The 71,733-nt window shown below is 34.8% G+C and overlaps 3 protein-coding genes across 4 annotated transcripts; 2 read left to right on the top strand and 1 right to left on the bottom strand.

The window, feature by feature from the left end:
* Positions 1-10,049: 10,049 nt before the first annotated feature.
* Positions 10,050-13,178, top strand: LOC133287100 (uncharacterized). The gene is made up of 5 exons (XM_061484658.1): positions 10,050-10,245; positions 11,602-11,716; positions 12,413-12,502; positions 12,591-12,689; positions 12,830-13,178. The coding sequence occupies exons 1-5, from the start codon at positions 10,178-10,180 to the stop codon at positions 12,929-12,931; spliced, it is 474 nt and encodes a 157-aa protein (XP_061340642.1). The 5' UTR covers positions 10,050-10,177; the 3' UTR covers positions 12,932-13,178.
* Positions 13,179-16,781: 3,603 nt separating this feature from the next.
* On the bottom strand, positions 16,782-23,416 carry LOC133287098 (transcription factor EMB1444-like). 2 transcript variants are annotated; one of them, XM_061484655.1, is made up of 11 exons: positions 22,749-23,416; positions 21,565-21,735; positions 21,394-21,478; positions 21,199-21,240; positions 20,639-20,698; positions 19,775-19,897; positions 18,370-19,566; positions 18,160-18,267; positions 17,635-17,775; positions 17,337-17,462; positions 16,782-17,015 (listed from the first exon to the last, which is right to left on the bottom strand). In XM_061484655.1, exons 1-11 carry the CDS (start codon positions 22,841-22,843, stop codon positions 16,926-16,928), a joined length of 2,238 nt encoding a protein of 745 aa, XP_061340639.1. In that variant the 5' UTR covers positions 22,844-23,416; the 3' UTR covers positions 16,782-16,925. The 2 variants fall into 2 exon arrangements, with proteins under 2 accessions (XP_061340639.1, XP_061340640.1); XM_061484656.1 differs by having other exon boundaries at positions 19,775-19,894.
* Positions 23,417-52,042: 28,626 nt separating this feature from the next.
* LOC133287099 (cell division control protein 6 homolog B-like) lies at positions 52,043-64,013 on the top strand. The gene is made up of 18 exons (XM_061484657.1): positions 52,043-52,267; positions 54,917-55,021; positions 55,113-55,191; positions 55,617-55,837; positions 56,600-56,674; positions 56,747-56,847; positions 57,008-57,114; positions 57,266-57,325; positions 57,506-57,579; positions 57,792-57,842; positions 61,024-61,073; positions 61,563-61,698; positions 62,223-62,312; positions 62,943-63,005; positions 63,096-63,191; positions 63,324-63,413; positions 63,538-63,637; positions 63,817-64,013. The coding sequence occupies exons 2-17, from the start codon at positions 54,932-54,934 to the stop codon at positions 63,577-63,579; spliced, it is 1,425 nt and encodes a 474-aa protein (XP_061340641.1). The 5' UTR covers positions 52,043-52,267; positions 54,917-54,931; the 3' UTR covers positions 63,580-63,637; positions 63,817-64,013.
* The last annotated feature ends 7,720 nt before the right edge of the window (positions 64,014-71,733 follow it).

Raw genomic sequence — 71,733 nt, 5'->3', positions numbered from 1 at the left:
GGTACTATGGTAGTGCAGCTATAACAAGGAGACAACAAGCAAAAAGCTAACAGAGAAGACGAACATGGAGAAGGAGAACATAGGGGTCCTCGTACAAGTTTGCAGTCTATGGCAATGTACATTTACCTTCCCAACATCAACATCCTTCCTGCTCGTGTTCCATAGGGAAAATCATGCACCGGTTTCCTTCCTGCTAGTGTTTCACAGTAAAAATTAAAAAATCTCATACTAACAAATCGATAGGGAATTAATTATTAAAAAAAGAATCATTTACAATAGCTACCTCTAATTCCAAAAGAACGAGAAAGTGATTCAGAATGAACACCCAAACATAAAATACCGAATGAGGGCCAAAAGTGAGGATGACGTGCGCAACAAAGTTGGCGCGCAAAGAAAAATTATGGCATGACTTGATGGAGGGAAAGATTTTGATGGAGGGAATAATTTGGGAAAGATAAAACGTGGGAGGGTGAAATAATTTGATGATTAGTTTTTTTTTCAACTTACTTAACACAGTACGCTTTTCTTTAAAAAGAATTAGGATAAATTATATGCTCTTTAATTCAAAGAGATAATAGTTTTATCTTGCTATATTGCTTCAACAAATGCTCAATGGATACTCTACTTTCAGTATCGAAAAGATAGGGAGGTGGAAGAGAAATTCTGGGGATGATGTGAGTGGGAAGTTGTCAAATCTTATCTTTTTGTTTTCAATTATTTTTTAATTTTTAATACAAGTTAGATTTTTTTTAACCATAAAATTGGTTAATAATTTTTAAGATGGGTTAATTTTTAATATTTTTAAATAGTTTTTAAACAATAGAATAAAGGTTAATACTTTTTAAACGATAACATGGGTTATTTTTTAATACTTTTTAATAGATTTACACATGTTTTTCGGTTAATACAATTTTATTATATATTTAATTATTATATTAACGTAAAATATAAAATAGATATTATATTAAAACATCTGGATGTATAAAATCATAAAGAATTTAAATTATAATATTATTAATTAAAATAAATTTAAAAATAAATAATAATTGAAAATTCTAAGTAATTATTCATATTAATTAATATATTTTTTATTTTAACAAAGTAATATTTGATCTCGATATACGGTGGTTGCGTGCATGAATGTGTGGATTGTTTTTAATATGCAATCAACATATATATAACTTTCACCTTAATATTTAAATTACAAAATAATATGATTATATATAATGAGTGATTTATCTTGAATTCGTGATAATCAATTATATGTAATATATTATATAAAAATTTAAATTATGATTAAAAATTATTAGACATAAAACTCAGAAATAATTGGTTAATATAAACCACATAATGAATAGACGTATTATTCACGACAGATTTTTCCATATTAAACGCCAATAAATAAACTATTAGGCCAACATTACACACTATATTCGAACATATGTTGGTTTGTGTGTGTATTTTTTTAGGGAAATAGTTTTCTTATTTCACATGAGAAAATTTTCTCATGTTACACTCACAATTAAAAGTTGTGACTCATTTTGATTTTTTTGTTTTCTCACTTTTTTATGGACCTCATTCATGTATTGTGTGTGTAACATGAGAAAATATTTTCATGTAAAATGAAAAAATTAATCTCTATTTTGGGAAAATATTTTCTCCTTTTAAAAGAGAAAAATTTTCTCCTACTAAAGACTCATAGTATAAGTGGGGCTCACAAAATAGCAGAGAGAAAAAAAATTCAAGGTGGGACCCACTTACGCTATGAGTCACTAGTAGGAGAAAAATTTTCTCCAGAAGAAAATATTTTTTCATATATATAAAGGCCACATCTTTATATGGTTTTTATGCTTTATACATTATATCACGACGTACACGAATTGCGTCTTTGTATAATTTGAATTTGAATTCAAGTTATATTACTATTTCTAGTCAAATCCTATAGATAAAGCCTCATTTTAATCTTATTAAGATATGAATAAAATTTAAACTATTTCAATTTCATTCATGGGATAAGATCTCTATCTTATCTTTATCCTATCCGAATTCAAATTCAAAATTTAAATTAAGATAAGGATCTAGTTCTTATTTAATTTAAATATTATATTTAAACTTTACAGATACTTGATCTAATTCTTTATAAATATTATATTTAAATTTTATAAATATTATATCCACTTAGCACCTGCATGATCCTATCTCACAGGTTTTACATTATATTCTTATAGGCCCAAAACCATATGCTAGTCCAAGCCAACAAAGTGATATAGGTATATAACCTATTAGACCCAAATAGCCACTGATATAAATAAGCATGGGCTTACTAAACCCTTTTAGTAGGATTAACATGATCACACAGAGTATTAGCAATATTGTGTGACCTCAAAGCTAGATGAACGATCAAGTGATCAACCTTTCTCGTAGGGTTACCTGCCATTGCCAATCCATCATTTCATCTCGTTATCCATCTTCCAGTCAAGAGCAAAGATATCGTATCAACTCTAGAATGATGGGAAGTTAGCTTTTACATGACTATGAGTCCTTTTCCATAAACTCTAAAGATGGATCCATGAACTCCTTTATAATCCCTTGTGCACGGATTCTCAAGTCTTACAAAAGTCATTCGAGTCCCCCCGTCTCTTGTGGATAACTTATCTCTTACAGAGATGATGAATCCTATCGGCTTGTCATAAGGGTGGCAATTCAGGTCAATGCGACACGACACGACACAAATTTGAAACAAACAGGAAAATGCTCAACACGAACACAACCCAAATTTGAAATCGGGATAAAACCTTCGACACAAACACGACCAAGAGCCATATATTAAGAACAACCACCCCATTAATGAAGAAGATTCTGAAAGAAGATCAAGAGGCATTCCCTTTCTATAAAAAGGATAAAAAAACTTTGGACACTCAATTCTTTTATATTATACTATTTTTTTGGATTCTTTTCTATATTATAATGTAAAAGACTTCTATATTAAATCAAAACTTGGATTCTTGCTTTGGGCCAGCATAAGTCGTCGCTCCAAATCTTGAATTTTCTTACTTTGTACTTGCACAAATTATCGCTCCAAAACTAGGTTTTTCTTACCTTGCGGTTGCACAAGTTGTTGCTTCGAATGCAATTATCCGCCTTCTGAGCTCTTCTTTTTTTATATCTCGTGGGTCTATCGGACGTGATTGTCTCTCTTCATAAGTTTGTGGTTGGATTTCCAAAAAAAAAGTCTTTTAATGAGTCAAAGCTTGTACTATTTTGAAAATGGATCAATGACGGATTTAGAGATGGAATGTGCATTTTCGTCTCTACTTCTGTCACTAATAAAGACAGAAAAAATTTCATCTCTATTAGTGAGAGATCTTGTTCCATTCCTAATAGAAACGAATTATTTTCTGTCCGTATTTGAGACAAAAAATGATCTATTTCTATTAGAGATGAATTTTGATATGGATCATTTACTTTCGTCTCAAAATATATATCAAATAGAGATACAATATTTTTCGTCTCAAATTGGGATAAAATATAATCCCTCACTGATAGAGATAAAAAAAAATTCCATCTCTATCAGTGACGAAATTGGAGACGTAATATGTATTTACATCTCTAATTCCGTCACTGCTAGTTACAGAAAAATTCAATCGCTATTAATGAGGGACCTTGTTTCATCCATAAGAGAGACAGATTATTTTTTGTCCCTATTTGAGACAGAAAATTATCCATCTCTATTAGAGACGAATTTTGAGATGGGTCATTTACTTTTGTCTCAAAATTCGTCCCAAATAGAGACACATTATTTTTCGCCTTAAACAAGGACGAAAAATAATATGTCTCTCTTAGAGACGGAACACGATCCCTCGTTAATAGAGACGAAAAAAGTTTCATTTCTATCAGTGACAGAATTAGAGACGTAACTACATGTTGCGTCTCTAAATCCAACGCCGATAGAGATGGAAAAAAATCTATCACTAAATTCCCTCACTAAGCCCAAATGTATATCCTTAATATTATCACTATTTTTATATATTATGTTTTGTCTCTAAATCTATCCCTATTAGAGACGGAAAATAATCATCTCTATTAGAGACAGATTTAGAGACAGAGAAATAGTCCTCCCTATTAGAGACAGATTTAAAGATGAATTTGTGTCTATTAGAGAAGGATTGAATTTCTGTCTCTAAATCCGTCAATAATGGACACAGAAATATTTTCGTCCTTAATTCCCTCCTTATTTGCAAAGTATTGTCACAAAATTCGTTTCTATTAGAAATGGGTTTTTTTCCGTCTCTAAATTCCGTCTCTAATCCATGTTTTTTTAGTAGTGAGCTAACTCATAAGCTCGAAAAATATTAAAATCTATTATTAGAACTATTTTTTTTTAGTTTACTTTGATTTGATGTTTTTTTAAAACAAATGTTTATGTAGTTAAAATAATAATCGATTTTATATTTTTTAATATAAATTAATTTAACTTTTAGTGTCAAATAACTAATTTTTAAACTAATCAGTTCTTTGTTACTATCCTTATAATTAGTGTAAATGCGACAATCGAATCATAATATTAATATAAAGCGACAGGTCGAGATAAGCCCGAAAACATATTATTTTATGAGTGTTATTTTTCTTCAGCGGCAGAAAAGAAGATTTGTCTGAGACAAATTTAAGTGGGATCAATCCTTAAAATCAAAATAAAAAATAAAAAAATTTGCACATTTGTCGATGTGAGGGAAGCAGGAGAAAACACTCTTATATTACATAAGACTACGATTACCCTTATTTTATATGAAAAAAATACATATCAAAACTATACGCCAAATAACACATATAATAATATGGAATTTATTAATCTCATGTTGTAGAATAGTAATTCTTTCTTATCATAGACACAATCATAGGTGAGGCATACTTACTTATAAAAAACAAAAAAACAAAAATTGAGCTACATAAAAATCAATAAATGTGTAAAAAAGAAAATTACTCTAAGACAATGTGAGAGTAGCTTTCTCTAATAATATTCTAAGAACTCTTTTTTGGTACAATATTCTACTAACTTTAATGTCCGGAGTTATCAGTGTATTTTAAATTAATGGCGGTTATATTCTTACTTATTTGTTTATGAGATAAACTTGTTTTAGAAGAAATTTTATTCTGTACAAAAAAGTAAAAAAAAGTGCATGTTGTGAAGAGAATTTGTAAAGTTTTTTAATAACTTTACCTCCATGAACTACCAAATTAATTTTGGGGTTTATAAATTTTATGTAGCTGTATCAAATTTTTTTTTTGCAGCTGAAATAATAAAGAAGAGAGAATGAGTGAGATGAAGAAAGAGAAAAAAAATATTATGGTCGGACATTTTTATTGTCTCAACTACAAAAAAAAAAAAAAATAGTACAATAACATAAGATTTCTAAATCCCATTAATTTATTATACGAGTTATTATAAATGAACAATCAAATTTATTAATTAATGTGAGGTGAAGTTTTCAAAGAGTTTGATCTTTTGGGTGTAAAGTTTTAATCAATGAGTACATAGTCAACTTGACGAATTTCGAAGACAATTAAACCTGCCTAATAAAGTATTTTACCTAACAAATAATACATTGATGTAAACCGTTGCATCAATGGGCTGAACGCAACATAAATTGATATATTAATTTTAATGATTTTTTTATAACGATGACACTAAAGTTTAAACCAAACAATTCATGCGATGTGCCTAAAAAACACTGAATAATTCGTATATGAATAATTCATACAAATAATCTTAATAGTTTACCGTTTGACTTGTGGCTTAATCATTGTCGAATTTTGATCCAAATTCAACAATGATAATGTCACATCCGTTATGTCACATACGTTTGCAAAACTAGAGATAAATAATGTCACATACGTTATTTAGAAATATACTTTTAATGCAATATTACACAATTTAAAAGTACGATGGTGACCGATTGTTTTTTTAACAAAACATGAATTGTACAAAAATATTTTTAAACATAGGCGACAAAAAAAGGTATTTTCAATTATGTTGACCCACACATTTTTATATGTCAACAAAAATATTTTTCCATAAAATACAATGATATTTAATTTATAATAAATTTATTTTTGTACAGGATATGATTAAAAAATAAATAAATTATGAAACTACATGATGCCGAACTCACGTAAAAAAAAAGTGGATGAACAAAAAGTTAAGATTTCATAAAAGAGTAACTGTTTCTCAATTTTAATTAACCAAATAACAAAATTTAACTCTTACAATAAGGATCATAAATACCCTTTTATAGACTAATTATAAATTAATTCAAAGTTCAAAATCTTAAATCTTAAAAATAAGGGAAAATCTCATTACCTATACTTGTGGTAATATTCAATTGGCTAATGAAACCCTTATTAAAATTGGTCATCAGGAGCTTAGAAGAGAGGAACGTCTTATTCACTGGAATTTTCCCTCTGAGGGTTATGTTAAACTTAATGTGGATGGTTCCAGTATAGACAGTGGGCAAAGGACTGCTTGTGGTGGAGTCATAAGGGATGCTGCTGGGAACTGGTTAACTGGTTTTACAAAATTCCTTGGGAGTGGTACTTCTACTTCAGCGAAAATTTGGGGGTTCTTGACAGGTATGGATCTGGCTTGGCATAAGGGATTTAAGAGAGTCTTTGTGGAGGGTGACTCCAATGTGGCTTTGGAATTTATAAGAAAAGGGTGTGACGTAAGTCATCCTCTTTCTGCTTTAATCATCCGAGCTCGTAGCATGCTTCAAAGAGACTGGATTATTCAGCTTAGTCATACTTATAGAGAAGGCAATTTTGTTGCTGATTGGCTTGCTACTCATGCACCTCATCAGGATGGACAGCTGATTGTGCTGGATGTCCCTCCAACGGCTTGTTTGGAATTGCTTCGTAATGACTTGAGGGGAGTTAGTCTCCCAAGATTGTGCCCAGTATAGGGCTTTTTTTTATGTTGCTTTAGTTTTCATTGTATTTCCAAAAAAAAAAAAATAAGGGAAAATCCTAAAATAAATATAACGGTAATTAACTTCTAACAATAAATAAATAATTATAATCAAATCATTTAAAACACATCCCAAATCTTATATCTCAAATCATGCCAACTTTCTTGTTTTTTTTTCCAAACAAATCATATATGTTGCTTTATTTTAACTTAGACTTGATCACAATTTGTTATATTTTAAATCACTCCTTCTTCTTGTTTTTTTTTTGGTAAGTTGCTTCGCTTAACAATTGAGTCAAACTTATTAGGTCATAATTCTGTTTGACTACAAGTTTCTTGAATAAATGGTTGAGCCATATACAATGAGTCAACTGTAAATACATCACTAGAACTATATTTTTGTTGGTTTTATTGAACAGAACAATATTTCTACAGTTACTGCAGATAAATTATCTGCATTTACTCTTAAAATGATGTCGTTTTGGGATTAAAATATTAAAAAATTATAATTATAAAGAATATAATAACCCTAAAATAAATTAATATTACAAAAATACCATGATTTTCGTCCCAAAACGACGTCGTATTGGGCTTACTGCAGATAAGTTATCTGTAATAACTGCAGAAAAAGTGAACCCTTTATTGAATTCAAATGTTTTAAAAGATGAATAAGAAAATAAATAAATAATAATTGATAATGATTTGTACTGTATAAGTGTAAATGAGTAATTTTATTTTTTTGTGATATTTTTTTTATATTATCCATCAGTTTGTCGATTACTCAACTAGTTTGATTCGAGATGTGTAGGATTACATGAGTGACAAAACTCTTCTTACCAAATTCTAACACAACTACATTCTTAGGAATTTGAACTCGAAACCAATGGATAAATTGGAACAAATTCCTTAATAGTTGAATCACATGCTTGGTGTAGTATGTAATATGGCAATCAATATCGAATAGTAAATATCAACTCAATACCAATTGATATTTATTAGTAAAAAAATATAATTATGCTAATATATAAAATAGAAATATGAATCTCATATTGCTTGAGACAAAATCATCTCATGCACATACAAAAAGTGAATGAAACTCGGTTATATATTTTTTTGTAGTGGGTTTCAGCAAAAAAATTTATGTTGCATGAGAAAAATTGTACATGCAACATAACAAACATATTACACTATTTAAAAAACCTTAAGGTGGTGTTTGATTCACGAGTATATTTTAGTTCACCAGGGAAATGTAATTACAGGAAAACTTAAATAGATGGGGAAGTTAAAAAAAAAGTAGTTTGGTTGGATGAAATTTTACCAGGAAAATTTATGAAAATTTTGAAAACCTATGTTTGGTTTAGGAAAAAATATTGATGGGTAAATGATATAAAATTACAAATTTAACCCCAATACACTTCTCTTCGATTTCTCTCTATAATTCAATTGCTTATTTTTCAGATCCAAATTAGGTAGCCATAGCCAGTCTCGTGCAAAGAGCAGTAGCTTCATCAGAATGGAAGGGAGTCCCAAGCATCGTTGTCTATGTCATTGTTCCCAACAAAGAAGCAGGTTCTTGGGAACATATTCTCCAAGTAGCTCAAGACACTGAATGCAATATTTTTCCCTCAACTGCAGAAGTGATTGAATATCTGGGATGAAATAATCTTCAACTTCCTCACCAGATTCTATTTCTTTGACACCTGCATTCTCAGCCTCATTATTGATGCTGATGGATCTCCTGCAACCAAACCAAGAAGAACATTATTACAGGGGCTAACAGAAAACATGTCTGGTTCTATATTTTTAATGTTGTTTCTTTGTTATTTGATGTATGTTATTGTTTCTGCAAGTAAGAAGCTGCTTGAAAGCATTGTTATAGAAAAGCTTGCAGCTTGTGTAAATAGGGTACCAAGTAAGAAGTGGGGGGTTGCTGACCACAAAACCAAGATAATATTAGAAGGGTATTTTCGGTTGCTTTAAATTTGCAATTTTCAAGTTAGACAGATATCCACAAAAACCCATCTCCAAGTTCTCTTTCTCAACAGTGCCAATGTCTAGCTTTATCGATCAAATGAGCAAATACCATGCAAATGGCATAGATGGGCAACTTTCCAAATCTGTCGTACCAAACAAAGACAAACTGAATTCCCAAGTTGATTTGCCTAGGAAAATTACAGAATCTCCTCAACCAAACAACACCTAATACTAGTACTACTAGGTTTATAAAGTTAAAATAAGTAAATAAAGGGCTTGATGAGCCCTCCAGTGGGACATAAGGAATTTGTCTGCAAAACCCATCAAAAGATAAAAAAACAAAGGGTTTAGAAGAGTTATGTTATAGAAAAAGTGATTGTGTAATGTTATAGAGATTCGTTTTACATGCCTTAATTTTTTTTCTTCAAAAAGTGTGGGCCCCGCAAAAATATTGTGTGTGTAAGAAATTTTGTTGTGTCATGTTAAATGACAAATGCAAACTCCAAAAACAAAAACCATATAAGCACAAATTTCGATCTATGGCCAGGAATTTTTTTTTCGTCCTGCCGCATGATACTTGGTACATTTTTTTATTGTTGTTGCAAATAATTTTTTTTGTAGCAACCAATTCTAGCTATATATGTTGCAATGATAAAGTTTTTTTTTCTTTTTTGTAGACATTATAAATTGGCATGGCGAAAAGAAAAAATAAATTATTTTACCATTATAATTATATACTGCTAAGAGTACATAATTAAATCGATTGCTACAGATTTTTTTTACAAAAAAATGTATATCATTTTAAAAAATGTAAAATTGTATCATTTGAAGTGAAAGAAAGAGATAGATAAAGGAGAAAAGAGAATAGACAAAAAAATATAAAAGTATGGATCCTAATTCTTTGTGAGAGTGAAATGATAAAAATTATGTTATTTAAAAAGAAAAAATAATTTTTCCAAAACTTTATGTAGTGAAAGGAGAACTAGAATAGAATTCGCTACTTATATTACCCATAAATAAATGCGGCCAATTGGGCCCCTTCTACCATTACAATTAGCCCATTGCCGCCGAAAGGTAGGTGACCGATTTACCCTTCTTCACCCTTTTCGTTTTTCAATTTTCGCTTCGCTCGCTCCTTCTCTCTCTCTCTTCTCTGACCGGGAAAAGAAAAACCATAGCATTTATCAGGGCACCCTAGATTTCCTCTCTTTCTCTCTCTTGCTTTCTCTCTCTACTATTGTTATGGCCTTCGCTTCATTTCTTGGAAGAGTCCTTTTCGCCTCCGTTTTCATTCTCTCTGCTTACCAAGAGTTAGTTCATATTCTGCGCTGATTCTTTTCTTTTCGTTTTTTTTTTTTCATTTTTAATCTATGCATGTTGATTGATTTTTTTGATTGCAGAAAATTTATGGTTTTTTAGTGAGCATTATTCTACTGACTCGGTTGTTGTGGTAGTTACCCTGCTTGGATCAGTTATGTTCAATGCTTGAACTCCTTGTCTGAGCAAAATGACTGAGCAGATCTGTGTTTCTGTCGTTTGAGGCTGAATAAGTTGTGCTTTTAACGTTGTTCAACTAAAGGGAACCACAATTCATTTATTTGTTTGTTTTGATGATATTTTATGCGATTCTCTTACATGTCATGGTATCAGATTTATTATATGCATGCATTTATTTCCTTAGTATAATGGTTAGATCATCCTCTTGCATGATTGGTTTATAATTGCTGTTATTGTAGTGTTGTTGCAATCTTTGATGATTACTGCTGAGGTTATAGAATTGTTTTAATGCTTTAAAAATGAACATCAACGGCCTTGTGTGCTGTTATATGTTGTTACGAATTACTAAGTAAGCTGGGAACCATGCAATTGTTGTTGGTTGTCAAGTAACTTGTAAGTTGTGATATTATAGAGGGTATTTATCTGTTTATTTTTGTTTATAATGTGTTATTTGTGAAACTGGGAAATCAATGTCAATTTTAGTTGATTAATAGTAGCTGAATTTCAATCAAAATTCAAATTTTCAAATAAAACTCATCCCTGAAGTTTTCAATCTCTTTTTTTAGTAAGTGTTTTAGTGTAACAAACTGACCATTATGCAGATCTTGAGTATAATAAGTCCTTGAGCTAAAAATAACTATATCTTGGGTGGGGGGATACATCCGTGTATAAACATTTGGTCTTCATTTGTTAAACCTTGACGCTATCCTGTTTGGGGCACCCTCATGAGATTTATCTCATATCAAGTAACAGAGAGCGTTTGTACTTTGTTTGTCTTTGTTTTGGGATTGAGGGAGACAAAATGTAGGATCTATATTTCACACTGAATTTCTGATTTCCGTTGCTAGTGGACTGTATGCCTTCTGAATGAAGTGGCCTTCTTTGTTTTGGACTGTGGCCCTTTCTTTTCTATACTTTGCCATTTTTAATTTCTAATAAAATTGGATATCTCATATTCAATAAGTGCCTGATTTCAAGGCTTATTCATTATACTTTTTGGAAAGTTGATGGTGTTACTGTTGCTTGCTACTGTTCTCTGTTTACATTTCATCAGAAATTAGAAGTTGAAAATTCTTTCCATTTGACATTTTAATTCTGGAAGCACTCGATTGTTACTTTATGTTCTGGCTTTTGTTTATTTTTCCTCCCTCCTTTTTATACTGATACAGATTTAATGAATATGGAGTTGATGGGGGACCTGCAGCAAAAGCAATCAGACCAAAGTTTGATACCTTTATATATCAAGTCCATTCTCGAGTTGGCTTTCAAATTCCTGAAATTGATGTTAGTCTCTCGTTCTCTTGCTCAATATTCGTTTCTGGAAAGCATGATTAAAACACAACAAAACAGATAAAAAGAAAGTTCTTAGATAGAAACAGAAGAATGAGGACAAGGTGGTTAAATTAAATAAGAGTGTGGCTTGGAGTTGGAGACTGCTTGTGAATTTAATAATGTTATTGCATTTTTCTGTTATTATGTTGGGTGTTGTTAATGGTTGATGAAACATCCACCGGGGTATTTAATAATGCTTTTGCCTTCGTAATTGCACAGATTTAAATAAGACTATCGTGTAGTATGAACAAAGTATTAACCAATATATGGCATGTCATTTTGGCCTTGGCCTTGAGACTTACTGATTAGTGTTGCTTGACTGCTTTCCCATACTCAATTTTGGGTTCTCAGCAGGCGATATGATTGTGTTTGTGTTGGACATGAATCATTAAAGTAAAAAGAAAAATAGTTTAAAAAAAAATCTTATAACTGTTTTGAAAAGTGAAATGGGTGGAGGCAGGGGCAGGCGGTGGGAAAGTTATGAAACATCAGAGTGGAAAATAATTGAATTTTCATGCATCATTACTTGCATATAGTGCGTACTTTTATCAACATGTCCCTGCATCTGATCAAGTACTCATTTTTGCATGCCTACTACTTTGTTTTGTACGCTAGAACACTTACTTATATAATTGATGTGATGAACAGATGAAATTATTAGTTGCTGGGGCTATTGCTCTCAAGGGCATTGGAGGGATTCTCTTCATATTTGGCAGCTCTTTTGGAGCTTTCCTTTTGGTTTGTATTTTTACTTTTCTCTATGAAATTGAAATTGGCTTTCATCTCAAATGTTCAGTTTTTTAAGCTATGGCTTTTCTCCCTGTAGCTTTTGCATCAGATGATTGCTACTCCGATACTGTATGATTTCTACAATTATGACAGTGAGGACAAAGAATTTACTCCATTTTTCCTCAAATTTACACAGGTCAGAGCAGTGGGTTCTTAATATATATATATATATATATATATATATATATATATCAGCATGCCCAAATTCAAGCTGTTGTCACAATGTTACTTCATCTATTGCTGCAATTGTTTATCAAATATTATTACTCTTTGCAGAATATGGCTCTCTTTGGTGCTTTGTTGGTTTTTATTGGGATGAAAAATTCCATTCCTAGAAGACAACCAAAGAAGAAGGCTCCCAAAACAAAAACCTATTAGTAGCCGCAATTTGAAGATTCATTTTGCAAGGGGTTCTCGGGTTGTTTCCTGGTTGCTCAATGCCATTCTTCAATTCCCCAGGCCTTGGCTTGGGTGTTGGTCTGGTTCGGAACAAATCTCCTACCAGTATTGTAGATGTAGCATCTGTCTCGCGTGGATTATATATATTTATGGACAGATGTTATTGTAAGCAAAATTATATGATTACGTGGTTTCGGTTTACTTATTTAAAGATATGACGACAGATATCAATGCCACTTTGATTTTGAAATCGTGCAAGGCTTGGAATATTATCCAAAATGCTGAGGAATATGTAGCGAGTAATATGCAACAAAATGCACATATATCCAATATAGGGTTTATTAGTATCAAGTAACAAGAAAACAAAATCTTATTTCTAGACACTCGTTCAGAAGCGGGACCCACCAGGTGAGAGGAAAATAAAATAAAATAAAGGGTAGCCCATTTATCAATGTGAGGGTAGGAGACAATGTAATTTTACTGTTACATGACATAAATAAAACCCATCCAATATACTTAAAAAAGTAGGGAAATAGTTGTATTATGTCACATAAGATAATTGTCTTATGTTGCACACTCATAGAATCTTGTGCCCATATTTTCTTTTTCTTTTTTTTTTTTAAAAATTTTGGGCCCCACAACTTTGTTTCACTCACATAAAATACCTATCTTATGTGACATAAGATTAATAACTCCCAAAAAAGTAATTGGTTAAAGAAACTCAGATTTACTATTTATTTTATAAATGTGCAAAATGCTATGAATACATTTCACATCCCATTCATAAGATTACAAAGTTGTTTTTATTTATTTATTTTTAAGTAGAAGAATAAGAGGCTTTTTCACCCTTTTGCCCCTTATTAATTAATTAATAATCATTTTGCCCCTAATTCGAAACTATTTATCAATCTGCCCCTCTTTAATCGATTACCTTGCATTTTTAATCGACTAAATGGCCAAAACAGACAAAAAATGGTTGTTGGGAGATTTAGTCGACTAAATCTCCCAATTTAGTCGACTAAATCTCCCAATTTAGTCGACTAAATCTCCATATTTGACAACAACAAAAAAAGTCAGTATGATTTTAATCGATTAAGTAGGGAGATTTAGTCGATTAAATCTTCCAACAACCATTTAGTCGATTAAACATGCAAAGTAGTCGATTAAAGAGGGGCAGATTGGTAGATAGTTTCCAATCAGGGGCAAAATGATTATTAAATAATTAATGAGGGGCAAAAAGGTGAAAATGCCAGAATAAGATCACCAAAATTCTAAACTTAGTTTTCACCAAAAAAAATTCTAAACTTAGTCATGAAAAATGATGGATTGATTCAAGATGCATATAGAGTTGGTCTATTATACATGGTACAAGGCTGCAAGCAATTAATGAGCTAATTCAAGAAAGGTGGGGTTAAATAGTAGTATTTTGAAATCTTATATATTACAACCAAATCTTGATACAAATGAAGCAACAGATTTTATTGTAATTTATTAGAAAAAAAATTGGAAAGTAATAAATTTGGTTTGATTTGGAATCTAAGATTGCAAATGTGTTTTGGATTTGGAATTATAGGACAATAAGTTAATTAATTATTTTTAAGTTTTTATTTTATTTTTAGAAGGTAACTACTGTTATATTTATTTTGAAGAATTTTTCTTATTTTTAGGATTTAAAATTTTGAATTGATTTGTGATTGGTCTATAAAAAGGTGCTTAAAATCCTTATTATAGAAATTATGTATTTTGTTATTTTTATAGGAACATGATCCTTTGGCATCGGTATCAAATTAAAAAGTTTGACATCAAATTTTAACCGTTAATTTTTGTCAGATTGACGGTTATTATTTATTGGGTCACATTTATTAATTAATTATAAATTTCTAATAAATTATAATCGTTAGATTTACAAAAATCAACGTTTAAGATTTAGTGTCAAAGTGTGTGAGGATCCATGTGAACACATGTGAAGAAAAGAGAGAGAAAAAGGAAACATGGACACACTTTTATATATGTATTTTGGTAAACATTAAATAAAATTATCTAAAATAACTTTAAAAACTTTAAACCCTTTTGTTTATTTATTTTTCTATGCACTTTCAGCATTATTCCACAAAAATATAAATCATATTTTAATTAGGGAATAGATTCTAGGATGTGAAAGATTTCATTCAGTTATTTATAGATTAATGTCATAGTTTCAATGATGACGTTTGTAAAATAAAAAAAATTAAAATTATCATTTTGATTGCTGACTATTAATCTATGAATGAATGCTTGAAATCTTTCATATGATATAATCATCTTAAAATAAGACATGAGAGGATTTATTCTCAAAATTATGTAAAAAAAATAATAGATCTTTATTCTTTTAAAAATATATCATTACACATAGATCTTTTATGATGGCTAATTGTTTAGAAATTTTGTGATCTTATTCTTCTAATAAAAAAAAATCTCGTTATGGATTACCAAAAAAAAAATCTCGTTATCTTATAAATATGATATGAATAATGCATTCATAATATTTGGTGCATTGATAAAATAAATAGTAAATCTAAATTAACATTATTTTTATTATAATGCTTATGTCAAATAATGACTGATGTTAAATGCTATGACTTTGTTTACCAAAAAAAAAAAATGCTACGACTTCAACATTTATTAAGAATTAGAAAAAATAAATAAAATAAATTATTTTATTAACTAAAACTATTTAAGTAATTATTTTATTTATTTTAATTAAAATAAATAGTATAATATAAGCCTATTGTAGATCAAGCCTTATAAAAATAGGCAGATTAATGTCATATTTTCAACAATGAAGTTTGTAAAATGAAAAAGTGAAAATTATTGCCGACCATTAATCTATGAATAAATGCTTGAAATCTTTCGCATGATATAATCATCTTAAAATAAGACATGAGAGGATTTATTATCAAAATTATGTAAAGTTTTGAAGGTAGACATAGATCTTTTATGATGGCTAATAGTTAAGAAATTTTGTGATCTAATTCTTCTAATAAAAAAAATCTCGCGATCTTATAAATATGATATGAATAATGCATTCATAATATTTGGTGCATTGATAAAATAAATAGTAAATCTAAATTTTTTTAACAAATTATTTTTATTATAATGCTTATGTCAAATAATGACTGCTATGACTTCAATATTCATTAAAAATTAAATTAAATAATATTATTTTATTAATCAAAAGTATTTATATAATTAATTAATTAATTTTAAATAACATAAATAGTATAATATAAGCCTATAGATCAAGCCTTATAAAAATAGACCTACAGCACATTTTATAAAAAAAGTTTTTTAGGCCAGAAGTTATTCTATTTTACCATATATATTAAGGGAAAAACACTTCTCATATTGGATGAAAAATATTTTCTCATGTTGTGATCGATCGATTTTCATGCAAAGCTTTTTTTTTTCTTTCTTTTTTTAATAAATGTGAAATTCACTATTAGTTAAGTCACAACATAAGCAAAGAATTCTCATAAGAAAATCAAAGCTCATATATTAGACTTGACCTGACTTAGGTTCCTCATAGACAATGTGATGCATTTTACACCCCTAGGTGAAGTTAGATTTAATCTATATATATTGGATAGTAACCATTGGATAGTAATAAGCCAAACATGATGGAAAGAGGAAAGAGAGAGAATGGGGGAAGTGGTTGAAGAGAGAGAATTTTTTTTGCATCAAATGACATCCTTTGGTTTAAGTCTGAAACATAAAAAAGTGACACCAAGATGTGCGCATTGTGTTGTTTTCAATGTCAGACCTAACAAATGACAATCACATATTCCAACAAAAACATAAGAAAACCAGCAAGCGGAGTCTTAACACACTAATTAGAAATGTTGTAGAGAATAGAAGATTCTGAGCATCATTTCAGAGATCAAGAATGAGTTACAGTAGCCAACGAAGGGCCACCAAGTTCCCAGGAATCAACCACTTATTGTGAACACATAGTGGTCTTGGATTGCAGTATTTGAACAAGTGGCAACAAGATATCCAATCTGTGTACATTTCTGTTGTTTTGACCCTGTCACAGACAATTTGCTCATCAACAACAATTGCTAAATACTAAGAGGACTTGCAGCCATGACTTAAGCATAATTATTTAGAACTTCACTACATAAAGCTCTTATGGAATGTACAAGGTTTATATAAAGTTGCCGTTGTATATAAGAAAGACTTCACAACAATTTGTATGCAATAATTTTGCAACATATTTTTAATGAAGTTATAGACCAAGTATCCAGTAATTTTATGTAAGTTCTTCAGTCCTATGAATAAGTAAATAGTGTAGTAAGTAGGTTTAACTGCATAGAAAATAAATCTTACAATCTAGTTCTGATCCTACCTCAACAACAAAGCATATCCAGATCTTTTCACCATGAGCTTTTGTAGCGCCCTTCAAAATTTTAAGGCCCAAGCTTGTTATAGCTTCTGCTATTTCAAGAATATGGCTGCACTCCTCACAGAGCATCTGCAACAAAAGCCATAATTAGAATAGAGAGCATACTCAGTAGCTGATTATTGGTATTTGACTATGAGCACTATTTCTCGTCAGGAGGAGTTTTTCTATTGTACTTGTCTATTATAATTTTATAATCAATCATTATAACTCAAGTTGTAATTTTTAAGTCATACATACATACCTCAACAAGCATTTGTCCATTCTTGCTAAGATTCTCCACTAATATTGAATGAACTTTGAGATGACCCCCTACCTCCATTGCCCAACTTGAACCCTGCTCATAACTAGAGGATCCAAGAATGTCTGTTTCAATGTGATGCAACTGCAAAATTGCACTAGTGTTAAACAATGGAGATAAGTCCACATGCAGAAAATGTTGGATGGAAGTAAAGCAACAGTTTCTGAATGGGTCCTTTGCACACAAAAACTTGCTATCCTATGTAGCAATTAAATAAATAAAATCTTATGGTCTAATTGAAGTATGACCAATGGGAACATGTTAAGGAAAAGAAGAAAATGTCATTGTTTTCCTTTGGTATTAAACCAGAGAGAGAAATCAGTTAATTTGTCATTAACCATAATCAGGTAGGTATGCATATCTTTAAAGTTCAAATATTGATCCCTACTTGATCAGAAATATACTCGGTTAATTTATTTATAGACCATGGACCAGAGAATGCATTTCCCAAAACCCCTTAAACCTTACCTTTGACTTTGTATCAGCAAATTTAGTTAGCTTGTCAGCATGCTTAGTTATGCTTTGGAGAAAGAGCATGTGCTTTATTGCGCGCTCCAGTAGTGAATCAATACTGCACTGTTGAAGATATATTAAAAAATTTAGCTGCATGAACCAGAACTGCAACCATCATAAAATCAAAACCAAAAGACGGATAGCAAACAGATTATAGCAAGATACCTTTGCTCCATTTGGCACCAGCTCTCTCAATTCCTTAACACGATCTTGGATCAGTTGCCGGTCCCTTGGACGAGGCCTACAACTTTCCCCAGGCCTAGCCCTCTTCTTTCTGTTCTTAGCTGGTTCAGAAGACCTTTCAAACTGCTCACTATATGAACTAGGACATGTAGATGAAACACCTTTTGGGGACATAACACCACATATCCCTGATGATGAACTCAGACAATAGTGTTTGTCCTCTCTGACAAGAGAGGGCTGGTCCACTGAACAGCCTTCTGAATCCACAATATGCACATTGTGAATAGAAGCTTCAGCATTTTTTCCAGAGGCCAATGCAGATTGCATTGATGCACAAAATGATAACTCACTATTAATATCATTAATACTATGGCAAGTGTTGGCCATCATTGCTTCCAAAAGATGCTCTGGACGAGATTCAGAAGTCAATTGGCTGGTACTAATCTCATCTTGTATATCCACAGTTTTCGCATCTTGATTAACCTGTGCCACCCAATCAAAATATTTACTTCCTTTCAAAAAAGCTGGTCCAAGTGCATCGTGTAGCTCACAGCCAGCAGGGAACTTCAACTTGTATGAGGCATCCTTGTCACTAGGCTCAGTCTTAAACTTTGACTTTTTTATATGCTTTTGGGAGTTTGCATCTGAAGGTCTGGCGAAATTCAACACCCCTTTATGGTTAATATCCACATAATGCAACTCATCACTTTCACAAACAAGCGCATCAAAAAAAACTGAAGGAAAGCAAACGGAATCAAGTCTGACTTTTTCTGACAGACATGTTAAATCATTGAAGCTAGCATTATCCCTAACAGAGTTGTGTAAAAATGATGAGATACTTTTTTTCAATTCCAACCTCATATCTTTGGAGCCACTACTGCCCCCTTCACACTTCCTCCTATTTAGAGGTCTCATCTCTTCAAATTCCTTATGCTCCATATTCATCATATTGGATATCGACTGAAGCAAAATGGAACTTTCATCATCGCAAAATTCAGGTCCGTCATGCTTGGCCATATTACCAGCCATTTTCTCATACGCAGAATGAGGTGAATAGTTCTTCCCAGAACATTGAAGGGGCATTGAAACGTCCATTGTTTCACTCTTCATGATTTTCTCTGTATCATGTAAGCAAGCAGGCATAATATCTGAACAAAATTTTCCTTTCAATACATCCGGCTGAAAAAAGTAAGAAATGCAAACCTCATGATAATGATCAATGCATCTGGGTTAAAAGTAATTATGACATAGCTCCACTTGCTTGCTATATAAGTATGTGCAAAAATGCCCATGCCAATGGTCACACAGACCCCTTGCCTACTCATATTTGGACTTTCATGCAGCATGCAGATACAGGCATATGGAGAGAAAGAAATCAGAAGCTTACCAGAGATGAAGAATTTTTCAAACTAGTCTGTCTTTGACTAGAAACATGGCCTATTGAGTAATCTTGCGTAGACAAAAAAAGATTTCTGATATGAGTTACAACCCCCATATCTTCAACCACCTGCTACCAGAGATGGCAGAAGAGGCGCGAATTATTAAATATTTCAATAATAAAGGGACTTCCATATAAACTCATACAGGAAATTTTCTAAAATCCATCAAAATCATAGAATAGCTCATGGCAAGAGAAAATAAAAATTCAACTACATTATAAACAGAAAATTAAGCACAAGACCTATAAGATTTTAGAACTAAAAACTTGCATGTTAAGCTCATAAAAGTATTCCAGTGAGAAAGAGAAGCAATTAGGCACGAGTCCCTAATAAAAACTGATCAGCTAATTCCAGATTAAGTAATCAACTTTCTGCCAATTTAGGCAACAAAATCATAGAAAAAAGAAGACAAAAAGACACCAAAAGCAAGGGTGTATGATTAGGATTATAGAAGTATTTAACCAAAGGCACCAACTTTCTCACCTATTTCTCTTAAGGTTTTGAACTAAATTACATACGCATATTTACCTAGCACGTGTGTATAATTAGGATTATAAAAGTATTTAACCAATATCTCAATCAACAGTCGGCAATTAAAGAAAGATGGAGAACAAATACAAGCAAGTCATGCTATCTAAATAGTTATGATACACCGAAGCAAAAGAGTGCGAATAAATTTTAAAATCCTGAATACTAAGTCTTTTATGCATAGCATCGTAAAGAGATAATAGATGCTTTCTTGAACCACATTAACCAACAACATGGTGCTCAAGCAGAACAAATAAAACTAAAGAAGACAATACTCATCTTACTTTATTTAGAGAGCCCAGCTGAACAACACCAAGTGGGACTACAGCTACAACAACAATCGTCTACAAGGAAAAGAGCTTTATTAATGAAAAATCTTAATAGAAACAAAGTACAGTGACTCAGACTTGGAAATTATCTTCTAAAAGAGAACCGCTAGTTTTCCAAAACAAAGTGCACTAGAATGGATCCAACATAGTACGGTTGCAATGCAGTTTGGTTGAATCTAGTGAAATGAGAATATAAGCCAGAGTCCTGCAGTGGCTTGATAATTTGTCATATTGAGTCTATTATCATATTAATCACAGTTTTCCAAATATACTCATCCATTATCCTTAGTTTTAGTAATCTGAGTTCTGTGGCAATTTTTTTTTTTTTTTTTTGGATACAATGGTGGTACTGAGATTCAAACCTGTAACTTCATACAAACTACCCACATCCCTGGACACTAGATCAATCCTAGTGGCTTAGTGATGAGGTAATTCTAATTTCTGGGTAGAAATAGAAAGCTCATTCTTCAAGTTTTTGATGCCCACGAATGTTAATAGTAAATCAGTTAACTTACCCTGATTCCAGCAGAAAACTGAGACTGCCACCCATCAGCAAACTGAAAATTAAACCAAAAAAGGGGCAAAGGAATGAGAATGATTGGAAGATTGGTCAGATAATGACATGATACTATCTGGTACCAATTAGAGAACTTTAAACTTTCGAAGGCTGAAAGATCATCAGTGAAACATTGAATAACAAGAATCCTCACCTCAAAAGACAAGCCAGAACCTGTAACTTGATCATCTGCACAGATCCACCGATGCTTTCCAGTAACAGCTACCTGTCCAACAATACTATAAAGATAGGATATTAGGATAAATGTCACATAAAAGAATATCTAATCTTAAATAGTGCCAATGTTACATATGATTAGTCATACCCTTCCCCTATCGAATATACATGATATGACATCTTTGCCACAGCTAACCCTATAGCGTCATACGAAAATTGACTACTACCAATCTGTTCCAAGGTCTTCTGGCAGTACTTGTTCCCTGAAGAGTCATAATCATGAAGATTGTCATAGTAAGCATCCTCCCATGTCAAGATCCTGCAAGCCAGAAAGTTTAAGGGATGTATTATGTAATATAACTCTTTATGCTAAGTACATCTTTAACCAACAAACGAATTGCCAAAATACGTGCAAACTTATATCACTAAACAGTAATGTGTTTACCACCAACTACACTTAATACAAAATGAATGATGACAAGGCCAACAAATGCAACCCTTATCCCATTTCAAATAAGCTACAATGAAAGTAACATAAAGCATTTTCAATAGACAATAAGAATTACAATTCATCAAACAAGACGCTTTTAGAACACAATATTTTCCTTAATCCAAAATAGTCAACATCCAAGAGCAAAAACTCATTAAAATATTGTGATTATATCGATTCTAGAGCCTAGACACACGATACATGCTCTTCTTAGTTAAAAACGCTCAAATTCTAAACAAACATGGAAATCACCAAACTTAGAAGGACAAAATACACGGATGAAAATCAATGAAAATTTTCACACTAAAAGTTGATAAAAAAATCATAATAGAATCTGAATAATATTAGGTGAAAACTGGAAAATATATATATATAAATAACCAATTCAACCAAAAAGCTTAAGCTGGTGGGTGAGACTATATTAATGGTTTTATATATCTCTAACAAGCCCCTTCACAAAAGAGCCCATTGGACTTTGAAAGGTGGATGATGCATTAGGCACGAGGATTGAACCCGAGACACTGAAGAAGCTCTGATACCATATAAAGAATTAATTTAACCAAAAAACTTAAGCTGTTGGTTAGACTATATTAATAATTTTATATATATCTCACGATATACAACCAATTAAATTAACCCGGTACGTGAAGTGGCCAAGTCAAATTTCAGATCAAAGGATGCAATAACACAAAACTACAACTTCACCTCATTTAACATAATCTGAGTTGTCAACATCGAAAACGAGGGTAGATACAAAGACACACCAAAGGAAAGATACAATGCATATAGGTCTCAAAGAGAAGGAGAAATAAATAATATTAGTAACAATAACAGTAACATACATTCGAGCACGACGTTTGAGCTTCCAAAAGATGGCGTAGTTCCAATGAGTATTGAAACAGAGGCTTCTGAGTACTTGGTGCAAGTTGGTACCCATCTTCTTCCCCTTTAGAAGTTAGAAACTTTGACACCTCGAAAGCACCCCAAAGAAAAAGGGTCGTCAATTAATCCTCCAAAAACAACAAAAAACTTTCCAATCCCACACAAATCACAACGTTGACCTAGCTCCCCCTGTAAGACCCTCTTCCAGCCTGCTTCCTCCGCAAACCAGCTCGCCGTTTTAATGGCGGTCCAACTGTTGGCAGTAGCAGACGATCCGCACCCATCACTCACAACGCAAATTTCCACCACCCCACCAACCAAAGCTTCGAACTTTGCTTCACAATCGTTAAAACAGAACCAAACCTACTATTACACTGAAAACAAAAACTGCAGCACTGGACTTAACGTAGTAAATCTTGCAACTAGTCATCGAATAACGTGCATGTAAACAAACACCTTGGTTCTTGAAGGTAGATAGATTCCAATAGGGAAGCGTGAGAAAAAGGTGGCAATTAATCTAGCTTATATCCGACGACATGTGAAAGTGTTGAGGGTGAATTTCTCTGGAAATGCGAAGGAATTTGCAAACAAAGAAGCGATACTCAAAAGGGGTTGGCGAATATGGTTACAGAGATTTCGAAGTTCAGAGAGTTTTAGACTTTAAAAACAATGAGAATTGAACCGAAAAAGAGTTCTGATATTTAAGCTACGATTAAGCTCTTTCTTTCCATGCTTACCCTTCAGAGTGAGAGAGAGAGATAGAGAGAAGAGTGTGTGTTTCATCTAGCTTTTTTATTGGGGCAATGTGCACCGTTGATTCATGCAATCATGCGCACCATGGTGTATTAGTGCGTATTATAGCAAACTGTTACTATCTTAATATATTTGTTTTTTCTAAAGTTACTTTAGATAACTTTATCTAATGTTCATCGAAACGACATCGTTTTGGGACGGAAATCAAGGTGTTTTTGTAATTTTAATTTATTTCAGGGTTATAATAGTCTTTATCATTCTAATTTTTTTATTTTTCAACTCCAAAACGACGTCGTTTCAATGAACATTAGACAAAGTTATCTAAAGTAACATTAGATACTTTTTTCCCTATCTTAAACTAGACAAAGGGCAAAAGCCCCAAAGGGAACTAATTTTCTATGAAGGGGTTAGAGGCTAATTTGAGCTTTATATTTAGAATTTTATTAATTTCATCTTAAAAGAGATATATTATCTCATGTCACATAGATAAATTTATGAACTCCACCATTTAAAAAAATAAAAAAGAAAAAGAAAAATGTGATACAATTATCAAAAAATGTGTAAGAAAAAAACTTATCTTTATGTAATATGAAAATAATGTTTTCCTTATATTTAACTTTTAAGAACCTCCCCATAAGGGAAAATTCAAAAGAAGAGTAAAAGGAGGAAGGGGGAACAATCCAATTGGGGTTATGAGTACATTTTACGGTGGTGTCAATTGATGGCCAACAACATCATACCAAATGGAGGACGTGCTTAGTTCTTCCTCTAGTGAATGTACTCTTTCCCTTTTATGGTCCTTTTCAACAATGATCATATTGCCCTAAAGTTGTGACACCTTCAACCTCCCTATTTTTTCATCACTTCAAACCATTCCTGCTTTGCCACATTATAATTAAGTCCTGTGGGAAACCAACCCTTGTAATTGCTGCCATGCTGTCCTTTATGATCATATCGTGCACCGATTTTTATTTTTGTGGCCTCTACTTGATCTTGATTTAGACCGGACAAGTTAAGCATGTCCATGATTACATGGAACATGATTTAGATTAATCTTATTTTAATTTAATTTTCAACATGTAAATTTTATTAGTTTTTGAAACTTTACAATTTTATTTATTTTTTATCACTACATTTATTTAAGTTTAATGATATTAATTTTAAAATATTTGTATAATAGTAGACTATAACATCACGTACAATTCAATCACGTAGACTAAACTGATTTCTCCTTTTGAAACTTGTAATTATTGTGAATTTATGTATATGTATAATATTTTATGAGGAGAGTTATCTTTATAATTTTTTTCTTACAAACTACACTATGTACTTTCGAAAATACACCCAGTTAATAATGTACTTTCGGGAGTACATAGTGTAATTTGTAAAAAAAAAAAAATTTGTAAATAAATCATTCCCCATATTTTATTTTAAAATATTTGTACTCTTTTTTAGATAAAATTTTGATCAAATGAGATCATTTTAGATTCATAATTTGACTTAGACAAGTTATATTTTTGTTTTAATATTAAAATTAACTTTTTAAAATTAACGCTGTTATTATAAGATTGTGAATTACTTGATAGGGTTTATTTCAACATACTAGTGATCGAGTTCAATTCAATCTCAAATTCTCAAGTACATAACTGTGTTAAAAATTTGATCAAGAGCATCTTTGTGATCCTATCTATTTTTTATTTTTTTTGATACATTTGTGATTGTTGTGACCCAGCCCACCAGGACACAACCCAAACGCACGCGGATCAGCCCAAAACACTTGGATGACTACCTCACATGATCCAAGCCCAGCATTGCAAATTGTTCTGATTTAAATTCCAATAAACATGCAGCTTAACTATAATTAGGAGATTAGTTATTTATATCCCTATTTTTAGGATTTGTTATTTTCCTTTGTAATTTTAAGATTGGTTGTTTCAACAACTTTCGTTATTTGAATTCTAGATTAGGATGTGCACCTTCTTTAAATATTGCAAAGCAAACCTCAATAAGATATAGAGTTGTTTGACAATTTTCTTATCTCCCTCTCTTCTCAATCTTCTCGATTCGTTCCTTCTCCTACTACCCTTCATCTTCCTACATTTTGGTGCTTTCATTCCTGAACTTACCTCCATGGCTGAAAAGACTACCCGCATGGCTCAGCTGCAAGATCATATCACCGCTGTTGAGGAACGGCTAACTACGTTCATAACATCCGCAAATGAGGACCGGCAAACCTTCATGATGCAGATGCAACGCTCCAACCAGGAGCAACTAGACCACCGGTTCGATCAGTTCCAGCGCGAAATATCCGCTATCTTCGAAGCCCAGCGCAACAACCAACCTTCAGGTAGCGTTCTTGGGCCAGGTACACCACGTACAGATCTGAACCGGCCAAAATCGGTCCTCCTTGTATTCCCTCGGTTTTCCCAAGGAGACCCTACAGACTGGTTATTCGCAGTAGACCAGTATTTTGAATATTATTCAATCACAGAACCGGAGAAGCTCCGTCTGGCCGCCTTCCACCTAGATCCACCAGCCTTAAGCTGGTACCACAATCTGTCTCGCGAAGGACTAATTGCAACCTGGAGAGACTTTCGGATAGCCATAATCAACAGATATGGCCCAACAGTTTATGAGGATCCAGCAGGAGCATTATGCCGGCTGACCCAAACAGGATCGGTCCGTGACTACCAAGCGACATTCGAAACTATGTCAAGTAAAGTACACGGCATAACAGACGGCCTTCGAAAAAACATGTTTATCTCGGGGCTAAAACCAAAGGTGCGTAGTGATGTGCAAGCACATTTACCCGAGACTTTCCATGCTGCCTGGGGCCTTGCACGCAATTTCGCAGAAGCAGAGGATCGCACACTACGGTAGGGACAACGTAACCAATCTAACACCATCACTCAACCCGGCAAACCACCAACACCCCAGTCAACTTCCGTACCAATACGGCAGCTCACCCAAACTGAAATGATGGCACGAAGAGAAAAGGGTCTATGTTACAACTGTGACGAACGGTATGTTTTTGGCCATAAATGCAAACAAGGTTCTACCTTTATGTGCATATTAGTAGATACCGATGAAGAGATTGCGCATGCAGAGGAAACAGAGGAAGAACCTATTCCTGACATCCCTGCGTATCCAGAAATCAGTTTCAATGCCCTCTTTGGTCACCACTCCACCAAGGCATTTCGACTAACGGGCACAGTTAAAGGCACAGCTGTCCAGATACTGATAGACAATGGCAGCACCCATAACTTCATTACAGAACGCGCTGCAAATCACTTGCACTTACCCATCCAGTCCATCAACCCATTCAAGGTCCAAGTGGGAAACGGGGACAACCTATACTGCAAAGGGATGTGTACTAAGGTTCGTATTACTCTCCCGAATCAACACGTTTTTGACATCGTCCTTTTTGTGCTAGAACTTCAGGGCGCCGATATTGTCCTAGGCATACAGTGGCTATCAACCTTAGGACCAGTCCTAACAGACTACCAAACACTGACCATGACCTTTACCCACCACTCCAAACCCATCACTCTTCAAGGGAATACCAGTCTAACACCTTCCGCAATTACCAACTCCCAATTACACAAACTCATAGCCCAGGAACCAATACAAGCCTATCTCATGTGCATGACGGCATCAACACCCCACCCACATACAGACCCAACCCCTACAATCCCACACACCATCTCACCCATCCTAACCAATTTCCAGGACGTATTCCTCAAGCCCACTAAACTCCCACCACATAGACCAACAAACCACCATATCCACCTTTTCCCCAACACAAAACCAATATAAGTACGGCCTTACCGGTATCCACATTACCAAAAAAAATGAGATTGAGAAGCTGGTCACAGAGATGATGAAAGAAGGAATAATCCGCCCAAGTAATTCCGCCTATAGCTCACCGGTCATACTAGTAAAAAAGAAAGATGGAACGTGGCGCTTTTGCATTGATTATAGAGCCTTAAATGCAATCACGGTGCAGGACAAGTTCCCAATTCCTACCATAGACGAATTATTGGACGAACTACATGGAGCATCAATTTTCTCCAAACTCGATCTACGATCAGGCTACCACCAAATACTCATGGATGCATCTGACGTTCACAAGACAGCCTTCCGCACACACCATGGCCACTACGAATTCCTCGTGATGCCATTTGGGCTATCCAATGCACCATCTACCTTCCAAGCTACTATGAATGAGGTTTTCTCAGCATTTTTAAGGAAATTTGTGGTAATTTTCTTTGATGATATCTTAATATACAGCGCAACACTGAATGCACATAAGGAACACCTACTGACGGTCTTATCCACTCTACAGAAACACTCATTTTTTGCTAAACAGTCTAAATGTTTGTTTGCCAAAGAGAAAATCCAGTTTTTAGGCCACATTATATCTGGGAAAGGTTTATCACCAGACCCGGAAAAAATTAGTTCAATCACAAATTGGACACCACCTAAGAACGTGACTCAGGTACGGGCTTTCCTAGGCTTGGCTGGATATTACAGGCGATTTATAAAACATTTTGCCACCATAGCTGCTTCTCTATCAGACTTAACCTCTAAAACAGAATTCAAATGGGGAGACAAGGAGTCTGCGACTTTTGACAAGTTGAAGCTATTACTCACCACAGCACTTATTCTGATTCTACCCGATTTCTCAATTCCATTTATCTTAGAAACAGATGCATCAGGTGTTGGAATCAGAGCAGTATTAATGCAAAATGACAGACCTATTGCGTTCTACAGCAGGAAACTATCCCCGGCAATGCAGAAGAAATCAACCTACATACGCGAAATGTTTGCTATTACTAGTGGCGTTGCCAAATGGAGACAATATTTATTAGGAGCTACCTTCATCATTCGAACTGACCATAAGAGCTTGTTCCACCTGATGAACCAAGTCGTTCAAACCCCAGAACAACAACAGTTCCTGTCACAACTTCTGGGTTTCTCATACACCATTGTCTACAAACCGGGAAAAGCCAATGCAGCTGCAGATGCTTTGTCTCGATTTCCAGAAGGAGGCACTGAGTTACCTCACCCCCAGTTTGCCACAATCACAGGGCCAACATGCAACATCACACACATTCTGCAGCAGGAATTAAAGCAAGACACCTACGCTATTACAGTCATCCAGGGCCTTATTACAGAACCAACTAAATGGGAAGCATGGAAAATAAAAAACGATCTACTTTTTCACAAGTCCAGAATTTATATTCCAGAACACTCCACTCTGAAGGAGAAGCTGCTCCACGAGTTCCATAGCTCCTTGCAAGGGGGACATTCAGGGGTCCATAACACGTTCCTACGCATCAACACAGTTTTCACCTAGAAGGGATTGAAGAGAGATGTTAAGAATTTTGTCACACATTGTGAGATTTGCCAGAATGTGAGATTTTCCAGAAAGTGAAACCACAAAACCATTCCCCTTACGGGCTACTGCAACCCATAACACCACCCAACACTATCTGGACCGACCTCAGCATGGACTTTATCACCCATTTGCCTAACTCTAATGGTTTTAGTGTCATTTTTGTTACTGTGGACAGGTTATCGAAATGAGGACACTTTGTACCCTTACCAGCCAACTTCACAGCAGTACGGGTTGCAAAACAATTCTGGGAATCTACCGGGAAGCTCCATAGGTTTCCAAAAACCATCATCTCTGATCGGGACCCAGTCTTTCTCAGCAACTTTTGGCGAGCACTGTTTAAACTTCAAGGCACAAACCTGCGTTACAGTTCAGCATATCATCCGCAAATCGACGATCAAACTGAACGCGTTAACAGGTGTCTAGAGCAGTACCTTAGAGCCTTCGTACACGAAAACCCGAACCACTGGTCACGCATCTTGAGCTTTGCCGAGTTTCATTTCAACACCTCCTTCAACAGATCGACAGGTTATACACCATTCGAAGTCACATTTGGTGTTCCCCCCTCCGAACTTGTTAACGTATTGTCTCGGATCTAGCACCTTAGAAGCCATAGACACAGATCTGTCACACAGAAACAAAATAATGGAAAACTTGAAGCAAAATCTAACTCAGGCTCAGATAGCAATGAAGGCTTACAGCGACAAAAAACGAAAACAATGGGAGTTCAAGGAAGGAGATCTGGTTCTACTTAAACTACAACCTTACCGACAGCTCACCGTCCAGAAACGAACCTCTCAGAAGCTCGCACTCCGGTACTACGGTCCGTTTGAGGTGCTGCAGCGAATCGGGTCCGTAGCCTACAAACTGCAATTACCAGAGTCTTCAAGGATACACCCAGTGTTTCACGTTTCCCTACTCCGACTGTTTGCTTCGCCAACCTCGTTCAAAGTCCACCCACTTCCACCACACACGAAGGATGACAAACCACTTCACCGTCCAGTAGCTATACTCGGCGAAAGAAAGGTTTGGAAAAAGGGGAAGCTAGTTAAGGAGGTCCTAGTCCAGTGGAACGACGGTGCACCAGAAGATTCATCGTGGGAAGAAGAAATGGCACAAGATAGTGACGAAGACGAAAAGACGAGACAGAGAACGGCTGAGGAAACAAGGCAAAATGACGATGAGTCTTCTTCGTCCACACCTTTACTGCACGCCTCGGACACACCAACCAAGGCCATTATGACAAAGCAAGGTCATCATCCCACTACACCTGGCGACGCAGCCCAACGGGCAGAAGATAAGCTTGGCTTCTCCACGCGGCACGCTCCCAGTGGACGGCAATCCAACGCCATCCCCATCCATGCGGACATGGATAATTCAAAAGGGGAAGGTGATGTTGTGACCCAACCCACCAGGACACAACCCAAACGCACGCGGATCAGCCCAAAACACTTGGATGACTACCTCACATGATCCAAGCCCAGCATTGCAAATTGTTCTGATTTAAATTCCAATAAACATGCAGCTTAACTATAATTAGGAGATTAGTTATTTATATCCCTATTTTTAGGATTTGTTATTTCCCTTTGTAATTTTAAGATTGGTTGTTTCAACAACTTTCGTTATTTGAATTCTAGATTAGGATGTGCACCTTCTTTAAATATTGCAAAACAAACCTCAATAAGATATAAAGTTGTTTGACAATTTTCTTATCTCCCTCTCTTCTCAATCTTCTCGATTCGTTCCTTCTCCTACTACCCTTCAGTGATCGTATCTAAATTAGTCAGCTGTCATTGATAATTGGATGCCGTTTAATTTGTAAATAAAAATCAATATTATTAAACTCAGATAAATAAATTGAAGGATTAAATAGAATTTACTGCATGTTTAGTCTCCAAATGTTTCTTGTCCTACTACCTTAAAAAGTGTACATTTTTTTATCCGCCCACAACAACTCAACATCAATTTTGGAACGAAAAAATATTTGTCTTTTTAAAAAATAGTCATTTTAATTAAGATCATTATTTTTTAATATTTAAATTAAAAAAAGAACTATCACTTTCTTCCACAATAATTTCTGTTTCTCTCTTTATAAAATACAATAATTTTGACTAAAATAATATATAATTTTATATCTTTTAAAAAATAAACACTAATCTCATTATCTGGGTTAATGCTTATTTGATGGTGATTATATGGCCATTGATCTCTGTCATCTATCTTCTTCTTCTTTTTTTCTTTTCAAATGTACATATCTTCTATTAATCCATTTTCGTGGGATAGTTGATGGGCAAAAATTAAAGACAAAAAACACAAACCAATTACGGTTAAAAGTAATACTCACTAAAAGAAAACGATATATTGTTCCATATATACTAGCAAATATTGCTTTGATCATGTAAGGATTCAATTTGTCGGAAGTAGTTAATAGCAGTTTACCTGGTTTCCTAGCAGTATCAAGAGGCATAATCATTCAGATTTGTTTTGTGTTTACATCTAGGGATTCAAATATCTCTCTTGGTTTCCTCAATTATCAATCATCGTTCATAATAATGACTCATCATCTATCATACGCCGCAAGAGGACGTAACTAGTAGTCAAATGGACCTCTACTGCTTTTAGGCCTGTTGAGTGGAGAGGCAAAGATAAAAGTGGATACGATACGAAGGCTGGATAAAAGAAGAATTGGATATCAGCTTAATAAACTTATATTTTATTTTGTGTTTAATGTACATTAGATTAGATAAGCAACTTGATACGATAATGTTAACCTATTTAATATTTGAGGTGAATTGTATAATGTCATAATATAATATAATAGACAGAAATACTCCTTTAATAGAATTTCATATGATTTTTTAAAATTGATTTTAAACTTTTTTTTCACTTATTCACACATTATTTTTTATTTTAAATTATTAAAAAATTTAAAAGTCATAATTATAATAAAATATATTAAAATAGATAAATAAATTACAAATTTTTTAAAATTATTCAAAATTATACCATTACCAAATAAATTTTTAAAAATTAAGTTTTAAATTAATTGTTAATATTAGTGGCTGGTGGCTAGTGACAGTGGTCGGCAGTTAGTGCGGTGGGCGACTGATTGAGTGGATGAAGGTATTAGTGGTGGGGGCAGGTGATAATGAGTGGTGGCGATGCTGCCGATAATAACCAATGATAATTATGTTGACTAATTAATGGTGATGATAGTTGGTGCCTGGTGGTTGAGGGTGTTGGTGGCCAGTGGCAACGACGACGATAGTGATAGTTGTTGGTGTGATGATGGTTGGTGGAAGTGAAGGTGGTGACTGTGACAATTGTGGTGGCTGATTGATGATGGTATTGGTGGCGATGATGGTTGGTGCTTGGTGGTTAGGGGTGGTGGTTGGTGTAGTGGTGAGTTATGGTAATTGTAGGGTCTGATCGGTGGTGGTGGTGGTTAGCGGTGGCAGGTGGTTGGTGCCTGATGGATGGGGGTAGTTGTAGTTGGTGATAATGGTGGTGACTGGTAACTCATGGCGATGGTGGTGGGAGTAGTGGGTGGTAGAGGGGGCAGATGGCGACATCAGTGGTGGCTGATTGGTGGTAAGGGCTGATATTCACATGTCCAACAATGTTTGTTGGGGAAAAACATAGGGCTATATTTAGGATGAAAGGATGTGACATTTGCTATCTTACCCCGTCCATTTCTAACCTGAGTCTCCCTTTAGGATAACTTATCTTATTACAAATATGATAAAATGAGCCAATAGACTAAGTTTATCATATTTTATTGATTCATCAAACAATAGATAAGGGTATTATATGATAATAAATCCTATCCAATTCTCCTTATCTGTCTATCAAACATGCCCTTAAAATATTACCTCGCCCAAAATCCACTATCAAAATAATTATATGGGTCTATAAACTATAGAAAACAGAAAAAATAAATAAATTACCATTATATATTCTTCAATGGTGGAAAAAACTCTTCCAACGGTTATTATTATATTCGGTAATAAATTTAATTGTTCAGGTGATGCTCATTGGACATTAATGTCAACTAGGTTATACATGAATATTCTAAGTTAGTGATTCTCATGATATAGTGCAAGGAGTGAGTATAATCATGAATGCAGAGACAAACAACAATGATTTCTCTCTCCATTTTTACTTTAAATTTGAGTTTCAATTTTTTAGTGTAGTGATTGTTGGTAAATTTGATAAGTGCACCAAATTACTAAAATAATAAAGTTTAGAGTAGAGTATTGTTGTTATGAGGATTAATTCAGTAATAGAATTACTAGCTAAGTAATAAATTTAATGAAAGAAATTTTTTGAAGAAAAAAATAGCAACAACCACAGATTTAAGTGGTAAAAAATGTATTATTCTTAACTAGATATTTCGAATTTGAGCTCTAGAAAATGTTATATAAAAAATCACCTTTTGAATATGTTCAAGAGAGCTCCAACCGATTTAATCAATTTCTGATAAATTAGTGGAGAAATTAAAAAAAAAATACTAAAAAAAAAATACCATAACAAGTTATATATATCTCTTATATTTCTTACATCACTAAAATCAGGTCAATCATGGTGAAAAAATCGAAAAGAAAAGTCAAAATAACAAGTTATATCTATCTCTTATCTTTCCTAACACTAACATTTATACTTGAGTTGCTGAAGTAAGTTTGATAACAGAAGTTTCCTTAAACAACTTTTGACCAAATCTTTTATTTCTTTTCTTTTGTTGTTTTTCCATCAAGAAGGGAAAAAAATCTTATATATAAGGCTGTAACAATTCTTGTCCTTACACTTGTTATAAATAATAACAAACAAGAAGACTTCTTGGGCATCAATTGACTAACTGGATTGACTCATACAATTTAAGGATACTAGTTATCTTGATCACATTTTGTTAACCACACGATATGTGGTTTTTCACCCAGCATGAACTAGACTTTGATTTATTCAACTAAATGGTAGTGGTTTAGTTGATTGAGTAAGGGAAAAAAGGGATTTCGGTTCAATCTACACATGTCATCTTTGGAAAGGATTTAAATATCTTAATTCTTGACCTGTCCCGCACTCCGAATTAATTTTATAGATGGCTCAAAGAGTCGAAGTTTGTGGGAATACCGAGAGAGCCAACTCACCTTAAAGAGGTAATTAAGGTTGAGTTAACTCAAAAAAAAAACTTTGATTTATTCCTAAGAGTTGTAGGAATCTTTCTTAGCTTTTCATAACCACTAAGATCAACTCAATACAAAATATGTAGAAGAGTTATACTTAAAATAATATAACGAGGTCAGCAAGTCTTTGTTGTTGAAGATAGTGGGTGAATATTCACCAAAAGACTTGAATCTGAATCTAACAGAGAAAATTAAAATGAAATTATCAAACATAGTGCAATAAAGAAAATAAGAATAGACTCACAGTACAAGAAAAGGAATGAACACAGTATGCAGAATAGTGGAAGAAATCTGAGCCCACAGAAAATGTCTTCTTAAGACAATTTGTTCCCTCATTGATGCCGAAGGTTAATGAACATTTGTCTCCCAGGATATAACGGATTACGCATGAAGAATGATGACACTATCAGTTAACAACCCGAACGAACACAATAGGATGCCCGAGGAATTACACCGGAAAAATGGAAGGAAGCACACAAAACCAGATGAAGGGAAAAATCTGGCAGAGTAACAGTGCAGAAAATCGGATAGAATTTTTGAAGGGTTCAGGTCTATATATAGTCACAGAAAACTGTGATGGACGACGTCCAAGCAGTACGGCCAGTGACTGGTTTGGTTCGGATTTAACCGAACGCATTGGTTCGGTTCAGAATGAAACCGAAAGGTAAGAACCGGTTCAGTTCAAAAATCGGTGGGAAGAAATGTTTGGTTTGGAAAATCCAGAGGGAAGCAAACGGATAAAGACAGAGATATTTTTGGACAAAAAATTAACACACAAATCCAAGCAGGCTGGACGGCGGCAATGGAGCGCGTGGTGGAACAAAGGCCACCTAGCTCCTCTCCCTTCCACAAATGTGTAGTGCCCCAAGGGACAATTTAGGAGTGTGAGGTATGAGCTTATATACCTTCTCACCTCTTATTAGTTTTACAATATGGAACTTCTTAAAACCCACACACCCTTCAACTTCCCTCTTTTTTTTTCTTCCTAAACTCACTTCTTATTCATAACCCATAGGATGTATATACAGATTCTAACAGTCTCTTCACTATAATTTTAATAGCTTGGCCCAAACTTCTACTAAATCCTATAAATTTATAAAGATATCGTAAAAAATGGGAGGAATTAATATAGATACAAGGAGAATATATTTCTCATGTTACATGAGATAAAATAATCTCATGCATATATAAAAAAATGGGTGGAATCCACTAAGAAAAAAAAGGAAAATAAAAGTGGGTACCCACTTTTTTCATGTGTGTATGAGATAAAATTATTTCATGCAACATGAAAAATATATTCCTTTAAATTTAACATATGTAAAATTTAACCCAACAATAAAAAAAAAATTCAGTTTTCTTTATTAAAAACACTCAAATCTATGTTAATATAAATATACGATATCTGAATTTTGAGGATGGATTTTTTGACTTCGATATAATAATAAGAAATTTTATTTTTCATCTCAGCAATTGATTTTGTTCATTTAACAATTTTGAATTAATAATTAATTAATTGATATAACTCAATAAGCTACACCCATTAAATTAACGAAAATCAATTACTAAAATGAAAAATAAGACTTTTTAATTCTGCGCTACAGTGAAAAAAGATCGTCCTCTGAATTCTATTATACATTAGTAATTTCATTCCTTATTCGTAGACGAGATGAGTATTATGCAAGGCCAACAAAGGAAGAAAATGCTAAGAAAATATTTTTCCTTTTAGGTTTTCAATTTGCATTTAGATTCCAAAAAGGCCACTTTTCATCATGTTATGTTCTTCCTTTTTATTGCTTTACCTTTTTCTCTTAAGATGGTCGGGAGCCAAAATCATCCCAATAGATCTTCTAGCTGAGCTTTTTACTAACACGTAATCTAATAAAGAAAGGATGACTCCTTAGCCTCCCAAGTCATGAATATAATGTTTGATCTCAAAGTCTTTCACTCACTCTCTCACTTAGTCAATATCAATAGGCATGAAAATGGAATACCCATAGAATATCCAATTTTAAATATGATGAATAAGTGACAGAAGTGGCCACTACCTGAATAAACAATATCTTTAAGCCAGAAGTTAAGCAACTATATGTGATTTTTTTTATTTTTTTTTATTTTTTTTATTAATGCACTTTTATTATAAAATCTCCCAAGATACATATCTCAGGCAGTATTTGGTTAGAGATTTTGTTTCCACTTCCTGGATGCTCATTAAGTCACCCCAAGCCAGTGATAAAACAGGGATAAGGAATCCGATGATAATCACTAGCCCAAAACTCTTTTTATGTCCCCTGTTCTTTTAAAATTTTGTTTAGTGAAGCAATAATAATGTTTCGGTCCTTGAGTGCAAAAAAGGATAGAAAAAAAGAAAAAGGAATTCTTGTCATCTTATGAATTATTGGTATGTAGAATATTGAATTTCTTACTTTATTAAGGAATATCATAATTATTATTGTAAAAATGTTGTCCATTATTCAACCACTAATAATGCTATATGATAGCTACAACGTTTAATATGGTCCAAAATCATGTTGTCATTTTCCAATTTCAATAAAGATCCATTCGACCATCGGGTGGGAAAATGGAGTTACTATGATTTGGTACGAGAAATATATTTTTTTATCAGAAAAAAAAAATTGTTAGAGATTTGGTAAAAAAAAAATTATATCAGGCGAAAAAATATTTGATTGACCAAAATTTTATATAAAAAATTGAGTTAATTTTACTGATGCAATGTTTGGTTGATGATAAAATATTGATGGAAATGTGAATTGAAATTACCAAAATATCCTTACTTTTTTAATATGAAAAATGAGTCATCATCAAACATTTCTTTTTTTAGAGAATACAAAACCATAGGAAGAAAAAAATATCAAAGGCTGAGTGGGATAATTTTTGTCTTTGTGTAGTTCAAAAAGAAAATATTGGAAAAAAAAAATTGCTAACATTTTATTCATAATACCTGTATCAAATATTATAAATAAATATTCTTTACTCCACTTTTTCATGATTCCATAAATATTCTCTTGGGATTTATTTTTTTTGGGTAAGCATATTCTCTTGGGATTTGCACAAAGTAGACGTTGGTCATATCCGACAGTATGTAATCTCAAATGATACTGTTGCAACTGCAAGTAAAGTCAAGCATTAAGTATTTTTTTTAACGATTATCTGATTAATTTGAATATATTTAAATTTATATAAAGGGTAATTTTTCCAATATTTTTGTTTATTTTTCAATTATTCAAACACTAAACCTTTGATTTAATACAGTATTATCAATCAAACTTGAACCGATTATCGATTTGGTTAGGATATTTAGTTAATGAATCACTGATTCAACTGTATAAATTAAATATATATAATAAAATATAAAAATAAAAATATTTTAGCTAATAATTATTAAGTAGAGTTGGTTTAGAAATAAGTGCTATAAGTTATAATTGATTAGGTTCGAATCTTATTAGTAATATTTTTCAAGTAATTTGTCCAAAATTTCACAACACTTGGTTTTTTAAAAATAGGTGCAAGTTTAATACCGGTTCAGGATAGGTTCATCGGTTTCATATTGGACCAAATGCAATGTTATTAAAGTCGACCCGATCATTGATTCGGTTGAAGCACTAGGTTACTGGTTCAATCGCATGATCCGGTAATTATATGCAATTTTATAATTTATATTAAAAAATTATAAATATACTCAAATATCTAAAAAAATGATAAAAATTTCAAATATTTTAATAAAAATAATAAATCACATATTATTATCCAATAAAGGATCAAACAAAATATAATGATCGTGATACGGGACTTTAGGTTCAGAAAATGACATCTCTAACTATAAATTAAATCAAAATTTTCTGCATAATGCATAATTGAGATAATATTAGTGTTATAGGTACATAACTTATGTAAGTCAATAAGCAAAAAAATATTCAAATATGTCCATTATGGTTTTTTTTTTTGAAAAAAATTGAATTTTTTTTTGGGATCGGATCTTCGGTTTTCATGAAAATCGGCCGGGTCACACCGGTTCTGATGCATGGCCGGTCCGTTGCTTTAACCGGACTGGTTATATGATCGGTTTACCGGTTCTCAGCCGAGTCGGTACGATTTTTTTTTTGGTAAGCCGGTCGATCCGATTTTATTAACAGTAATCAAATGGATAACCGATTCTATACCTTAGGGATCAAATTTACATGTCAACAAGTTGAACCGGCAGAGACTGATCGGTTTTTATGACACTGATTTAAAAGAATTAATTTTTTATTATTTGAATCAATGATTATTAATATTATAATATATTTTAAAAGGAAAAAATATTTTTTATTTTAAATAATATAACTTTGTATCATTTCATATGAAACGACGTCATTAACTTTTTACCTTTTCTCTCCTTAATTTTTTTTTTTTTTTTTTTTGCAAGATTAAGACTTTGCCCTAAAGGCTACGCATATTATAAAGCTACCAATTTTCATCCAATTTTTTCTCCTTCCATTAGTCAAACACACTCTCATCAGGTAGCTCCCATTCTGCTATATATGAAGTTTCTTTATGCTGTTTGAGCCAAAGGTTAACTATGCCGGGAATGGTCACTTCACAACTAGAGACATGTTTGAATATTTGCTGAATGCAAAAGTGAGATGTCTACTGTCCTCCAGGACTGATTACTTTCTAATATTTGCTCTTCAATTTGCTTTTATCCAAATCTAAGCATAGAATAGTTGGATGAGTGAAAATTTAGTTAGATATAAAAATGCATAAGTACTCCTAAACTTTTGAGCAGTTACATTTCGTCACCATAAATATATAAATATGTTGACCTTTTAACTATGAGAAACCTTGTTTACAAATTTCCCTTGTAGATGATTAACAATAGAATCTTACAGTACTATAATAATGTGATCACTAAAATCCATGCTTTCTTGCAATTGGTCTAGAAGAACACAAGCACATATGCTTGCATGGAGAACAACTTTAGTGTAGATTCTCCATCTTCTTTGAGAAGAGAAACCCAACAAAGGCTCTGGATGCAAATGACTCAAAATTCAAGAAATATGTAGTACAAAATATAGTTGCACAGAGAAAGGAATGTCGCAGACCTCACTGTGCTTAACTAAAGTAATAAATAATGCTTAAAAATATTTTATATGACGGTGAAACTTTAATTTATGATTTTCTTCGTTCTCATCCCAGAGCACGTAGCTTAAGAATTTATAAAGCAATGAACAAATTTTACGAAGATAAGGGTCAATATGGGGAACAGTGACCAAATTGGTCACTGTTCATCATAAAATTTACCATAATGTCACGTGTACAGTAAAAATTCACAAACTGCTACGTAGGCTAATTCGCTACACAGTGTAGCGAATTAGGCTTGATGATGTGTCACCTCCTCACTGGTCCACGTATTTCGCTACACAGTGTAGCGAAATACGTGTTCACAAGGTCAGCCCGGTCAGTACCTTTTGGACACGTGTCACATCCCTGTTGGACACATAATTCGCTACCCTGTGTAGCGAATTATGCATCAGAAGGGTCAGTTCATGTCAACTCAAAGTCAGGCCACGTGTCACTTCCCCACATAATTCGCTGTACTACATAGCGAATTATGGGGCTATTTTTGGTATGACACATAGCGAAATATGTGATATCTGCCAAGTGTCATCTCCCCACTAATTCGCTAGGGGGCATAGCGAATTATGATGATTAATTTGCTACCCCCTAGCGAATTATGAGCTATAAATTAGTCCATTTCGGGTGTGAACCACCACTACGAAATTTTTCCTTTTATGTTAAGGTTTACTACTTTTGTGTTGTTGTTGAATCTTAGTTTTTTTTCTATTTTTGTAGGATGAGTGAGGGTAGGAATGATTTAATAGCAACTGTTTATCATAATGGAAGAAAATACTTTGGTCCAAACGGGCAAGTGTTTGAAGGTGATGCAAAAATGTTTCGCATGAGCCCAAGATGCAATCTTCACGAGCTGAAGAAGTTAATATACAAGAAGTTAAGATTACAACGTGGTCAAACTCTTGCTCAGTTGATCGCTAGATGTGCCTCGGGTAACCCCGTGCAATGGGTTGGTGTGGAAATTGTCGACGATGAAGATGTAACGTTAGTAGTATATGCAAGCACTTCTGAACACGGCGAGTCAAGATTTATTGAATTGTATGTGGACAATCCAGCAGTCAACCGAGCAATCCATGCACTGTCATCATCGACATAAACATGGTGCCCGTGGTTAATCTGGAAGTTGAGGTCGCGTCCCCAACGCTTGCACCACCAACTCAAGAAATTTTTTATGAAGCGGTTCCATCCAACGACATGTACGATCCATCTTGGCGTACGGATAGTTCCGAGGAAGAGCGTGATGAAGGTGTTGTTCCAGATAGCGAGTCATCGGATACGAATGTCGATGGTGACTTTGATTGTTGTCTGTCTACTGCAGTTGAACAACCAATTCCATCGCCAGGCATTGTCGGAATGCAAGATCCTCCGGTTGCAGGTACGTAAGGATTAATGCTTTATAATAAAATATCTAATATCAAATATAACGATATTAATATATTGGGGTTTTGGATATGTTATTATGCAGGAAATGATAATGTACCATTTTGGTCTGGAGTTAGCCATTTCACGAATGTTAATTGGGAATATTCAGATCAAGAATTGGATGATATGAATGGAGCACAAATACCTAACTGGCAGATCGGCTATATATTAATTAATACCTAACGACGAGCTATATAAGGCTCAAATACCAACATTAAATAATATTAACACATTTTACTAGCCTAAGGTTTTAAAACCCTAAACCCAAAATCTAAATTTATAAATTATTAACGTTTATATATTAATTAAAATTTTTAATTATGCAGACCTTTTTTTTTTTAGGTTACAAGGAATTGAACACAACACCCTACACTACACACAGTCCTAACACACACACCCCACACCACTAGGCTAACCCTAGTGGTGCAAATTATGTAGACCTAATCATTCATTCATGCGTAAAATAAATTCACACATTTATTAACCTAACGTTTCAAATACCAACATTAAATAATATTCACAAAATATTACAGCATAAATAAAAAATTATTTATATTAGGCTAAGCAATATAGCATGGAATTCATTAACACATTTTACTAGCCTAAGGTATCAAAAACCAAAATTAAATAACATTACACATGTATTAAAGCTTAAATAATAAATTAAATAAATTATACCTAATCATTTATGCATGATTTAAAATTATCACATTTACTAGCCTAAGGTTGGAAATATCAACATTAAATAATATACCACATTCACTAACCTAAAGTTTCAAGCTAAGAAACACGGACACACTTTTTTTGAGAAAAAATGCGTGTCCGACACGTGTCCGATACGGACACGTTTGGACACGCGTCCGACACGTAGTTGACTTTTTAGGACACGTTGACTAGTGGGACACGCGAATTTGACCGTATCCGACACGCGATCAACGTATGTGGACACGTTTTGGGACACGTTTTGCATTTTTTTTGTAAAAATAAAATAAAATTACAATTAAAAAAATACAAAAATTTTAAAAAAAAATCAGAAAGTCTGGGACACGTTATGGTGTGTCTTCTTTTCGTTACTTCAAACCCCCCATCGTATAATCCGAAACAACCTTCTCTCTCTGTTTCTCGCTCTTAGGTTATCGCTATCTTCTTCTCTGCAATTTCGATCCTTCTCCGAATTTTTGTTGCTTCAATTTGCTCTGCAGATTACAATCTTCTCTCTAGCGCCCAGCCACCCACCATTTCACTGGTAATTTTTTAATTTTAATTTATTTTTTATTGCGATAGTTTCTCTCCTCTATGTTTTTAAACCTTTGGTCTTTAGGGTTTCGTTATTCAAATTCCAAACAAGGTATCTGTTGAAATGTGGTTTTTCGGTAATTTTTGAATTTTGATATGTAAATTTTTTTAATGGGTTACCTGCGTAGGAAATCGAACAAAGTGTGAGGTTTTGTTATCTTTGTTATGTTTTTCTTCTTATGGTAATTGTTTGTTTGTTTTTTTAAGCAGGATGAGGGACTGAAGTTTAAGGGCAATAAAATTGTGCAATGGGTTTGCTTCTTGGGATTTAAATATTGAATATGATGCCAAAACAAATACACAGAAATTATGCTAAATTGAAAATTGGGAATGAAATTATTCTAACTTCGCAACCCGGCTTGTTGGGTTTAATTTCAATCTCAACTTGGAAACTTCAATTATTTATATTTGATTCTCATTTGAAAAAATTATGTGCAAGATTCTTTGTTCAGTTTAAATGGACTAGTCAACTTCAATAGGGGATTATTTAATTGGTTATATGACTTATTATGGATTCTTATATGTATTAAATATAAATTATATTATATATTAAAAATTTTATTTAATATCAAAACGTGTCCCAACGTGTCCAAATATGACATTTTTTAGAATTAACGTGTCGGCGTGTCGTATCGTGTCGTGTCCCGTGTCCCGTGTCCGTGTCTGTGCACCATTGGTTTCAAGTATCAACACTAAATACTATAACATATTTACTAACCTAAAGTTTAAAGCCTAAACACTAAATAATATAACATATTTACTAATCTATTGTTTAAAGTATAAATATAAGATAATATAACCCATTTATAAAAAAAAACATAATTAATGAAACAAACATATTATAGAAGCAATAAAAAAAAATCACTAACCTTGTAGAGAGAGAAAGCACTTAGAGAGAGAGGGAGTGAGGGAGAAGATGAGACGAAATGGTGGGGGAGGGGTGGGGACCGTAGGGTTTATATAGGAAAAAATTTGCACATAATTCGCTACCCAAGGTAGCGAATTTGTGCCAAGCTGCCACGTGTCTGACATACGCAGTGCAGCAGGTGACTGTTGCCACGTATTTCGCTACATAGTGTAGCGAAATATGGGTGGCTTGACACGTGTCCAAAAGGTGACTAACCAAGCTGACCTTTTGACCACGTATTTCGCTACACTATGTAACGAAATACGTGGACCAGTGAGGAGGTGACACATCATCAGGCCTAATTCACTACACTGTGTAGCGAATTAGCCTGCGTGTCAGTTTGAGAATTTTTACTATACGCGTCACATTCTGATAAATTTTATGATAAACAATGACAAATTGATCAATGTTCCTCAATATGGATCTGTGACACTGTTCCAGTTTTGCTAAAAAAATCAGGTTCTATAAAGTAAATGGAGGACGTGCCTGACAATTGAAGTATCATCTTCCCCCCGTAAACCGGAAGACTGTCCCTTGTACTTGCCATTCCTCGTGCAATTCTTATGTCAGGATGCATTGAACTAAGATGATTACATAGAAAACGGCCTCCCATTTTGAGCCACCTGTTTTTACTTTATTTTCCTAACAGTAAATATTTTTTTATCCTCGTCTTCGTCAAATTTCACGATATTCGCTTTAGTCCCTAACAAATAAAAAGAGTTATTTGTAATCTCTAAGAAATTTAATATGAACTCATTTAGTTGAAATCGTGGTCCTTCACAAATTTAAAAAAGACCCACATTAGTCGCTCAAAAGGACTAAAATGTATCCATTTTGAATTTCTTAGGGACCACGAATAGTCTTTTTATTTGCTAGGGACTAAAGCGGACATCATAAAATTTGTTGAGGACCGAAAAAGTATTTACTCTTTTTCTAATAAGAAAGCAAAATAATAAGGGCCTGTTTGGTGTGATGTATAAGGCCTGATAGTATAAGTTTATATTATACGTTATGATATTTTCAGTTGTTTAATGTGACCATTGTATAGTATAAGCTTATACAGCAGGATCCTTTTATGCATCAAAATGATGTATAACTTAATCAAGCATAAGAGAGTAGGATTAGACCTGATAAGGGGTTGATGTATTAATGTTGCTTAAAAGTACAATTTACAAGAAATAATATATTATTTCAATAGTAATACATTAAGATAATTTTTTTAATATATTAATTTTTAAAATATTAGAGGATATTATCTTATACAATACCATACCAAACATAGAATAATATTAAAATTTAATAAGATCTTATATTATGAGTTCTTATTCTATATTATGTATCAAAGATGCGAAGCTTGTTTACTATGAGAAGACGGAGTGCTCACAAAAATAGCTTTCAGGAACCTTATTTTCTATGTTTAGAATCAATTAAGAACCAAAGCCATTTCTTTCACTTTTTCTGACATCAAGTAGCAGTGAAAAAGTCCAAACGACATCTTAGTAGTGGAAATATTTTCAGTGGTACAAAATCACCAATAATTGGGTGATCCCTTCTTAGAAATATGAAAAATTTCTTTCACTTTAATTTTTATTTTCATTTATATTTTTATTTATGTTCCAAATTTTTCAAAGGGACCATCAAATTGTTGGTGATCCTGGATCCTTGAAATATTTTTCCTTAGTAATGTAGCCAATAACTTCTATCGATTATTGGTAAATATATGACTTATGGAAAGGTATCTTCAAATAGACAAAATTATGGGTGTAAATTGACATTGGGTATAAGAGTCATCCCATCAATTATTTAATTAGTGAAACAAATCTATTGTGGCATATGAGTCTTAGCTTGAGGGGGCAACAAATCTTTCTGGGGATTACTTGATCCTAAAATCGAATTCCATTGGAGTCACTTTGCCTCTACTGTAGCTTACATTTCCAGTACCACAACATATGCATATTAAACCTCACTTATAATAAATAAATAAATAAAGAATGCTGATTGCCACCAACCACGTATTCATGTTGGGAAATCCCTCCTCAAGTCATGTACTGTTTTATGGCCCATTAAGAACACAGGCTCACCAGGACCAACTTGTTTTGAAGTTCTGTCACAAGGGCCCAGCAAAACCAGTTCTGCCCCTATAACTGGTTAACTTGTTTTCAACTTGTTTTCTTTTGTATCATGCTTGGTAACGCATGTTTTAAAGATTTATTATAAATCATATGGTTCTCATTCTCTTGATAGAATAGAAACCCTTAAGCTGAGACGATCTACGAATTTTTTAAAATGTTTTAAAGCAAATTTATTTGTACAAATAGCAAGTGCAACCTTTTAGAAAAAAGAAAAAGAAAAATATTACTAGTAAATATATGTTGTCATAGGTTGAACATCTTATAATTCAAGTGGCATTTTCAAATCACAATGCAGTACCAAGTACCAAGAAGTGACAACATAAGAATGGATGGAACAATCAAGTATCAACACCAACCATTTGGCCACCTAGTTTTAGGATCCAACCTCGGAAGCCATTTTCTCTTCTTTGAATTCGAACCCAATGTAACAACTCTCTTCTCTTTCCCAAGAAACAGTAACTTAAACAGATTTCCTCTGCCTCTGTTCCATCTCTTGGCACTATATTCATTCTTGGGTGCACAATGCAACAGGTCCAGCAAAAGATTCAGCTTACCTGTGCTAAGAAATTCCACAAGAGAAAGTAGGAGGCGGCGAGATTTTGAACCCGGGACACGAGGCTCTGATACCATGTAAAGAACCTTGGGACACACCACCCCAAAAGCTAGCTCCTAAACACTTAGCCGGAGGAGGATCTTTAGCCGGAGGAGGAGGAGGAGATATGTACCTCCTCCACAATATTGCTCCTATGTACCTCAACAACATCACTGCTCCCAAACACACCATGCCGACGACAACAAAGACAACCACTTTGTGGAGGGAAGTAGCCCATAAGTTTCTGGCTGCATCCACAAATTTTACATAAACATTCACTATTGCGTCAACAAATTTGACATAAACATTTTCTGTTGCGTCAACAAATTTCATATAAACCTTCTCTGCTGCGTCAACAAATTTCATATAAACCTTCTCTGCTGCGTCAACAGATTTCATATAAACCTTATAGGTAGGACCTAATGCACCTAATGCACTTAATGACACGAAAAAATGACGTTGATTTCGCAACGGAGAAGATCTCGACGGACGCGGCGTCGGCCTCCTTCCAGCAAAACTTGACGATCTCGGCAGAGAAGGGATGGACCTCGGCCGAGCAAAAGAAGAGTGAGTCGGAGAGGAGAAGCTCTGCGCAGATAATGCGGTGATGGAGCTCGCCGATGATATGATGCGAATAACCGGCGGCCTGGTAAGACCAAACAATTTGCACGAGGAAGTAAGAAGAAGAAGACCACCACCGGTGAACGGAGCAATAACGGAGCTCCGTTCAGAGGAGGGAAGAGGATCAGAAGAAGCCATAGGAGGTGAAGGCGAAGAGAGAGAAAGAGAGAGAGAGAGATTGCAGGATGACGTGAACTGTAAGGTAAGCAGAGGGAGAGTGGATGATGCAACAGGCCCAGCCTACCTGTGCTAACAAAGAGATTCCACTACAAAGAGAAAGTGGGGGGCGGCGAGGTTTGAACCCGGGACACGAGGCTCTGATACCATGTAAATAACCTTGGGATACACCACCCCAAAAGCTAACTCAAAGGGTGGGAGTGCCCAAGGCCTTATAAACTCCACATTAGTTGCTCATACAACCAATGTGGGACTATATATCTCAACACGCCCCCTCACACAAGAGCCCATTGGGCTTGAAGAGTGGACAATGCAACAGGCCCAGCTTACCTGTGCTAAGAAATTCCACAAGAGAAAGTGGGAGGCGGCGAGATTTTGAACCCGGGACACGAGGCTCTGATACCATGTAAAGAACCTTGGGACACACCACCCCAAAAGCTAGCTCCTAAACACTTAGCCGGAGGAGGAGGATCTTTAGCCGGAGGAGGAGGAGGAGATCTGTACCTCCTCCACAATATTGCTCCTATGTACCTCAAACACATCACTGCTCCCAAACACACCATGCCGGCGACAACGAAGACACCCACTTTGTGGAGGGAAGTAGCCCATAAGTTTATGGCTGCATCCACAAATTTTAAATAAACATTCTCTACTGCCTCAATAAATTTGACATGAACATTTTCTACTGCGTTTACAAATTTCATATAAACCTTCTCTGCTGCGTCAACAAATTTTATATAAACCTTATCTGCTGCGTCAACAAATTTGCAATAAACCTTATAGGCAGCACCTAATGCATCTAATGCACTTAATGACACGAAAAGATGACGCTGATTTCACAATGGAGAAGATCTAGACGGACGCGGCGTCGGCCTCCTTCCAGCAAAACTTGACGATCTCGGCAGAGAAAGGATGAACCTTGACCGAGCAAAAAAAGAGTGGGCCGGAGAGGAGAAGCTCTGCGCAGACAATGCGGTGGTGGAGCTCACCGATGATATGATGCGAGTAACCGGCGGGCTGGTAAGACCAAACAATCCGCACGAGGAAGTAAGAAGAAGAAGACCGCCACCGGTGAACGGAGCAATAACGGAGCTCCGTTCAGAGGAGGGAAGAGGATCAGAAGAAGCCATAGGAGGTGAAGGCGAAGAGAGAGAAAGAGAGAGAGAGAGAGAGAGAAATTGCAGGCTGGCGTGAACTGTAAGGTAAGCAGAGGGAGAGTGGTTGATGCAAGAGGCCCAGCCTACCTGTGCTAACTAAGAAATTCCACTATAAAGAAAAAGTGGGGAGCGGCGAGATTCGAACCCGGGACACGAGGCTCTGATACCATGTAAAGAACCTTGGGATACACCACCCCAAAAGCTAGCTCAAAGGGTGTGAGTGTCCAAGGTCTTATAAACTCCATATTAGTTGCTCATACAACCAATGAGGGACTATATATCTCAACACGCCCCCTCACACAAGAGCCCATTGGGCTTGAAGAGTGGACAATGCAACAGGCTCAGCTTACCTGTGCTAAGAAATTCCACAAGAGAAAGTGGGAGGCGGCGAGATTTTGAACCCGGGACACGAGGCTCTGATACCATGTAAAGAACCTTGGGACACACCACCCCAAAAGCTAGCTCCTAAACACTTAGCCAGAGGAGGAGGAGGATCTTTAGCCGGAGGAGGAGGAGGAGACCTGTACCTCCTCCATAATATTGCTCCTATGTACCTCAACAACATCACTGCTCCCAAACACACCATGCCGACGACAACGAAGACACCCACTTTGTGGAGGGAAGTAGCCCATAAGTTTATGGCTGCATCCACAAATTTTAAATAAACATTCTCTACTACCTCAATAAATTTGACATAAACATTTTGTGCTGCGTTTACAAATTTCATATAAACCTTCTCTGTTGCGTCAACAAATTTTATATAAACCTTCTCTGCTGCGTCAACAAATTTGCAATAAACCTTATAGGCAGCACCTAATGCACTTAATGACACGAAAAGATGACGCTGATTTCGCAACGGAGAAGATCTCGACGGACGCGGTGTCGACCTCCTTCTAGCAAAACTTGACGATCTCGGCAGAGAAGGGATGAACCTCGACCGAGCAAAAAAAGAGTGAGCCGGAGAGGAGAAGCTCTGCGCAGACAATGCGGTGGTGGAGCTCACCGACGATATGATGCGAGTAACCGACGGCCTGGTAAGACCAAACAATCCGCACGAAAAAGTAAGAAGAAGAAGACCGCCACCGGTGAACGGAGCAATAACGGAGCTCCGTTCAGAGGAGGGAAGAGGATCAGAAGAAGCCATAGGAGGTGAAGGCGAAGAGAGAGAGAAAAAAATTGCAGGCTGGCGTGAACTGTAAGGTAAGCCGAGGGAGAGTGGATGATGCAACAGGCCCAGCCTACCTGTGGTAACAAAGAAATTCAACTACAAAGAGAAAGTGGGGGGCGGCGAGGTTTGAACCCGGGACACGAGGCTCTGATACCATGTAAAGAACCTTGGGATACATCACCCCAAAAGCTAGCTCAAAGGGTGGGAGTGCCCAAGACCTTATAAACTCCACATTAGTTGCTCATACAACCAATGTGGGACTATATATCTCAACACGCCCCCTCCCACAAAAGCCCATTGGGCTTGAAAGTGGACAATGCAACAGGCCCAGCTTACCTGTGCTAAGAAATTCCACAAGAGAAAGTGAGAGGCGGCGAGATTTTGAACCCGGGACACGAGGCTCTGATACCATGTAAAGAACCTTGGGATACACGAGGCTCTGACACACGCTAGATTTACTTTTTAAAAATAATAATAAAATTATGTCTAGTCTGACAGGCATATATGATTTTCTACTGCTGCTTGTTTCTGTAATTTGGATGCTATTGAAGATTGTGTCTCTGTTGTAATAGATTGATAGTAGCTGATGAATTAGATTACCTGATAACCAAAGACAGAGCTGTGCTCCATGATCTTTTCATGCTTACTACCTTCCCATTTTCCAGATGTATATTAGTAGGTAAATTTTCATAAAAATAAAATTGTTGTTTCTGACTTTGTTATTTTTCTTAAGTTCTTAACTAGTAATACAGTTTAGGTCATAGTTTTAAATAACGGGTAGCGGTCGACCCCAAAAACGATATAGCGGTATAGCGGTAAAGCCGCTACTGTGAAGTTCGTATAAATATTTATAATAAATTATACCACATATAAATGCTAAAAGATTAGAAATCTCCCAAAAGACTAGGAAAAGAAATCACCCATATAAATATATAAATGCAGTTTCGGATCTTCAAAGACCAAGAAAAGAAGAAGAGGGAAAGAAGATGACGTTAATAGAAGACCATATTTGCCTCTTTTCTTCTCAGCAAAAGACTAGGGGAAGACGATAAAAAAGACGAGGGAAAAAGATAATATTTCCCTCTCTTTTCGTCAGCAAAAAAAAAATGCAAGTAAATATATATATTTTTACATGCATTTATACTTTATTTTATCTTTGGTAATCTGCATTTATATTACTTCAAACTGGAAAATATTTTCACTATATCTTTTATTAAATTTAGTAAAAAGTAATATAATTAATTTTTTTATTTTATTCTCTTGATTATTGACACTTACATTCTAACATTTTTTTATTTTTAATAAAACAAACTCTTATTTAAAAATTATATGCTTTAAACTGATACTTAATATCATGTGAGTGAAATATGTGAAAATTTTATATCTTTTATACACTTTTTTAAATTATATATCACAACTAGTTTTTTTTTTCTAATTCTAATTTGAAATTTTTTTAGAAGTTTAAAAACAAACCCTTTTGTAATTTAATTTATATCCTTATTTAAATTATAAATTTACACGTTTTCAAAAAACTTTTTTTAAAAGACATAAAAAATTTAAAATAATTATTAAAATGGAGAAATTGAATATATATTATCAACAATGAAGAAAGAAAAAAAAACGTGCAGAGAGACTATTATCTGAAAAAGGAGATGTCAAGGAGTGTGGTCCCACCACAGCAGGGTAGCAGATGTGCATGTGACAGAGTGATGACTGATTTAAATTTAAACTTTTGTTTTGTTTTTAAAAAAATTTGACTTTTTAAGTTAAATATCTATTTTACCCTTCATTTATCCTGCCTTTTTTCCATTATACCCTTAAATGATAATCTAATTTAATAAACACAGCCACCATACTTTCAACGTTTCGTCTTCTCCATTGACGTCTGCAACTCCTCTTCCTTTCCCTATAGCTGCTCGATAACGCCGCAAGAGCTGTCGGCCGCCACCGTTCGCTACTGGAAACTATGGTGTCGCGGTGCGAAAGTTGGGCTGGGTGCCGCAACCCGCACCAGAACCGCTATCGCGCACTATAGTGCCGCTATTTCAATCATAGGTTTAGGTATGTACCAAAAAAAAAAAAAAGTAATACACTTTAGGCATTTCAGGACTTATTGTGCTTATTTTTTAATTTTTTCTCTCTCGTCAATCTCTCTTTCTCTCTCTCCTCTACCCCACCCAATCCCTTATGCGTCCGGACTGCCAAATTTCATCTCCCCCATAAAAATATTGGGAGAATAAATGAAGGCATGTCATCTGAATCTCCACCTCTTTAATTATAGTGTTATTAGGGTGATGAAATTTGATTCAAGGGAATTATATTTGTTGACATGAATCAATCAAAGTTAATCATATTTGAGTTAATTAGAAATAAGCAATCAAGTTGGCTTTAATTTTTAAATAAATAAATAAATAAATATATATATATATATATATATATATATATATACCAAAAAAAAAAACTGTTTATAAAGATTTCTCATTACTTTATTTTTCGTAAATATTCGCAAACCCTGTTCATGCATGCAAATCAAAATAACTCTTTTGTCAACAACCATGCTCATTTTAAAATTTTCCCTGACGGGGATATAGTGGATATTTAGATGATATGCCTTCGTTTATTCTCCCACTATTCTTACGGGGAGTTTTTTATCTTGGATTTTATTAATCACATATTAAAAGAAGACAAATTATCTTATGTCGTAGAGATAAATTTATAGGCTCCATCATCTGAAAAAAAAAGAAGATGACATAGTTATCGAAAGGTGTGTAGAAATTTTTTTTATCTCATATAACATGAGAATAATTTTCATTCTCTTGTTTTTTTATCTCATGTCCCAGTTATTGTTTTTTTCAATAAGGTCTTTTTCCATCTCTTGTTCTCATTCTCTTTCATGCTCTTTGATCATTGTATTATACTGGATTTGCATATTGCAGGTTACTTTTACTGAAGAACATATCTCATTCTTACATTTTCTTACTAATGTGTGTGCCATTGTTGGAGGTAAATATGGATCTTCCACTATTCCTCTTCATTCTTACATAATAGGCATCAGTAAGTTAATGAGACAAGTATCATTTCATTTGTGTGAATTTTTTTTTTATGTTATGTAACACGAGAATAATTTTTTTCTTTTATCTTATATTAAATAATTTGTCTCGTTTATTTTTTATTTTTTACATATAGGTTCTACTTGTTTTTTTGTGCATAGAATGAGACAAATGAGAAACTATATTTCAATTCTTTATATGAAAAAAGAAAAAGAAAATTATCCTTAGCTGTGTAGAAAAATTAAAATAAACAAAAAAACTGTAAAAGCTGATCCAAGAGATGCGAAATCGTTTGGCCATGGCGCGGGAAAATGAGATGAAAATGAGCGCGCCAACATCATCTTCCCGCTCAACAACAAAGCTTCTATGCTCATTTCCTTATTCATTTTTGACATTAACCATAAAAACACTTTTCTTTCTCTTTTTCTACTCTTTCTCGGTGACCAAACACCTGATTAGGGTTCGTTCTTCTTCTTTTGCACAAGCTCGGATTTAGGTTCGTTCTCATTCTTTTTTTGTATTTGTGATTGCACGATCTTGTATGCGTTCTGATTCCATAGAAGATATGATTGATTGATTGGTTTGCTTTTGCTCTGCACACTCTCTTTTTGCAAATCGTGATTGTCACTGCTCTATTTTGTACAAAATGTTTTTATTTTTTTATTTTATTGGTTTGAATTGGTCCATCGTGATGGATGGTCTGAGTCATGGATAGTGTGTGCCCACAAACTGCTTGATGTATGGTCTGAATCATCGAGAGTGTGTATGTGTGTGTGTGTTGATGCTGAGGTCTTTCGGTTACTGTGCTGTATTGCCTCCAATTCATTTCCAATGACCTGTGCATACATTTGGGATTGATCTGCAACTTGTGAAAATGCTTGAGTTGTGTGATTTATCCCTCTCCTCTTTTTTTTTTTTTTACTTGGTTATAACTTGCATTATGTTTGATGAAAGGTTTGGATGGTAAGACTTTGTTTGAGTGTACAGTTTTGTTATCCAATTAGGGAGTTTTCCTGTACTCCTGGATCTACACGGAAAAGTATGTGTGGCTTGAGCTGATCTATGCTAAGACATTTTGATTTATAATTCCTTATCCTTACTTGGGAATGGAAAGTGCTCTCTTTTAGGGTATGTTGTTTGTTTGTGAATGGAAAGCTGTAAATAACTTACTTCATGATGTTGTTTGAGATATTACCATAAAAGTTAAGTGAGTAAATCAGAATCTGGTTTTTCAAGTAGAAAATTATGTCTGTGTGATATTATGAGCTAGCAATGAACATGCTTGTTTATTTATATTTTCTGTCAAATTTTCCCCCTTTGTCTTAGATACTGAAGGGATGTTTCTCTATTTGTCTAATTTAAATATCAAAACAAGTGGGTGACAATCAACATAGCAGTCTACTTGGTGGAGTGTGTGTGTCACGACACTAGCCTAAGTATTTTATAAAACCAACTTTGGGGTTACATGAGAAGTAGAAAATATTGAATTTGGGGCTACACTAGAAGTAGAAAATAGTTTCTGTAAAAAAAAGATGCTTATCATAATGAATCAATATAAACATTTTTTTTGTTTTGATAAAGTATAATTTTGCACAAATTGTCCTTGCTTTGATTGAGGCATATTCATCTCTTTTTCCTCAATACTTGTCTAAGTGGTATGATATATTTTTGTATTCACAATTCTCGAAATGGACCTATCCACACCAATCCCTACGTAGAAACTAATTGCTAATGTTCCTGGATTGAGGAAATGGATTTACAATTTAGTAATTCTGTCAATTTTGGATCTTTTATAATGAGATAAGAGTGCATGTGTGAGAGACTGGGTCACTGTTTGATGGACTAAGATGTGCATGCGTATACAGTAACTAGCAAAGTTGTTTCTGTTCTTTTGGGCATATGCAGATACAACTTCTGCAGAAGTCTTGTTCTTTCTTTATGATCACCATCAGCTGCTGTTGTGCTTCTTGATTCTATGATCAATTTTCTTTTGCTTCTTGAATTTTTGTCAACAATTGGTTTGCCTCTGTGAACTCCTGCCAGTGAGAGTATGCAAATCTCTTATCCTTTTTCTTTCTAATTCATTTTAGTTGTATCATGTCGGAAAATGGAGATGATGTACGCTGCCAGCACCTGTTATAATATAAAAGCAATGATAAAATAAATAAATAAGAGAAAAAGCACGAAATTGTGCACCCTTTTGTTGACTAAAAGATATTTTGAGAAGGATTCACATCTTTTGATTGCCTCCACTTATTGTCTTGTTTTTACATATCTTGCATTTTTTGACATGCTGCCCCACTGCAATTGTGCAGCTTCCAGATTTACCAATTAGAATTTGCAAACTGCCTCAAACACACATATATATATATATATTGGCTTTGAATTCATTTTGGTTGAACACTGTGTGTGATATATAAACATTTTCTCAAGTTTTTCTAGATACCCAATTTTGTATATTATATTGTGAGGATTATTGGGTATATTGGGGTAGAGGTTTGAGTAGTTTACACCTTTGTACTCTATTTCGATTGATAGATGCTGGTCTACTTTGCCCGTGGAGTAGGTACTCTGACAAATCATGTAATGAATTGTGTCTTGTGTGTGTGCCATTTTATTTTTCTTCATACTTTTTCTATCTTATATTTAGCCCCAGATTAATATATTTATTTTCAGGTACTAAACATAACCTTTTATTGCTCCTATTTTCATTAATTATTGATTCTGCCTTTTGCTTCATCTTGAGTTTTGTTTCTTTTTTGCCCCCCAAATGGGTGAAATCTTGCATACATTTCAGTTGCATATTTGTTTATGCAAACACTACTTCCTTATAAAAATCAAATTTTGAAAAATCAGTATTTTGTATAGAATATTTGAGGAAAGTGTTAAGTGTTCATTTATTAGAACAATTTTGTATTGCATTAATCCAGTAAAGAGGTGAAAATGCATTATTCATGTGCTTTATGTGATTTCTAAAATTGTTCTGAAATGCCTATGGGTTGGCACTTGGCCTTAGCCCACAGGCTTTGTGGGCTTTTTGGCCCTATGGGCTTTTATCCATAGCTCAAGTAGGCTAGGGATGAGTGGGGTGGGCTGGTCCATATTGAAGCTCTAGCCCTAACCTTTTTCTCTCTTCTCTTATCAGTTCTCACCATCACCAATGCCAGCAATTGCAGCCAAGCGCAGATCAAGATCTCCTGCCCCTTCCCCTCCTGACCGTAAATTGCCCCGCCGATGCACTGCCACAGCTGTATTTCACAATACAATCTATTCCTATTTCTACAACATTCACTGTTGTTTCAATTCCCGAAATTTATTGATTTCTCGTTAATCATTTGCAGCGAAATAAAATTGGCATCGATGAAAACCAAGCTGAATTGCTGAAACCTGCAGCTTTGAAGCCCCAATGGAATCCCAAAGGTGAGACTCATTTCTTTCTTTGTTTTTTCTTTATTAGCTTCCTTTATTGTTTTTTACTTATGTGTAATGGAATCAGAACTTTCCCAGAAAGTGTGAGAAAATATTAGAGAAAGTGCAGGGATATAATAAAATGCTTCTGAATTGTTCATATTGAAAACTGAATAAATTGTTTGATTTACACAGCAATACATATGTTTATAGTTGGATAACTGTTAGCTGCATATGGCAACTAACTGAATCTCTTAGCTGTTACAACAGTTTGAGAGTGTTGTATCAGTAGAACAGTTTAACAGAACTGTCTAACAGTAAGAATTAGTTCAGACCAGTTCAATGCTGAGCCATCAATAGATTTTTTGTATGTATACAATCATGCATTGCTCTAGTAGTATGGTAGTTGATCTCTTATGTGGTGTGTTGAGAAATAGATGGTGAGCAATTGAGGATGGTGAAGGAGGCATTGCACTTGTCTACTGTACCATCTACAATTTGTTGCCGCGATGAGGAGCAAGATGTGGTTTTGAGGTTCTGCAAGCGGTGCATTGAGCATGAGAAGGCTGGGAGTCTGTATGTATGTGGGTGTCCCGGAACTGGGAAATCATTGTCTATGGAGAGGGTGAAAGAGCTTTTGATGAACTGGGCTACAGAGGTATACTCGACTTGTTGGTTTTGTGCTCTTTCTACTGTCTTTGACGCCGTAGTCTGGTCTCTGATGGTGTGTCTATGAGGGTCTGGAAACAATTCATTGTGATTGTGTGTGGTTGTATATATTTGAACATGACTTTGCAGTCAAGTTATGTGTTCTTTCCGCCTTAATTATATTATGTTTTTTCAGATATGAAATGCCAATAGAAATTTATGGGAGGGTTTAGTATAATGATTTATACAATTTGTAGCGGTATCATTTGATTACATGGTCATTAAAATTTCTGGGATATTTTACATTTATGGATTGATGATCATGCAGATGTTGCATACATGTTGAAAGTTATTCCCTACTGGAAATTCTTTCTTTTTTGTTTAAAAAGAAGTTTTTAACTAGCCCTTGATTGTTATTTGTTATGTATAATGAGGGTGAACCTTGGAGTAGCAGTAAGATTGCTCCTTATGACCGGAAGGTCACAGGTTTGAGTCAGAAAAATAATCTTTTTGCAATGGTAAGGCTATGTGCAATTGACCCTCATCTCTATCCTCACAAGTCAGGGAGCCTTGTGCATTGGGGTTTGCCCTTGATTGTTATTTCTAATATACCTTTTGATATATCTGCTCTTAAAGTCCCTTGACAAATCATAGAGAACAAAACCATGTGTTGTGCTTGCCCATTGTATGTGATTGATGGTCGCATATAATTTGCTGAAGAAACACATTATTATAGATCTTTTTCCTTCAACTAATACAACCTCATTTGCAGGCTGGTTTCTCGCTGCCAGATATTTTATCTGTAAATTGTACATCCCTTGCCAATACATCTGATATTTTCACTAAGGTAGGAATGTGAAAACACATTTTATCTAAGTTAACACTACTAAGTTGTCTGACCACCTGGTTGTTCTAGCAGATACTTGGGTTAAACCAAGGACGGGGAAAAAAGGTTTCAGCCACACCCTTACAACAACTTCAGAACATATATTCTCAGAAATCATCTATCAAGAACATGATGTAAGAAACATATCCTTGCCCTGAACTTTGACACACGCTAGATTTACTTTTTAAAAATAATAATAAAATTAAGTCTAGTCTGACAGGCATATATGATTTTCTACTGCTGCTTGTTTCTGTAATTTGGATGTTATTGAAGACTGTGTCTCTGTTGTAACAGATTGATAGTAGCTGATGAATTAGATTACCTAATAACCAAAGACAGAGCTGTGCTCCATGATCTTTTCATGCTTACTACCTTCCCATTTTCCAGATGTATATTAGTAGGTAAATTTTCATAAAAATAAAATTGTTGTTTCTGACTTTGTTATTTTTCTTAAGTTCTTAACTAGTAATGCAGTTTAGGTATGTACCAAAAAAAAACAAAAAAAGTAATACAGTTTAGGCATTTCAGGACTTATTGTGCTTATTTATACAGGTGTAGCAAATGCAATTGACCTAGCTGATCGATTTCTTCCGAGGCTTACATCATTAAATTGTGAGTAAATAATTCAATATGTTTATGTAAAGAATTTCCATTTCATTTTCTTGGATATCGTGTCTCAATGACCTCGGTTAATGAAGCTAGCCTTCTACTTGGGTACATTGGATGTTATTATTATTTTATTTTATTTTGTCTTTTTTTCTTTTTTAATTTCTTCCCTTTGTTCTGTTCCAGGCAAGCCTATTGTTGTAACTTTTAGGGCATACTCTAAAGATCAGATCCTTAGGATTCTCGAAGAAAGGCTAAATGTAAGATTTTTGTTATTGAACTTGTTTCAGTTATTGGGTTGTGCCACTTTCACCTTGAATCATGTCTATTGGAAGAAAATTATCAGTGTGATGCTTTGTTAAAAAGTTTGCTTCTTTATGACTCGGGTGAAGGAAAAAAATAAAATTGAACCAAAAGTTACATTTCTCCTGGTTGAATATTATTTATTAATAGCTCTTTGTCTCACCATCAGGAACTTCCTTACACTGTCTTCCGACATCAAGCACTGGAACTATGTGCTAGGGTAGGTCCACTTGTGATTTGTCCAGATAAGTTTATATTTACTGTTATCTTTTATAGTCTTTGCCAAGGATCTTGCCTCAAATAAAAACTAATTAATTCTCTTGCTAATGAAGAATTTTGAAACTTAGAGCATTTACAGTGTCATTATTATTTATTATTATTGACTTGACTTATTATTATAAAGACTACTAACTATCCAAATGAAGAGGAGACAACCCGCTCTTGAACTTAAGACTATCTATGTGCGTCGCGTGCTCGATCTAGCAATTGTTTTGATGAACTCTCATTCAAAAAGAAAGAAGAGAAAGAAATGGGAGTTGGCGCCTAGATAACAGGTTGCTTGCTTACCAAGCCATCTTTGCTTTTCGCTCCTCCAGTTCGATTATTATTTATTATTATTGACTTGACTTATTATTATAAAAACTACTAACTATGCAAATGAAAGACGATTTATTATCTACCCAAGAAGATAGAGTCCCACATACGAGAAAAGGTCACAAATAGAGTTGAACCAAGTAACATTGCAAAGGCATAATGATAGTAGGGTCGGGATATCCGAACCGGACGTGAAGGTCTCCCCTCATCCGGCTCTCTGCAGGGGAATCTCCACTCACTGCTTCCCCTAATATCCTCCCTTTACCACATCATGGGGGTTTACAGGAGATCCCAGAGGCTCGCTCGGAAAGGCTGCTATCCCATACCTTTTGACTCAACTCTACTCTAGTAGTCACTGGACTCACTATAGTAGTACTACACCCGACTGCTCTTGCTGAAATCATTACTCTTCATTCTCCCGTGCTCTAGCAATTGCGCTCCCTAGACCACTACCATGTAGTTAGGTAGAGACAATCAATCCGTAGTGACGGGAATCTGGGGATCCCTATCCATATCAAAAATGAAGAATCTATCTATAGAGAAGCTACCTTTCTCTCACTCAATAGATGTATCTGGTTTGGTACGGTACAGTACAATACGAGACGATGGAATGCAATGGGATGGATGGTAGAGGGCTGCCTGTGCCCAAAAGCGATGATTCACTTGTCCCCTTGTCCATAGGGACCTCGTGCCATACAATCGAAACGACTCCTGCTATATAGCCGCCCCTATCTCTCTTTTTACAGCCTCGTGGACGGACTAAAGAAGGGAAGTTACATAACGGGGCAATGAAGGCTCGAGAAGTAGACAACAAGCTTTTCTCAGCCCCCTAACCTTTCTATTCTTATTAAAGCGCTAGCTTTACTCCTCTCCTTCTTACAGTCGAGCGAGCAGCTTCACCCCTATCTCTAATCGAAAGGGGCGTAAGCACTTCACTCCCTAGGGGATGAGATTCATTCACTTGCATTCCTGCTAGCACTACAAAAAGCTCCGGTCTTAACGCCCCTACTGCTGTGCAGCCTTTCCTCGGGTTCGTAGAGTCGGGTTTCCCGTTTACCCACAACGGAGGAGCCGCCCCCACCAGACCAGGCAGGCGGCCACGGGTCATAACGCACTCTTCGCACAACAAATCCACTTTGAAGTTGACTTATCCGCTCGACCAATCGTCGAATTTAGGTGGTTTTTTTTTATGCAAGACGAGTGAAATGGGAAAAGAAAAGTGGAGGTTGACCTGCTTTGTGACAGATGTGGAATGGAGCTTGAATCTACCATTCATGTTTTAAAGGGCTGCCCCCGGGCATCTGGCATTTGGCTACTCTGCCCATTAGCCCTTCATACTCAACAGATGCAGGCTCTCAACTTCTCAGATTGGGTGAAGGAGATGAGGAAGTGTCTTGATGAAGAGCAGCTGGAACTTGTGCTAGTAGTTGCATGGGCTTTATGGAGTAATATAAATTTGCTGCTGTTTCAGGACATACAGAACTATCCTGTGGATGTGGTGAACAAAGCAATCAGCTTCTTTGAAGAGTATAAGAAGGATAAGCTAAAAATGGTGCAAACACCTATTGGCAGGCCCCACCCCATGCATGGTGTTTATAAGATGAATACTGATGCTGCAATTTTAAACCAGCAAGGGATTGGCTACTTGCTTCATCCTGCCCTTCCTTCCTTCACCTGTCCCACGTGCTCTTTGATGCCGATAATACTATGTTATTAGTGACCATGAACACACTGCTTGAGACCCTTCTTTCTTGTGAATGGGTACAAAAGAAAGCTATTTTTCGCATCACTCCTTCCTTGGATTAGTAAACTACTATCGAAAATTCGTGGAGGGTTCTTCAAGGGCCTGACCGATAGGAATCAAGGATGAGTCTCTACATCTATCTTCTATCTGTTAATTTAGGATTCAAAAGGCTTCAGGAAGACAATGAGATCTCAGACTTTCCTGAAAGCTTAGTAAGGGAGTCCTAAGTCAAATAGCCTTATTCAATTCAATGATTTTTGAGTGAGTACCCGAAAGAAAGAATGGACAACCCACATGGTCACTCTTTCCTTAAAGACTCATGTTATCGTTCACGCTTCCCGGCCAGGTATTCCATACCTAAAAGGCAGCTACATGTCTACTATTTATTCATACTTTAGAAATGAAGGACTCTCTCTATCCGGAGTTACTCAACCAGACCCAGACCTTACTCATACTTACTTCCCGGTACTCAAATCCGCTATTTCTCAACCGGACTCAAAGGCTGTGGATAGAAAGGGGTCTAACCATTTCAAAGTGCTAGTACTCGAGGAATGGCAAAAGATTGCAAAGACTCGATAACAGAAAGGGCATTGGCATCGGGGCTAGAAAGCAAGCAAGTAGGTAGAAACGCAAGCAAGAGGTGCGTGCCCAGCGTTAACAAGCTCATGAATTTAACTTTGGCTTTTGAAGTATTACCAAATTTTACCTCTGCCACTCCGATCCTTAAGAGAGATTGGGATAGAATGCTACAACAGGCTCTAAAGTAATACTCTTTGTAAAAGTCGTATTCAAATATACTGTTGATTGGTTGCGTAATTGAAAAATAATGCAAGGCTGTGCTTCCTTTTATATTTTTTTTGCCTCATTCTTCTTCATTCCACAAAGTGAAGTTAGATGAAATGAGAAAAAGGAAAAATGCATTAAATTCCAAAGTAGTCTTTTCAAGATTGGTTTCAATAAATAAACTAATGATAAGAGGAGCATAAGAAAAAGATATTATAGTCCATCTTGAAATCAATATATATATATATATGTAGAGCCTGACTGGCAGTGCACATTGCAGAAAGTTGCTGCAGCTTCTGGAGATATGCGGAATGCTCTTTGTATATGCAGGTCAGTCATTTTATCATTGTTATTATTATTAACTGTTTATTGGTTTAACACCCATGATAAACAATGCATCCAAATTTTGTTTACTATATTTGAAATGCACTCTATCGATATTGATTGAAATATTTTCAAGCTTAAACAACTTCACTTCTTATGTTCAATGTTCCTGATGCCAAAAAAGGCCTTGGATCATTCCCTTCCCTTTGAAGTTCTGAAGGGCAGGTGTGGTCTTGGATTTTGGTATTCATGTCTGCTTATTTGTCTCAAGTTATCATACAAAAAAAATGAAATAGAACTTCATTACATGCAGAACTCATCCTTAGTTTTGGTTGAGCTTAAACTATAACAATATTTGAACTTGAACTTGGAACATATTAGGCATCTTCCAGGAGAAGATATGATTACTGACTCAAGATTTGCTCTGGCAATTAAGCCAGAGCAAAATCCAGAAGAAAATCATTTTACTTTTTTAATAGTTTATTTTCTTTCCAGGAGTGCAATAGAGATGCTAGAAGCAGAAATTAGAGAATCTGCCTGCAATTTGAATACTTCATTGGAAGAGAAGTCATCCTCCCAGCAAAGTCTTGCTACAGCTCCTGATTTTATGAAAAAACAAGAATTTGATATTGTAAGTGCTCAACAATTTGTTTCAAATTTGCTGTGCTTCCCCACGAATGGATTAAAAATAGTGTTACGCTAAAGCCAAGTTGAGAACAGTTTAAGAAAGGATTACGTAAAATGAGTACAAATTTGCATTTATCATGCATCTCTTTTGATTCATTGTTAATGGGATTGAATACACTTCTTCAAGATTTATGTTCTAGGTTTCAAATTCATCTGGCTACTTTAGAAGACATTTTAATGTAATTTACAATTTATTGTAGTAGAATTAGATGCATCAGTTTTAGTCTGATTGACTTATTAGTCGTACAAAATATAGGCAACTTAATTCTATAATAGCATCCTATATAGTTAATTTTGTAGGTGTTTTGAACTGTTTTCTTTCATCACAGCCTGCATTATTATTGAGTTGGAAACATCTAAGTACCAGCACACAACAAATGTAAATTTACTAAACAAATATAGTTCCTCTGTCATCCACTCTTTCTCCTTTTATTGCTAAAGGCCTAAGTCCCTCATATGAAATTGTAGGTAAGGGTTGATCATATGGCTCTTGCCTTGTCAAAGACATATAGATCACCGGTGGTGGATACAATACAATCTCTGCCACATCATCAACAGGTAACCTTGAACTATGAATATGCTATATAAACTGTTGTGAGCTAAGGGACTCATTACTGGAAGTAACACAATCTGTCATCTATGCCAGATACTATCCTAGTCATGAAGATATGTAAGGCAGTTAGATGTTAGAGATGTATGAGGGAGATAAGTGTATATAAGGGACGTAACCCCTATTATAGTCACTTATGGAGAATTAGTTTTTGAGTAAGATTTTTTTTTTAGTGTGAAGGGAGAATTCCATTGTGAAGAGCATAGCTCTAGTATTCTTTATTTGTAATCAATAAAGGTACTCTTTTCTTCCTATTATCTTAATCTCTCCATCAATCCTAAACCCAGAGCCGTAATAGTAAGCTTGAAAAGAAGATAGAAATAGAGATCTAAATTGATTAACCATGTGAACTGTGATCTCATTGGTAGGTGAAGAAACATTTGTTACAACTTCATACGATATTAAGGGTAGCTAGTTATTAATAACTTGTTTAATAGAATACTCAAACTAGACATGTAACCAACTTTTTTGCTTGGTTAACAGAATACTGAAACTAACCAAACCCAATTTAGTAGCAACTTTTTTACTAGGTACTGACTGTTGTTTATAACTTTTTTCTGGATTTGTACTTTTTGCAGATTATACTTTGCTCTTTGGTGAAGCAATTCCGTGGAGCCAAGAAAGATGCAATCCTTGGGGAGGTATACTTTGCAGCTCTTTATATGGATGATATAAGGGTTTGACCCATTCTAACCTATATATTGATTTCTAAAACTGTAATCATGATGCAGTTGTATAAGTCTTATATGGAGATATGCAAATCATCACTCATTCCCCCGGCAGGGATCCTAGAGTTTTCAAACATGTGCAGAGTGCTGAGTGGTCAGGTATCTGAAACAATGCTCGATTTATGAATTTCTAGATGTGGCTTTCTCTGTCAGTGGATGAATTTTCATATTAAGGAGTGCTTTATCAACGAGGGGATGTGATCATAGGTAAATGATGAAATATAACTGCAGGGGCTGATTAAACTAGGACAATCCCGAGAGGATAAATTGAAAAGAGTGACACCCAAAGTAGATGAGGGTGATATTACTTTTGCATTGCAGGTAGTCTCTTAGTCCCTTGAAACCTCGTATCTTCATATTTTGATTATCTCTTAATTTACTTTGTTTGGATTGGTATCTCATCTGAAAAATAATTTCTTTGCCATAATTAAATTCCATGACACAGGGAATCCGTTTTTTTCAAAACTGTCTTAAATGTTTCTGCTGATAGACTGGTGGTTTTCATTCAGCTTGATGTGAGACTGTAGATTCTTCCATAGATTAAGGTTGGAAGCTTTTGCTTGTACATCCCCCCCCCTCCGTCCCTCTCTCTTCGTTTCTCTCCTTTTTTCTTCGGATTTATATGTAACTTGCTTTTAGATGTATCTTTGGCCTTCTTTTCAATGCCTCTCACTGCACATTTTTTGCCAAACTTCTAATACTTGGTTTCTTGGTGCATATGCAGGTTAGTTCATTTGGGTCAGACTGTTGTCCTCATTGTATGAAGTGGATATACTCGATGAAACATACAGTAGCAGAATTTTCAGCTACGGAGGATTTTTTTTTTTTTTTTTCAAGAACGAATAATAGCAATAGAAGAAAGCATTGCAAATAATATAATATTGATATTGTAGAAATTCTTAAACTTCATCAATTTGGGATAAAGAGCGATTTGTAATTGTATTTTAGGATTTTGACTCAATTAAATCATTATATTTATTTTTGGATTTAATATTTATTGGTAATATAATCATTCAAAGTGTTTTCATATTTTTTTTGGTAAACAAGTGTTTTCATATTTATTGGTTCATCAATTTTATCATTTATAATTAATTTTAGGATTTCATTAATTTTCATTAGAAAATAAATAATTTTTATCAAATGTTTTTTAAATAAATTTATTTAAAAAAATGAAAAGATTTCATGTTTTAATCAACTTTTTATGTTTTCTCTATAAATTCCGTAATACTCCTTTTTCTCATGTTTATTAACCTTATGTCACATTTTTATTAACCGAAATACTCCTTTATTAATCTTTATACAAATTAGTGTCCCACTCAAATAAACAGACTTGTAACTTTGTAGCAATGGTAAAGGAGTTATTCAAATTAGTGCGAGAAGAAGTAACAACTAGTTTTGATTAATATCTCAACCATCGATTTTAAATTTTGAAAAGATGAAATGGAGACTTATAACTTCGTAGCAATGGTAAAGAGTAATGGTTTCTACTTTCGTCCTTTATAAGTTAACTTTTAGTTTCTCTATAATTTCAGTTTTTGAAAAATATAATTTCTCATAAATTCAACGAAGATGAAAAGATGTCATGTTTTAATCAACTTTTTATGTTTTCTCTATAAATTCTGTTATACTCCTTTTTTCTCATGTTTATTAACCTTATGTCACATTTTTATTAACTGAAATACTCCTTTATTAATCTTTATACAAATTAGTGTCTCTCTCAAATAAACAGACTTGTAACTTCGTAGCAATGGTAAAGGAGTTATTCAAATTAGTGTGAGAAGAAGTAACAACTAGTTTTGATTAATATCCCAACCATCGATTTTAAATTTTGAAAAGATGAAATGGAGACTTATAACTTCGTAGCAATGGTAAAGAGTAATCGTTTCTACTTTTGTCCTTTATAAGTTAACTTTTAGTTTCTCTGTAATTTCTGTTCTCTGAAAATATAATCCCTTATAAATTCAATGAAGATCCAATTTAGTACCTCAAAAAGGAATAATATGAGTATTTTTTTTTGTAAGGGACAAAAGTGAAAACTGTGTTTTTTGTTAGGGACCCAAAATGGGCTTTACTCTTTAATAAAAATGAAAATATTAATAATATTTTAACTAAGAAAAAGTATTTTGAATCCTTTAAGCAGTGTTTTAAAATCTCGTCCCGTCCCATGGTCAACCCTGTCGGGTCACTAACCTTCTCTCTCTTAGGGTTGGGGTCAGCAGTTAGACCCTGCATGCACGTTGACCCCTCTGATCTCCGAAACTTCCCTGTTGAACTCGTGACTCCCAGGTCAGAGGGGTAACTACATTTTTTTTTTAAAAAAAATTACACACGAAAAATGTCGTTTGATGTGTAACAAACAAAAAACAAAACAAAAACTCATTGCTACCTAGATATAGAACTAGATCTGAAATGTCAATCGTTCTTTTTCTTCTTCTTTTTTTATCTTCTTTCCCAAACCAAGTTTCCCTGATCCGACGAGGATGATCGAAAAAGTAATTTGTTGTTACATATTGTTTTTAGTCACATACGTGCTTTTTATTCTGTTCCTTATTCAAATAGCATTGCTGATATACAGGCAAGCAATATCATTAGATGATGATTTACTATCTAGGAAATCCTCTAAAGATGACCCGATGGTTTACTGGGAGAGGATTATTGAAACCCTCAATGTGCTCCTCAATACACTAAAAGAGAACTTTGTAAGAAGTGAAATTTCAATTTATGAACTACCAAATATTAAGCAATTATCTCCATGTTAGACTTGTTCATGTGATTTCTGAAAATTGCTTAAACATGATATATTCTTTTGGATTTCAGGTGCCTCCTATTTTAATCCAAAAGATCTTCAGACAAACATTCTCAATCATTAATATGAACCTTTTCAATTCGTAAGTAGTTTTTTTCATACATGCTTTTTTATTTTGGATAATAAGGAAAGTAAACGGTACAAAGATTTAACTACGGACTAGTCTGGGGATATCAACCCCCATGGAGTCCCTTCTAATGATGTCCCTACAGCCCTGAGGAGGGTCAACAAAAATATGAGTCTCTGAATCATTTGGATTAGCATAGTTAGCCAAACAATCAGCAACTTGATTCCCCTCTCTGAAAGTATGCGCAACCACAATTCTCCATGGTCTGTTCATGAAATCTTGTATCCTTCTAACCATATTGTGAAAGGGTTTATGAGGCTCACACCCTTTCTTCAGCAACTCTGTCATCGTTAAAGGGTTATCTGCATACTCCATATTGTTGACGAAAGATAAGACCCGATAAATAAGATTTGGAGGCTATAAACTATTACCCTCAAAGTCTAACCAAATCATCCAACAAGTGATGCCAAAAACTAGAGTCCAATATTGGTTGGAGCCCTAAGGAGTCCTCTGCTTTATGTTAGAGCTTAGCCAGTCATATAAGCCCATATTGAAGTAAGGATTACTCCTTATATCAACAAGACTTTCCCAAATATCTCTGGCCCACGAGCATTCTCTGAAGAGGTGGATAATATCTTCCCTCAGATAAAATCTGAAGAGTTTTATGATTAGGTTTGATAATACAGGATAAATCCAGTAAAGCTAAAGGATTGAGGGAATCTGCTTTTACTTTTAGATCTAGCCTAATGCTTATACTCATACTAAGTAATTACAGTTGTCTTTCTCATACAAAGTGCCTGTAGTATCGCTTATATAAAGAAAATCATGCTTAAACAAATTAACGTGAGACGTAAATGGATGTTATTTTTATAAGCAGGTTATTTATAGTAAGGATGGTCTTTCCTATGAGAAGATCGCTAATGAGTGCCCTATAAGTATTTATCCATCTCAAGCTCCGTGTGTGTGTTAGGCCTCATACAGTTACTAGGATTTCTATGGTCGCTTTCACCTGGGTAGCTAAGTGGGATAAGTGGAACTTCCTACATAATGATCACACCCCAATCTTAAAGAGTAGGCCAGTATCAATTGAGCTGCAGCTCATGACTTAAGGATTCATATGTTTTAGCAAGTAGCTGTTGACTTGGTTGTCCAAATTGTTAATGTCATTAACTTAGGGGGTGCATGAGGGTACTGCTAGGACTGAAATTCAGATGCTGCATATAATCCACAGGGATGAAATAGAAGAAGATTAAGGGTATTGATATATGCATGGTCACGAAATCATTGTCTCTTTCTCACACTACATCCCAATATCTTTTACAGTCTATATGTTTCTTCTCTCATGTCCTTTTCCCTTCTATTTTTCTCCCTCCATCTTCTGGTTCTGCTTCTCCAGATCCTGAGTGTCCAGCAGCTGTATAGGATATCTAGTCAATACAATGATAGCTACCACCGTAATCCTCCAAAAGTATCTCCAGATGTAAGTTTGTGTCTATATTTTCTCCAATAAAAGCAAAAGGCATCATGAAATATTACTATGCTTCATTAATTCACTAAAATCTTCCTTCAGGTCCTTTCACAAATGACGATGCTTTTGCCTGAGGACCGTAGTATTGGTCAGAGCCTTTTGGATGATCACAGTTACAGGTGAGGGTGCTTGTATATGTATATTTAGGTGGTGCTTTAGTGTTGTAAATAATAGAATTATTTTATTATTATTTTGTAATAGAATACTCTATCAGTGTATTTGGGCTTAGCCTATTAGGTTTTTTTAATCTCTTTAAATAGAGAACTCTTGTACAAATATGATACAATCCAATAATATACAAATCTTCTTTTCTAGTTGGTATCAGAGCTCTCGATTCTGAGGGCTCTGCTTCTGCAAATCATCGCTTTTAAAAAACCAAACCCTATTTGCCTCTCGTCGCCACAAAGCCGCCGCTGGAAAAAAAATTTCCGGGGACCTTTTGGACCGTGAGGACCCCGTTTCACTCCATTTTCTCAGATTTATCATTCTACGGAGGTTTCTTTTTCAGACGACCGGAATAGATCAAAAAAAAAATTGTTCACGATAATGTTCATCGCTACTGTTCATCGCTATTGTTCACCGGTACTGTTCATCGCTACTGTTTACGGTGTTGTTCATCGCTACTGTTCACCGGTACTGTTCACGCGTTATTCATCGGGAATGTTCACGCGCACTGTTAAAAAAAAAAGAATTTTTTTTCTGATCAACTATGTTTGGTAAGATCACACACCCTACATCTCTTCTTACATCTTGCACTGATTTCAAAAATTCATGGATTATGGATTCTGGTGCAACTGATCATATGACCTGTCTAGCAGATTCTTTTCTTTCATATCACCCTACTAGTGGTATCCATACTATAGCTATAGCTGATGGATCCCAGAAATTAGTTATGGGTTCTGGTAACATTCAAATTCAACCTTCCTTATTTTTAAAGAATGCTCTTATGTTCCTCAGCTCTATACTAATCTTATCTCCACTTATAAGCTTACAATTGACATGAATTGTGCTGTCACTTATTTCCTACCCATTGTGTTATTTAGGATATCACCACGGGGAAGACGGTTGGAGTTGCTAAGGAGCAACGTGGGTTGTACTATCTCATTCCAGAGTATGCTGCTACAAGGGATACCGGGAATCAATTATTGATGAGTCATCACCCGTCTACTTCATTCTCACAGATTTGGCTTCATCACAAATGCCTGGGGCACCCGTCATTTGGCTTATTAAAGTCAATGTTTCCTTCTTTGTTTAATGATCAGGAAATTGACTCTTTCTATTGTGATGTTTGTGAGCTTGCGAAACACCACCGCGTGCCCTTTCCTTCAAGTTCAATAAAGAGCATTGAGCCTTTTACTCTTATCCATTCAGATGTTTGGGGCCCTTCTAAAGTACATAATATTTCAGGTGCTAGGTGGTTTATTTTTTATTGATGATTGCACTCGGGTGACATGGATATTCTTGATGAAAGACAAGTCAGAAGTACCAGAATTGTTTATTCGATTTTATCAAATGATTGAGACACAGTTTGGTAAAAATATTAAGAGATTAAGATCTGACAATGGTACGGAGTATGTCAACCAGCGTCTGTCACAACCCCTTTTAGATAAGGGTATGATTCATGAGCTCACATGCGTGGATACCCCTCAACAGAATGGGGTTGCTGAAAGAAAAAATCGACATTTGCTTGAAGTCACCAGAGCGTTATTATTTCAGACATCTGTACCCAACTCTTACTGGGGAGAAGCCTTATTAACTGCAGCCTATTTGATCAACCGCTTGCCTTCCAGTGTCCTTGGCCACGTAAGTCCTGTTGATATCATGACCTCTTTTTTTCCTTCTGTTCCAATTATGCAAAGTCTCCAGTCTCGTATCTTTGGATGTGTTGCCTTCGTCCATATCCATAAACAACATCAAAGTAAATTAGAACCTAGAGCCCTTAAGTGTGTCTTCCTTGGTTATGCTCCCAACAAGAAAGGATACAAATGTTACCACCCTCTAAGTCGTAAATTCTTTGTCTCTATAGATGTTAGCTTCCATGAATCTGAGTCTTAATTTCTACACCCTCAGCTTCAGGGGGAGAATAGTGTAGAAGCTTCATCCATTTTCTTCGAGTCTGAGTCTCCCTTTCTGTTACCTACATCTTCTACTCTAGTAGTTACACTACATGACAATGAGAAGGAATACTTAATTGCTGAGGTTGAAAATTCATCTGATTCCTCATGTGACATGCCTCCTATTGATAGACAGAAAGTACGCAAAGCTGGGACACCCAAACTATTGTACCAAAGGAAGAAACAACCCACACTGCCCCAACAGCAGCTGCAATTGCCCGAACTGCTGGTAAGTACTGAACACACTACTTTTATTCCTGAGCCTGATATTAATTCTGATGACTTACCCATTGCTGTAAGAAAAGGGAAAATGTCTTGTACCCAACACCCTATTTCTCATTTTGTCTCCTCTAAGAATCTTTTTATGCAACATAGAAGTTTTATTACAACACTTGACTCCATTTCAATCCTGAAATCAGTACATGAAGCATTAAAGGATGATAATTGGGTTGAAGCCATGCATAAGGAGATAAATGCATTGGAGAAGAATAATACATGGAAAGTTGTTGACAGGCCAAATGGAAAAAGGACAATAGGGTGCAGATGGGTGTATACTCCGAAGTATAATTCTGATGGGACTCTTGAGAGGTATAAAGCTCGATTGGTAGCCAAGGGATACACACAGACCTATGGCATTGATTACGAAGAAACATTTGCTCCAGTGGCCAAAATGAACACTGTAAGAGTTCTATTGTCCCTCACTGCTCATTTTAGCTGGGATTTGAACCAATTTGATGTGAAAAATGGCTTTCTCAATGGTGAATTAGAAGAGGAGGTTTACATGGAGATTCCACCAGGATTTAACTCTACAAATGGAGATAATAAAGGTTGCAGGTTAAAGGAGGCGTTGTATGGTTTGAAGCAATCCCCGCGTGCTTGGTTTGGAAGATTTACCAAAGTCATGCTTTCATTGGGATACAAGCAAAGCCAAGGGGATCATACACTTTTCTTTAAACATTCTCAGGAAGGTAAGACCACTATCCTTCTAGTTTATGTTGATGACATTATTATAACAGGGGATGATATAGGTGAGAAATGTGCTCTGAAAAAAAGACTGACTGCTGAATTTGAAGTTAAAGATCTTGGAAAACTGAAATATTTTCTTGGGATAGAAGTTGCTCATTCGAAGCAAGGGATATTTATTTGTCAAAGGAAGTATGTTCTTGACCTCCTTAAAGAAGCAGGAAAACTTGGGTGTAAACCTTCCAGTACTCCGATTGAGCAGAATCACAGACTAGGAAGTGAAAATGTGAGCTCTCCAGTTGACAAAGGACAATATCAACAAATAGTGGGCAGATTGATATATCTAGCTCATACTAGACTTGATCTAGCTTATGCAGTTAGTGTTGTTAGTCAATTTATGCATGATCCGAGGGAGAAACACTTGCAAGCTGTGGACATGATTCTCCAATATCTGAAAGGCACACCAAGTAGAGAGGACTATTGTTCCAGAGAGGAGGAAACTTATCCTTAGAAGTTTATACAGACGCCGATTATGCTGTATCCGTGACTGACCGACAGTCTACTTCGGGATATTGTATGTTTCTCTGTGGAAATCTTATAAGATGGAGAAGTAAAAAGCAAAATGTGGTTGCTAGATCAAGTGCAGAAGCAGAATTTCGAGCTATGGCTTAAGGTATCTGTGAGTTATTGTGGTTGAAAATCATTTTAGATGATCTCAAGGTGAGATATGAAGGATCTATGAAGTTACTTTGTGATAACAAGTCAGCTATTTGTATAGCCCACAATCCAGTTCAACACAATCGAACCAAACATATTGAGATTGATCGCCACTTCATTAAAGAGAAATTAGACAGTGGACTGATCACTACTCCATACATTCCTTCTGGTCGTCAATTGGCTGATGTCTTAACCAAGGGTCTTCCTAATGATAGATTTCAGGAACTTACTACCAAGCTGGGAATGATAAATATTCATTCCTAAGCTTGAGGGGGAGTATTGTAAATAATAGAATATTTTATTATTATTTTGTAATAGAATACTCTAGAATACTCTATCAGTGTATTTGGGCTTAGCCCATTAGGTTTTTCTAATCTCTTTAAATAGAGAACTCTTGTACAAATATGATACAATCCAATAATATACAAATCTTCTTTTATAGTTTT

This window comes from Gastrolobium bilobum, unplaced genomic scaffold (assembly GCF_033153095.1).
Source record: "Gastrolobium bilobum isolate Gb01-03AN ecotype WA unplaced genomic scaffold, APGP_CSIRO_Gbil_v1 utg67590, whole genome shotgun sequence".
Classification (NCBI taxonomy): Eukaryota; Viridiplantae; Streptophyta; class Magnoliopsida; order Fabales; family Fabaceae; genus Gastrolobium; species Gastrolobium bilobum.
Note: the sequence above shows the minus strand (reverse complement) of the source record. Positions and strands in the feature narration are given on the sequence as shown.

Bases quoted from the DNA above. Each gene is read 5' to 3' on its own strand.
- LOC133287099 (XM_061484657.1), top strand. From the start codon at position 54,932: ATGCCAGCAATTGCAGCCAAGCGCAGATCAAGATCTCCTGCCCCTTCC. The intron at 56,675-56,746 runs GTAGGAATGTGA...TTGTTCTAGCAG, and splicing joins CATCTGATATTTTCACTAAG to ATACTTGGGTTAAACCAAGG. The intron at 57,843-61,023 runs GTAGGTCCACTT...TGCACATTGCAG, and splicing joins CACTGGAACTATGTGCTAGG to AAAGTTGCTGCAGCTTCTGG.
- LOC133287100 (XM_061484658.1), top strand. From the start codon at position 10,178: ATGGCCTTCGCTTCATTTCTTGGAAGAGTCCTTTTCGCCTCCGTTTTC. The intron at 10,246-11,601 runs GTTAGTTCATAT...ATACTGATACAG, and splicing joins ATTCTCTCTGCTTACCAAGA to ATTTAATGAATATGGAGTTG. The intron at 12,503-12,590 runs GTTTGTATTTTT...TTCTCCCTGTAG, and splicing joins CTTTTGGAGCTTTCCTTTTG to CTTTTGCATCAGATGATTGC.
- LOC133287098 (XM_061484655.1), bottom strand. From the start codon at position 22,843: ATGGGTACCAACTTGCACCAAGTACTCAGAAGCCTCTGTTTCAATACT. The intron at 17,776-18,159 runs GTAAGGTTTAAG...GCAATTTTGCAG, and splicing joins TTGCTGATACAAAGTCAAAG to TTGCATCACATTGAAACAGA. The intron at 17,463-17,634 runs GTATGTATGTAT...CTTTTGTTGCAG, and splicing joins ATGGACAAATGCTTGTTGAG to ATGCTCTGTGAGGAGTGCAG.